This window comes from Coptis chinensis, chromosome 2 (genome assembly GCF_015680905.1).
Source record: "Coptis chinensis isolate HL-2020 chromosome 2, ASM1568090v1, whole genome shotgun sequence".
NCBI lineage: Eukaryota > Viridiplantae > Streptophyta > Magnoliopsida > Ranunculales > Ranunculaceae > Coptis > Coptis chinensis.
In genome coordinates this window covers 38,655,164-38,727,252 of record NC_141457.1, presented here as the reverse complement: position 1 = coordinate 38,727,252, position 72,089 = coordinate 38,655,164, and the positions used below count along the sequence as shown (strand labels likewise).

Sequence of the window (72,089 nt, the reverse complement as noted above, 5' to 3'; positions counted from 1 at the left end):
AAGAGGGGAAAGATAAATTGGTGCAGTTCCTCTCAGAGAATAAGGACGTCTTTGCTTGGACAATCGAAGAGATCACAGGGTTGGACCCCGAGTTTGCTTGTCACCAATTACACATGAGGGAGGACGCCAGGCCTGTGAAACAGAAAATGTGCAATGTTAGGCCGAGATACGCAGAAGAGATCCGCGATGAGGTCGCGAGGCTAAAAAGAGCAGGCATAATTCGGGAAGTTGAGTTCTCGGACTGGCTATCCAACATAGTCGCGGTACCAAAGAAGAATGGGAAAGTCCGCATGTGTGTAGACTTTTACGGACGCCAACTCGAAAGTGCCCCAAGGACAGTTACCCCATGCCGCGGGTGGATGAGCTAGTAGATCGGACGGCAGGGTTCAAAATTTTCTCTTTTATGGACGCCTCGATGGGGTACAACCAAGTCGCGATGTATGGACCGGATCAAGAAAAGACCTCGTTTATAGTGGAGGGGGGAACATATTGCTACACAAGAATGCCATTTGGTTTGAAGAATGCCGGGGCTACGTTTCAGCGACTGGGAGAGAAGATGTTTGCAAGCAAAATGCGGAAGGGTATTGAGGTATACATCGATGACATGGTAGAGAAAAGCATGTCGGAAGAAGAGCATATAGAGGGGTTGAAAGAGACGTTTGGCATATTGCGGGCACATAATTTGAAGCTGAATCCCGAGAAGTGCACATTCGGGGTCACTACCGGGAAGTTTCTGGGTTATATTGTGACCCACCGAGGAATAGAAGCTAATCCCGATCAAATACGGGCACTAATAGAGATGCCGTCACCCCAGGGTGTTAAGGAAGTACAGAGGCTGGCGGGACGGGTCGCGGCCTTGAATCGATTCATATCCAAGTCGTCTGACAAATGCAGGCCGCTGTATAGGTTGTTGAGAAGGACGCCAGACTTTGTGTGGACGACCGAGTGCGAAGAGGCGTTTCAGGAGTTGAAGAGGTACCTGGGAAGGGCGCCTTTGCTGTCGCGGCCAGAACCCGGGGAGAAGTTATACTTATATCTAGGAGTGTCCGAATATCGCGGTAAGCTCGATCCTCGCTCGAAAGTGGTGGACAAGGTCGAAAGACCGGTGTACTTCCAAAGCAAAACACTGCTGGATGCGGAAACACGATACAGCAAAGTGGAAAAGTATGCCTTGGCACTGATATTCTCAGCGCTGAAGTTGAAACCGTACTTTGAGGCACATTCCGTGGTGGTGGTGACAAACTTGCCTCTCAAGCAGGCTCTGAGGGCGGAGAAATCTGGAAGAATGCTCAAATGGGCGGTAATGTTGAGTTCCTATGGAATACAATATCAAGTGAGAACCGCAGAGAAGGCTCAGGCGGTAGCGGAGTTTCTAGCAGATTTCCCCGCAGAAGACCCCACGTGGGGGGAAGAGATGCTCATGGAGCCCGAACTGGAAGGAGAACCAGATGGGATGGATCCCTGGGATAAAAGGAACGGATGGAGAGTGTTCGCGGATGGGTCAGCAACAGACGCGGGCAGCGGAATTGGCGTGGTGTTGGTTACCCCTGACAATGACCGAATCGAGTTGTCCATGAGGCTTGGGTTCGCGGCTACTAATAATGAGTCGGAGTATGAAGCCGTGATCGCAGGGTTGGAAATGGCCAGGGAATTAGGAGTCGGCGAGTTAACTGTCTATTCGGATTCCAACCTAGTAGTATGTCAAGTGAACGGTGGATTCGTTGCTAGGTGTGCTCGGATGGCAGAGTATTTAGAAGTGGTGCATCGCAGAGCAGCCGAGTTCGGAAAAATCAGATTCATACATTTGGGCCGCGGGGAGAATCGGCATGCCGACGCCCTTGCCTATGTCGCGGCCGCAATGCCCGGAGCAGAGGAGAGAACCTTAAGAATCAAGAAATTAGAGAGGTCCAGCATTGAAAAAAAGGTCGAAGTATGTCAAGCTGCGGAGGGGGAAAGGGGATGGATGAGCCCTATCAAACATTTCTTGGAGGGAGAAGAGGTGGTAGACGAGAAGGAAAGAAGGAGGTTAGAGCAAACGGAGCGCAGATATATTCTGGTAGAGGGAGAAATGTATCGAAAGAACTTCGATGGACCGCTGCTAAGATGCCTGGGACCAAGTTTAGCACAAGAAGTCCTGGCAGAGCTTCATGCCGGGGACTGTGGGAGCCATTCGGCGGGCAGAACAACGGCACACCGATTGTTGACGCAGGGGTACTTCTGGCCTCATATGAAGAGAGACGCGGTTGAATTTGCCAAGAAATGTGGGAAGTGTCAGCGGTTTGCTCAGCTAATATTTGCGCCAGCAGAACCGTTGCATAACGTGTCCAGTCCGTGGCCATTTGCCATGTGGGCCATGGATATAGTGGGTCCGTTGCCAATGGCGAAGGGGAAAAGAAGGTTCATGCTGGCGGCGACGGATTATTTCACAAAGTGGGTGGAGGCCGTAGCCTTGCAAAGAAGTCAAGGAGGAGGAGCGGTGATCAAATTTTTGTGGGAAAACATTATCTGTAGATTTGGGTTGCCACACCATCGTCGTCGCATAAACGGAACGCAGTTCACGGGGTCAAAAGTGAGGGAATTCTTGCAGACGTATAATGTGAAACAGGGATTCTCGGCCCCATACAACCCGGAGGGGAATGGCCAGGCCGAATCATCGAACAAGACGATCATGAACAACCTTAAAAGAAAGCTGGAAGGTCGCAAGGGGGCATGGGCTGATGAACTAAGTAAGGTGCTATGGGCATACCGCACTACACCACGGACGACCACAAAGGAGACGCCGTTCTCATTGGCATATGGTATCGAGGCCGTGATCCCTTCAGAAATGATGGCAACCACTACACGCACAAAATGCAAATGGACGATGGGATGAATCAGGCATATTGGCTCGCGACCAACTTAGCGGAGGAGAGACGACAATGCAATGCATTTAGGCTAGAGGAATATCACCGCCATCTCGCGGAGACAAGATGGCAAGCGGATCGCGATCCGCAGTCCGCACCGGGCGATTAGGTTCTCCGACGAAGTCACCGCAAGCACTAAAAAGGCGAACGAAGGAAAGTTGGGACCCAATTGGGAAGGGCCGTACTTAGTGGTGGGTGTTGGAGGAGCCGGAACATACCGACTGCAGACTGAGGATGGAAAACAGATAGAGAGGCCTTGGAATGTAAGAATGTTGAAAAAATTTCATGTCTGAATGTAAAACTGGTCCAGACAAGGGACGTAGGCTGTTTGTACATATATAAGACAACGGCACTTTTGAGAAGCTAACAAATGACCGAATCAAACTTAGGGGCAAGGCAATGCCCCGGCCGGCCTGCCGGTCACAGAGAGCGGGGGGGGAGAGCCCTTCGCGGACATGAGGTCCGAATCAAACTTAGGGGCAAGGCAATGCCCCATCCGGCTTGCCGGTCACAGAGAGCGGGGGGAGAGCCCTTCGCGGACATGAGGTCCGAATCAAACTTAGGGGCAAGGCAATGCCCCATCCGGCTTGCCGGTCCACAGAGCGGGGAGAGCCCTTCGCGACATGAGGTCCGATCAAACATAGGGGCAAGGCAATGCCCTAGTTGGCCCACCGGCCGTGGAGAGAGCGGGGGGAGAGTTAGAATCGAATACACGCAATGATAGAGATGGCGAACATTTGAGTTAAACATGACATGTGAAAATAGGGTACCACCAGTAGGAGGCCACAATGTCAACAAAGTTACAATTTTAAGCAAAACTCCTTGCATAAGGAGGGAATTAAACAGTATTCAAAAACGTCAAGGACGCCACAACTGAAACATACAGAAACAGATACAAACACAAATAAAGCAAGTTCGAGTTCACGGAGTAGTCAAATGTGCATCCAAGGTGGTATTGCCTAAATCGCCAACAGGGGACTCTTCAGTGGAGACATCAACGGCATCATCAGCGGGAGAGGCAGCGGCCTCCGTAGGGGCTTCGTCAACAGCCTCCCGGTTTTCTTCTAAATCTTCAACAACATCCCCAGCGCCAGCCGACCCTTCCGGTCTGGTTTCCACCGCGGTACCCATCTCCCCCACGGTGCCCATATCTTCATCAGCGGGGATCGACGGCACCTCAGGTAGGAGACGGCCTTCCTGGAGAAGCCTTGAATGTTCCTCTCGGATCTTTCGGGCCACTCTCTTGTCCGCCAAGGACCGGTAATGGACCTGGAGGGAAGTCATATCTGCCTGGTGCTGATCTTTAAGAGCCGCAGTATCTCGTTGGTGCTGCTGGAGGAGAGAGGCGCGTTGCTGGCTCAGGCGGTCATTGACTGAGTCCATATAATTCTGATGGGAGTTCTCGGCGATTCTCAATTCATCCTGAGCTCGAGTTTTTGCCAGGTCGGCGGCGTCTAGCTGTTGTTGGAGTCATGCACAAGTAGCGCGCAGACCGTCAGGACCACTGATCTCTCTCTCCAAGGAATCTACCTTAGACCGGGCACTGAACAAGCCGCGGATCATATACGACATGTTCAGGCTCACCTAAGCACAGACGAGACAAGGGTGTCCCAAAAAAAAAAAAAAAAAAAAAGTTCTCCCAGTTTGTATACAGAGAAGTGCGATGGTGTTCAAAGGTACCGGCATCAGCGTAAGCCCGGTCCTTTGGCAGGTGGGAGCCGTAAAAGATGGAGGACGCCACAGCGGGGTTCTCAAGAGCCGAATCCTCAACATTGACTCTGCGGTGGCGTACCTTGAAAACCGGGACAAAGTCGGCAGGAGGGGCAACCTCTTTCCCTGGCCGCTGGGGGATAGGAGGGGGAGCATCTTCTTCGGTCACACGGGCAGCGGGAACGGGATCTTCGGACCCTACCGTCCTCTGACGCTTGGTCGGCGGCCCATCAGCAGGAATGGCCGCAGCGATAGGGGGAGAGACTTCGGTTACTTCGTCCTCATCACTATCAAACAACTTCATCTGTGAGAGATCCATGTTCGCGGAGGGGGACTGTGGAGGGGTGAATTGATCTTCCCAAGTAGAGATGGCACGGTAGGAAGCCCGAGGGGAACAAGAGATGACGGGCGGTGGATGTGGAACGTGATCTTCGAATAGGTCGGGCGGCGATGGTGAGACCGAACGGTTTTGTGGGGGTGGCGAGGCTCGGGTCTACGTTCCTCGGAGGAGGCGGACGATAAAAAGGGCGGGCAAAAACCGTGAAGTCGCGGAGTTGAGGAACTTCCAACAAAGGGGTACCAGTAGAGGGGTTAACGTTCAGGCGTTCAGCTTGAGCAATACCGAGATCGCGGAGTCTGTCGAAGATGGGACGAGGGTAGCCGCCCGGTATACGCTGGATTTGGAATCAGATCGCCAACCTGCGAAGAAACACAAACAAGAATCTAAGGTTAGTCGGCGGACCAAAGGCCGAAAGAAGAAAGGACGAGGATGAAACTCACCACTAGATTGGAAAACGAGGTGGTTGAGTGTTACTCCCCGCCGGAGGTCTGCAGCGGTGAAGTCACCGGAACGCATAAAGGGTGGTGCCACCACCGCTTGTCCGAGGTGGTGACACGGAGTAAGAACGTTTTCTTTTGGGGGCGGACACAGAAGGATTGGTATCCTATACCCACATCCTTGGTACTTTTCTTTAGAAAATATTGGGAGATAAGGTCACGGCAAGTTATCTGGGGGTTGCCTGTCTCCGCTTGTAGTAGTTCGCGGCATACATGATTCTCCGTGGTTGCCGATGCCTTGGCAGGGAGGGATATTGAAATGATTGCACACTTCCACATCCAAGACGGTGAGGGGAGCCGCGAGTCGCGACGATCCGACCCATCACAAACTAGACACCCGGCAGCGGAGGCACTAAGTGGGGATAGTGGGTGACGGACGGCGCGTGTTACATCAAAATGCCACCGAATACCGTAGGCAGCCCTAATCGCACTTAAGTTAGGCCTACGATATCTAGAAGGCGGCAATAAAGGGGCAAGGAAACGGCCAGAGGTAGAGGGGGCCGCCGTGGCGGCCACTGGAGGTGGAGAAGCCACCTCGGTAGATCTAGAGGGCGAAGAGTCGTCGGAGGGAGAGGAGGGGGGGGACTCGGAGGCCGTCGCCGCCATCAAGAGGAAGATGAACATATTAGAATAGAGAAACGATGTTAACAGTTGTAGGGGAAGTATAACGAGAAGGGATAGAAGCAAACAAAGAGGACAAAAACGATAAGAATAACAAGAACCATAAAAGACCAACCTGAAACGGAGTCCAACGCCAAAATCCGGCCGGAACCAAGCCAAAACGAGTCAAGTCAGGTGAGAAAGCACAAGGAAGCTAGAAAAGGGAAGGGAAACGCAAGACAAGGAAGACCAAAGGCAAAAAATGGGAGAAAGAACGAAAGCGGGAGTTTAAATAGGGCGAGGGTAAAATGGTAACTGCCAAGGTGCGGAAACCGAAGGGACTACAGGGGAACCGTTAGAAGCTTGACACGTGGAGCGCAGTACCTGAGGAGACGCAGGAGCGGCGCACGCAATGAGTGACATGCGGCGCGTGCAAACCCCGAGGGAGGACCAAACAAATCTAACTAATGACAAGGGGTGTAAGGTTCTCGGCCTCGGGCCAACCTCAGAGGCCGCGAAGCCGAGAAAGGGCATCTGTAGTGGTAGGATTCGTGACTACGAAGATTGCTAGACGACGAACCGATGCAAACGGCCATGACGGAATGAGGGAGTAGAGGTTAGATGGGAATAGGGGGGCCGAAGTAGGACAAGCGGCAGAGTCGAGTGTACAGGATCAGGCTCGAGGTAGTATAAGAAAGGGAAGGCAGGAAGCACCAGATGTGGGCCGCAGCTCTGCAAAAGTGGGTAGGCCGTACTGAAGCATGTGGGGACAGAGCGGTCAAAGTCCAATAGGAGACAACTTAACAGAGGAAGAACAGGTGGCATGACAGCTAGTCCGCGGAACCCTAAGAGACAGATGCGCTAAGATGGACCGAAGGATGAGAGGAGATCAAGGGGTAGAAAAAGAAGGGGGGCAGTATAAAAAGAAAGAAGGCAGAGGAAAAAAAGAAAAAAGGGAGGAAGTGGAGAGGAGGTGAGGTTGGAGGCCATTGAAGGTTGGGGGTAGTATATAGTGTTCTTACAGTGGACTTGCGGGAAGCTTGCAGGTTCCAAATTTTAAATATTTTTGCATGCTTCACATGTATGTAGTTATTGTGTTATAGTTAATGGACTATATTTTGCGTATTAGGTTAGTAATATGCATGAATCATGTGAATACGCTTTGTGAGTATATATATGCGTTAATCGGTCATGAATTACATATTAATGTATATATACATAAAAATAACCGAAGCTCATGCATGGTTATCTATATATATATATATATATATCTAAGTCACATGTTTAGCATATATATTATCGAAAGTGAGTGATTATTTGCATGTTAGCATCTATAACTTAGGAGTTATACATAGTAATTAGGATGTGTTTTGGTATTTTGGCCATAACTTTGGCTACAGTTCTCTGAATAACGCGTGTGAGCTCAATTCGGAAAGATCTCGACGGCGCGCACGCTGTCTCGGTGAGCTCAGTGGAGGTCATTTTCGAGGTCAAAATCAACTGTTTTCCCCTCCAAAATCATCATTTTAGAAAATGGTGTTGTTTAATAAGTCGATTTTGTCATGAAAGAGGAGAACATTCCAACGAGGGTTAAAATCTGAGTTGGGTAAGTTGTTTCTAAACCCTAAGGGGTGAAGCTGCTCTCTATATGACATTTGCAATCTCAATGAGTATTGACGAAATCGAATTATTATGCAATACAAAAGTCGTATTTTAGTCTAGGTAAAATACGTTGCCTGTTTAGTTTACGTTTTCACATTTTAGTATATATATGCGTACGTATAATATTTTCACATGCTACCATATCTAAATAATGTATGAGTAATTCAAATTTGCCTCAGAATAGATATATAATGACTCACGCAATATCGATTTACAAATTAGCGTACATATACGTATTACTGATGTATATTTGCCTGTACGTATGGAAATATTTATCGATAATACAACCTTGCCTATTCTAGTATCTTCACATGCTACTGCATCTAGTATAGTATGAGTAGATCGTATTTGTATGTTTGTATTTTCACCCTTGCATAAATCGTTAAAAAAAAAAAAAAAAAAAAAAAAAAAAAAAACCTTGCATAAATTTTAATTCCATAACTCTTAATCATATTCCAACGGTGTCTAGAAAACTTGACAAATTGAGGTTACTTAATTAGAACCGCGGTTTGCACGAAAAGCCTCCCCCTCATATCTCTCTTGTGACTGGTCATTGGTTTATGTACACGTATTCCTAGTTTCACTGCTATGTTAGCAGCAACTTAGGCCTACGTTGTTCAACTCTAATGATTGAACATAATTATAAAATTCAAGTAATAATAAGTTCCTTCTGTCAATTAGATCTAAGTTTATGCTTGCATGAGATTAAGGTCTGGTTCTACTAAAGAATTTGAACATACTTATCGTAGGAGAAAATACGATAAGCAGTTGCGTAAGTTCTCACCTCCACAAAGTTCTTCATCTATTAATCAACAAGATTCCTTGTCACATTTTCCGTCATTCATTATGGCTGACGAAAATCCAGCAACTGAGAAGCCCCTTTCGGACTTCTATACAGCCTTACAGGAAGGACCTTCTTCCTGCATCAAACTTGAGGACATTGTCGGTGATTTTCGAATTCCGCCAAACGTTTTTAGTTTGTTACCTATGTATCATGGTTTGGATCATGAAAAACCGTACAATCATCTTCGTAGGCTACAACAAGTAGCCACAACATTTCACCATCCAAATTGCCTCTAAGGAACAACTCTTGCTTCTACCAAGTTTCCATTCACTTTAAGCGGATAAAGCGTCAATTTGGCTAGCGGGGACAATGTACCCACAATCCATAGACACATGGAATAAACTTCTTCAAGCTTTCATGCTTCAATTTTACACTCGAAGAAAAAACTACTGAAATGCTTCGAAAAATTCAATTCTTTTCGTCAAAATCCTCATGAATCCTTTTTTTTTAAGCATGGAGTCGCTTTTAATCGATCTTCTTTTAGAATGTCCTCATCACCAACTAGACAAAGCTGTCCTTGTTCGCTCATTCTTTAATGGACTTTCGATCATCAAAAAGAAACTCTTGATATAATGAACGGCGGTTGCTTCATGGACAAAGGAGCTATCTTGAAGCATATACTTTTCTTGACAAACAAAGCGAAAAAAGGTACACATCAGGGTAACACCGATTCTTCTAGGTCATCTAAGGATAATGTTACAAAAGCTACGCCTATTTTTGAGGTAAAACCCAATCCCGAAGTTGAAAAACCGATAGAAACCCTCACTAAAAAGTAGATGCTCTTGTAGTTCAAGTAAACGATCAACTTCCACAACAACAGCCATGAACGTTAACACTTCCCCATGTGTTCTATGTCTTAGTCCGACCATCTTGATGCTTATTGTCCCTTGTTACATGCTACCCCTAACCAAACACCGGAGGAGGCATGTGCATTCAACATTCCTAATGCACCATGGAGACAACATCCTAATTTAAACTTGGCCGAAATAACCAACAAATGGCTCCTCCGTGTTTTCGCAAATCCACCCGTTCACCAATCAACAATTTTATTCCATACCGCCAAGGAAATAATCAGCAATACCAACAAAGTCAAAATCAATTTCAAAGTAATTCAAATGCTAACTATCAAAACAACCGCACCTTTGTTCCAAATAATCCAAATTCGCTATAATCAACAACTTCTCAAAGAATAATTGTGAACTAGTAACTGTTGCACAACCTATGCCTCCCCGCTATCGATAGGACAAGTGAGATGTTCTTCGCTTACATGAACCAACAATCACAAATCCTAACGCCTATCCAACAATCAATTCAACAATTAGCGCAAGACAAGAGCCGAAAGGCGTTTCCTGCCAAGCGTTCAACCCTAAGCCCGACAAAAACACTGCCTTTGAACTCACTAATATACCCGTACAAGTACTCCAACCCAAGGTGAGGTGAATACAATCACTACTCTTCGATCCGAAAACCGTTGATAATCAAACCAGATGCCGATGATAAAACAAACGATACCGGAGGTTCCAAGGAATCTGTTTTATAATGAACCTCAAATGGACACACCAAGTTCAACGTCACAATCTAAAAATTGGGAAACGAACAGTGGACCCTTATGCCAAATTCACCCTAAGGCACCATTTCCTGCCCGTTTGGCAAAGAATAAACCGGATGAAAACTTTGATGAAATTAGGGAAACCTTTAAAAATTTGACAATAAACTTACCTTTTCTCGATGCCCTAAAGCAATTACCAAAACATGCAAAAATTTTGAAAGACATGTGCACCACAAAAAGAAGAACAAATGTGCCTCAACAGGCTTTCCTTACTGAACAGTTTCCTTCCATCACTGAATACAATGGTATAGTAAAATACAATGACCCCGGTAGACCAACAGTTCCATGCACATTAGGTGATAAGTATACGGCTACGGCATTACTAGACCTAGGAGCTAGTGTGAACTTACTTCCTTATTACTTATTCAAACAACTAGGTCTACATGAGCTTAAACCTACCACGATGACTTTACAATTAGCCGATCGATCCATTAAGCATCCGAAAGGCATTGTGGAAAATGTCCTTGTAAAAGTCCAAGATTTTTTTTATCCTGTAGATTTTGTCATTTTGGATACAGAAGTTGCCTGTGACTCCATTCCTATCATATTAGGGCCCATTCCTCGCAGAATCGCTAATGCGCCATAAACCTGTAGGGATGGGTCCATGACCATGTCCTTCGAAATCTTTCTCGCCGAGGTTAATGTGTTCAAGTTGATGAAACAAATTCCGGATAATGATATTGATGGTGAGATTAACATGATTGACACCCTCGCATAAGAATATTTAACAAACTCTTTTCCCGAAGATGAAGTACACCAATTCCATTCTTTTGGCGGTTCTCAATTTGATGTTGATGATTATTCAAAGGAGGTACATGAGTTTTAGAATCAATACCACCAATTGACTCTACTACCATCCTATCAAGCGACTTTGGCGAACATAAATCTGTTTTCTCCGTGGAAGACGACTTTTTCTCAAGAATCTTTAATACCCACTCCTCCCACCCCTCGACTTAAAGCCTATTCCTTCGGACTTAAAATACGCATAATTAGATCCAGATGGTAGTCACCCAATTATCATATCATCACAATTGATCACGATCGGGAATCACGGTTAATTAAGGTCATTCAAGAACACCGCTCGCTATTGATGGTCTCTCGATGACATTAAAGGCATTGACCCTACTGTGGTGCACTCATCGCGATAGATCTTGAAGACAATGCCAAGACATCACGCGAACCGCAACATCGCCTAAATCCAACCATGAAGGATGTGGTACGGAAGAAATTTTAAGGTTACTTGATGCGGTATTATTTACCCCATCTCGGATAGTGTTTGGGTAAGTCCACCATGTTGTTCCCAAGAAGTCCGGAATTACGGTTGTGTGAAATGATAAAGATGAATGCATATCCGCCAAGATTCCAAAGAAGTGGCGAATATGCATTGACTATCGAAAACTTAATGCAGCCACTGTAAGGATCATTTTCCACTCCCATTCATTGATCGATGCTTGAACGGTTAGCGGGTCATGCATTTTATCGTTTTTCTTGATGGCTTTTCGGGATATTTTCAAATTGTCATAGATCCCGGCCGACCAAGAAAAAACAACGCTCACCGCCCTTTTGGTACTTTTGCATATAAACGAATGCCATTTGGCCTTTGCAATGCACCCGGTACATTCCAACGCCAGATGCTTCATATCTTCGATATATGGTTGAACATTTTATGGAAGTCTTCATGGACGATTTCTCATTATATGGTAATTCTTTTGATAACCGTTTATCAAATCTTGAAAAGGTTTTAGTACGCGTTGTGAAGAGAAAAATCTCGCTCTTAATTGGGAAAAATGTCATTTTATGGTTACAAAAGGAATAGTACTAGGTCACATTGTTTGAAGGACGGAATCGAAGTCGATAAAGCAAAGATTGAAAAAATTGCTTCCTTGCCTATACCAACTCAGTTCGGGAAATACGTGCATTTTTTAGGACACGCAGGTTCTATAGGAGATTTATTCAAGATTTCTCAAAGGTTGCCCGACCTTTAACAAATCTCTTACTTAAAGATGCCGTGATTTGACTTCACTTTCGATTGCAAACAAGCTTTTGAGACCTTAAAGCACCGACTACACTCCGATAATTCAACCACCGATTGGTCTAAACCTTTTGAATTAATGTGTGACGCAAGTGACTACGCTTATTGAGTCGTCTTAGGGCAACGCCGAGAGAACAAGCCAATTGTCATTTACTATGCTAGTAAAACTCTTAATGACGCTCAACGTAACTATACCACCACCGAAAAAGAATTTCTAGCAGTTGTATATGCCCCGGATAAGTTTAGGTCCTTACCTAGTTGGTTCTTCTACAATAGTCTACACCACCATGCGGGCCGCTGCGTTATCTATTAGCAAAGAAAGATGCCAAATGAGGTTGATCCGATGGATCCTCCTTTTGCAAGAGTTTACTCTAGAAATTAGAGATAAAAAGGTTATGAAGAACGTGGTAGCGGACCATTTATCATGACTCGTTAATGATGTCAATAATGAGTCCGAACCAATCTGCGATTCATTTCCAGATGAACATTTGTATTCCATTTTTTCATCTCCTTGGTATGCTGATATAGTAAACTACCTAGTTACCGAGGAGGTCCCTTCATCTTGGACTCGAACGGACCGAAAGAAGTTCTTATCCACTGTGAAATTTTATTTTTGGGATGATCCCTACCTCTTTAAGTATTGTTCCGACCAACTGATACGCCGTTGCATTCCTGACTGGGAACATAATGACGTGTTATCCTTTTGCCATGAACAATCTTGTGGTGGTCATTTCAGTGGTAAGAAAACTGCAGCCAAGGTCCTACAATGTGGATTTTATTGGCCAACGCTGTTTAAAGATGCACACGAGCATTGCAAAGCATGCAACCGCTGTCAGCAGCTAGGACGCATTACTCAACGCAATATGATGCCCTTAAATCCAATTTTAATTGTAGAAATTTTTGATGTATGGGAGATCGACTTTATGGGTCCTTTTCCAAATAGTCATGGCTTCCTATACATACTAGTAGCTGTTGACTATGTGTCAAAATGGATTGAAGCGTTGGCATGTCGTGGTGAATGATCATAAAACGGTCGTATTTTTCGTAAAGGAACATATTTTCTCTCGATTTGGCGTTCCCAAAGCTATAATTAGTGATGGGGGAAAACATTTCTGTAATAAAATTTTTGAATCATTAGTAAAGAAATATGGAGTTACTCACAAAGTGGCAACTCCGTATCATCCCTCGCACCGGGGCCAAGTAGAAGTCTCTAATAGAGAGATTAAATCAATTTTAGAAAAGACAGTTAATCCATCTAGAAAAGACTGGTCTCTTCGATTATCTGATGCCTTGTGGGCATATAGAACAGCGACTTTTAAGACACCTATAGGCATGTCCCCTTACACTCGCTTTTTGGTAAACCTTGTCATCTTCCAAATGAACTCGAGCATCGTGCTCTATGGGCTATCAAAAGCCTAAATTATAATACCGATCCGGCGGTAGGCGAGAAGCGAAAATTGCAGTTAAATGAGCTTGAAGAGATTCGGAGTGATACCTATGATCTCTCGAAATCCTATAAAGCCAACATGAAAAGAGTGCATGATAAGCACATATTAAGAAAAGAATTCAAAATTGGTCAAAAAGTTTTGTTGTACAACTCGAGATTACACATTTTTCCAGGAAAACTAAAAACTTCGATGGTCCGGTCCTTTCAATCGCCTCTGTTGTCAAATCTTATGGGGCTATCTCTTTGAAAAATGAAAACGATGACAAATAATTTCAAGTAAATGGCCAACGCTTTAAACATTATCATGAGTTGCGCTTCTCCGGATGTCGAAAAAGACTCTTCTCAAAGATCCAAATATAAAGACTAAAGATTCACTGGTGTATTTTTTTCCGTGTGTTTAAAACAAGGAAAGTACACCATTAGGGTAGCCGGCCCTCTTCTATTTTCTTCTCTAAAACTCCTAGAGTGTGTGGTTGTTGCGCCGGAACCTTAGTCCACAAAAACTCTATTTCGTAACCGAAAGTATAAATGTCTTCGTTCATCGAAAGCAAAAGCGTGCCTTCCGGTAAACAATGGGTACCAAAAATTTCCCAGCCTTCCTTCTCTTCCCTTTTCTATTCTCTTCCTCGCGAACTCCAGCTCATCATTTGGTGTAAATCTCACCCATCTCGAATAGGTAATGGTCGCAAGACTTTTGCTCGAAAAGTTTAATGCGGCGATGGGGGGGGGTGTATGAATTGTCAAACACCTTTCTGTCAGTCTTGATTTACTATCCGATATGAGCCGGTATAAGGTATATTATTGTCCGACACCAGCTCGGCCAGGATAAACTTCGCCGTCGTCCCGCTTTCCCACGGGTGGGATTCGCCTTGAGGATCCGACGTTAAAAGACTCACATTCGCCTTGAGGATCCGACGTTAAAAGACTCCACATGTATATACTGCGTATTTTATTTTCACCCTTGCATTGTGCACAAAGAGAGTCGTGATGAACAACACCGGATAGTCCCATCGCTCGCGACAGCAATGGATTTCACCAGGCCAACCCCTAATAGTTTTCTATTTGATGACAGTTCGGGGCGGTTTGAGGCTATACCATATGTACTAAGGGTAATATTATTATTAGACCATTGCACATTGGTCAGGGATGGTACCGTCCTGAACCCTAGGCCCCCAAAACATAAAGGTTAAGCCATAGTCTGGCTGGATTGGGTTCGCCCCAGAGCCGACATGACAGTTGCCTGATTTTACTGTAATGATTTTCTTCTTGTAGTCCGGTGTTGTTGTCACGTTCTTTTGTATAATGACACATACATCTTCCCTTGTACATTGCCATGTTCATCTCCACTTGTACATTTGTATATAAAAAAAAATAAATAAAATAAATAAATAATAATAATAAATAAATAAATAAATAAAAGGTTGAAGGTGCCTTCTTCATATTCCAGTGGATGGCATTTTTAATGCCGATCATTTTAGCATTCGATTCGTTTAATTTGGAATTGAAATGAATCGAAATTCCGTGTTTGAAATTTTGGGACATAAGCGAAATTTCCGGAATTCATTTGGGCTTGGACCAAAAATTAGAACCGACCCAAATCACGTGTCTGGTCACAAAACCCAAATGTTATCTCCATCGTAATTATTAAGAAAAAAACGGTCAGATATCCACAAACGGTCAGATATCCAAAACGGTTAGATTTTTGCCTATAAATTCCGACACTCCTCATCACCCTTCACTCACCTCATTCTCTCACTATCCAAAGCTTAATCTTCACATATTATCTTTTCATTCAAAACAATGGATCCGATCGGCGATTGGAAAAAGAGCAACGGAATGGGTCATCCACAAGATTCGTGATAACAAGATTTTGTCATTATTCTACTGTCGATCATGCATAACTTCATCCAGAATATCTAGATCTATGTAACCTCCATATCTCTTTCCCTTTGTCGCTTTGTATATTAGGATGGTGTGATAATAAGTAGTAGATGTGATTAATCGACCTCGGCTCCTCTGACTGTCATCGAGTATGTGAGGAAAAAAGTGCCCACGCATTAATCGGAGTTAACAAAACCCGAGTGGGAAAATTATGAGCGAATTTGTGTTTCTACACATACATGTGATAACCCATTTAAGTACACTCTCCAAAGAATCCGAAACAGCCCCCAGTGCAATTCAATGTAAATTCACCGAATGCATACTCATATGTAGATGTTTTAATTATTGTATGCATATTAACTTGAGTTTCGAAAGAATTAATCCTCGTTCCCCGCTAAGGAGATGTATAGATATCTGAGATTAATTTAGGAAACAAGCTTTTGTTACTAAGTCATTGTAGTATAAATGAAGTTTGTGAGTATCTTCTCTGGAAAACTCTCACGAGGCTATAACTCGTCCACTAGGGAATTCCTAGTGGTTTAAGGCCTTGTTGCATATGGTCAATGCAACCGCACTCTGCGAAACGAGACTTAGCTTAGAATGCACGCTTTGGCCACTTATCCTGCTTTTAATGTCTCTTCTTTGCTTGAGGACAAGCAAAATGCTGTTTGGGAGTGGTGTGATAAGCACCCAAAACTGTATTATAAAACCCAATAGAGACATAACATTTTGGTCAATTTTGTGCTTAATAATCATGAAATAATCGCATCTTCGTGCTTTTTGCGGGTTGGAGCAACTAATATAAAAATTATGATAAAGCCAAAGATTTAAGCACGGAATAGGGAGTATACACATGCCTTCCGATCAAGCCCCATGTGAAGCCCAACAAATTCGGACTAAAGCCCAAAGACTCAAATAGTACGTAATCCAATCGAAACGATTATTACATGCGAAGCATCAAACTTCCGAAGCTCATATCTCTTTGAACCAGACTCGAATCACGACGAGTGAGCTGCTCCGACGATCGCCGGTCGATGAACTCTACAAATAGGCAGGAAGTTGTAAAAATGCCAAAAGACCGGACTGCCACTAGACACTGTACGTGGACCCACTAGGCGGGCCCATAAGATTTGATGAATCATCATGCAAGTCAAGACAAAGGTGCAAATAATTGGTGCAATTTTGACACCTTGCATGAAGTTAATGAGTTAGTTGGATTTAGGTGATGATTATCTAAAAAAATGAAAGGTGTCAAATGGGAGTTAGTTGTAGATAAGTGAAAAATAAATGAGAGGAGAGTGTTTCACGTGGGAGAAGAGAAAAAGGCTCTCTTATGTAAAGGGGGGCTGATTTTGGGAGTTGGAAGCTTTTACTTCCTTGACTTTTACTTTTCATTTACATCCATGTCTTTAATTTTGTTTTTTTAGTTCTTAGTTTTGAGAGAAAAGCTTGTAACTTGTTAATGGGGGAACTCTCTCTAGTTTTTAATAAACTCTTCTTCATTTAGGTAAACAGGTTGTAGTTTTCTTGTTTCATCCTCTTTCTTTTTCATTTCACATATCTTCTTGTAGTTTAATTCAATCCTAGGATCATGAGCTAAAACTCTCCCAAGGGGAGGGTTAATGATGCTCATGTGAGGATCATGCTACAAATTTAGGATTCCAAAATCACTACTTAAAAGACTTAGGTTCTATTTTTCATCCTGTCCCAAAATGACAGAGATTGACAATTATCTGATCAATTGTTGTAAAGTAGAACTAGGAGTTGGAATGATATTTCAGAGATGAAATATCATTTCAATTCTACATGCTAGCATGATATGTTTAGAGATAGGTATATTATGTTAGGGATTTGAGATGGTAGTGACCTGTTTCTAAAAGACTTGTAGCTAGGCCTTGCATGAGTAGGATTAATCCTTCCCTATCTCTCTCTCTCTCTTTCATTTAACTATAAACAAACTTACAAATTTTAGATAACTTGTGTAAAAAAAATCTATCTATAAAATCCTTCTCACTTAGTTCTCCAAAGTGTAGATTCCAACAGGATCATTTAAATTCTTGTCTTAGAAGTTGGAACGAAATCCCTACTCGAACTAGACTGACATTCTCAAAGAAAAAAAAACTGTGAGTAAGGAATTATTAAGTTTTAGCACGTAGTAAGTCAACTTCTAAAAACACTGAAAAGTGCAAAGATCACTCACCTACATTCTCAATTTGATTGTTCAAGATAGGATGAATGCCCTTGGTGACATGCTTGTGAAAGTTAGAGACAGTGTGAAATTTGTTACAAAATCCCATAAAAAAACAAGAGCTTTTCGATGAGGTTGTTAAACAAGCTTAATTCTTGATTGTCCAACTAGATGGAATTGAACTCGACCTATGACATGATTGAAGTTGCTTTTATGTACAAGGATGTATTTTCACGCTTGCACGATTGTGATCGGGATTATAAGCTTGCTCCTTCAAAGGCAGAATAGGCTATGACATGTGATGTGGCTGCTTGTCTGAAGATATTTAATGATGCAACTAAAGCTTTTTCAGGTATGCATGTGTTTAAGTTATTTACAATTAACTATTGCATTTTTTTTTACTTGTATTGATTGATATAAATAAACTTATATTGTTATTTAGGTTAGTTTTTTGTATCCGACATCAACTATTTTTTTTCCTCCATTTGTGCGTGTGAAATTGACATTGCACTAACGGAGTGGGTCTATAGTCCTAAGGATGATATTCAATTCGTACGATGCCAAATATCTTGAAAATTAAGTTTGACAAATATTGGAGCACTTGTCACTCTGGTTTAGTTGTCACTGCCTTCTTGGATCTACATTTCAAATAATACTAGTGGCATATTTATTTTCCAAAGATTTATGTATTTGGTTCGGCTGGTAAAGTCAAGAAGGTTGAAGAAGCTTTCGAGAGTTTGTATAATGAGTATGCAGCACAATTACCATTAGATCCTTCTCAAAACATTATTATAGATGTGGGATCTAATAGCATAAACATGGGTAGTGGATTTGAACAATTTGTTCAGGAAACTTTGACCAACCAAGGCTCGAAGAGAGATATAGACTTATACTTAAAGGAGCCTATTTTGCCTCGGTCTCTGCCATTTTACATATTGTCTTGGTGGAAAGTAAATGAAGCAAAGTATCCAATCTTGTCAGCAATGGCTCGTGATGTTCTTGGGATTCTGGTATCTACTGTTCCATCTGAATCCCAACCCAAAGGCAGAGTTGTTACTAAGCGTAAAAGTTCTTTGCATCCTGAAACGGTGCAAATGCTAATTTGTACACAAAGTTGGCTCAAAGAAAGAATTAAAGGTAAACAACCACCCTCGTGGTCCTCCCAGATTATAGTAATGTTATTGGTCATAATTATTTTTTATTGATTGCTACTAACATATTTGTTATCTCTGGTCGATAGATCAAGACACACTACTTAATTGGTGGATTTGGTTTTGAATCTTCTTGTCTATGTTTTTCTTTTTTCTTTGAACTTTAAAATCCAGTGTAGTCATTTATTTTTATTTTTTTGTATAGGGAAATTGACCAAGTGTCCACTTCAATAACTTTTTTAGTTGATGTTGGAAACAAACTTTTTGAGGGTATGTAGCGATTCTAGAGTGCGCTGGATGCACCGGTGCGTTGGATTAAGGACTCTAGATTCAAGACTTCTGTGGGGCAATACACCCTCACCTTTTGCTGGTGGAGGGCCCAGATGGGAGAGTACACATGTAGCATGTGTACTCTAGATTTTGCATTTTGTTATTTCCAAATCTTATAGAAACTTAACTTATGTTCATATAAAGTTGGAACTCTATATAGTTAACTATTGTAATTTGTTTTTTTTTTTTTTTTTTTTTTCCTATATGCAGGAATACGTATCATGTGGATATTTTGTGAAGAGGTTTTTTGCTTGTATTTTGATTGTGATATTTTGCTTGTTATTTTGCCAAATTGAAATTTCTTATACGTTTGATATGATTTTAGAATGAGCAAGAAGTTAATTAGGAGTGTATATTCGTCTCTATATGTTCTTTTTTATGATTTATGAATTATGTTATCTGTTGACCGTTTTGTACATAGATGTTGCATATTTTTCCAACTTCAGGTTTGAAATGTGTGGGGTTGTGTCGGATAACTATTTTAAAAATCATGGCCCTCATCTACAGTCTCGCAACAGTAAAAATTTATTTTTTTATGTAACTCTAAATCTTTTAAATCTTACTATTTTGCCCCCAATGTGTTTCTTAAATACCAATGGTAGCCTTTATAATATATAGTAATAATAGTTGAAATAGAGAGATGAATATGGAACTAAAACTGGGGGTCCCACTAACATTGAGTTTATATACTAGTGAATATGTAAACCTTAGCCAGGTTCAGAATTCGGATTAAATGAAATTATTCAGGCCTTTTGGGGTTCAGATTCAGGTATGGCCATATCCGACCCGTTCTCTGCTCTAGTTTCACGTAGGGGTGATAAAAGGGTCAGGCCGGGCTAGCCCGCCCCTCAAACTATAAAAGCCCTCATGATTGAGGGCTGGGTCAGCCCGCTCCTATTTTTTATTGAGGGCCAAGTCGAGTAGGGTCAAATATGAAAACTCAAGCCCTTAACCTCGACCCTCATTTTTGAAGGCCAAATAAGGGCCGGGTCGGGCCCGATCTAATTACACTTTACTAGTTTAATTTTGTTTTTTGTGATTTTTTATTTATTTCTATCATACTTTGATTATATATATCAATTTTAATATACAAAACTAATTCTTAGGCCTTTAGAAGAAAAACAAAAAGGAAAAATAGATAGAGATGGTAGAAGAGGTGATATTCTTAAAACATATAAATTTTTTATACTTAACTATGCTGTTAGGTTGGATTTGCTTTTATGTATGACCTATATACCTATCGTTAAATCAATTACAAAATCCGTATATGTTATGTTATGTTATAATTTATCCCCTATTGAAAACTAATTTAGTGATTTTTTTTATACAACTTAGATAATTACAGTATAATACATAAATATAATGTAAAATAACAAGAAAACGTATGAGGGACAAGTGAGGGCTGGTGAGGGTTTAATGAGGGCCGAGCTCATGCTTCAGAACCTAGGCCCTAGCCCGCCCCTTATAAGCATAAGGGTCAGGCCGGCCCGCCCCTCAAATCTGTGAGGGCTAACTTTTGAGGGTTTGATTATGCAATTTTGAGGGGCAGGTCGAGGGCCTGAGGAGGGCCAAATTATCACCCCTAGTTTCACGTACGGACGGTATGGTCACTAAAAAGTAAAAACGGTAAAAAAACAGTCTCTCTAGAATTATTATAGAGTCCTGTATTGGGCAACCACCAAATTCGATTGGGCAGCCTCCAGCCCAAGCCCAACGAGAAGCCCAATAGCCATAGCCCAATACACCCCCCACACTTCAACAAAAATCGAGAAAACCAGCTACAACCAGTTTTGGTTTCATTTTCTTCTCCACCAAAACTTCATCTTCCTCTCCAAGTCCAAGACAAAGCTATCGGGTGATTGAGTTAATAAGAAAGAAATAGTGAGGAGAAAGATTTCTATTGAGAGAATTGAGGACAAGCCTAGAAGACAAGTGACATTCTGTAAAAGAAGACAAGGGCTATTCAAGAAAGCAAGTACTCTCTGTTCACTATGTAAGACTGACATTGCAATGTTGGTGTTTTCATCTTCGGGTAATCTTTATTCTTATAGTAACACTTAGGCTGGCGACATTCTAAAATGATACCACGACCCTTCTTCATCAAGCACTTCACAAAATTCTTTAATAGTTTTTGATGATTTGCGTGGTGTAAATATTAAACAAGAGGTGGGTAAAAATTTAGACAATGGATTTTGGTGGGAGAATATTGACGTCTCAAAATTTGATTCTTTGGATGAGTTGAACAAATTGGAGAAGGGTCTAATGGATGTAAAACACAGTATTTTGTGTCGTTTGGAGAAACTATCATCGTCGAGTTTTGCGGAACAAGATAATACTACGATTTTGAACATGGGAAGTGAAGAAAAATCATATTGGGCTACTGATGCAAGTACAAGTAATGTTGATAATTTTGGTGTGGGTGATTATTCAGAACAATGGCTATTGGATGAAGAGATCTGTAACCTTTTTTGTGATTTATTTAGTTGTAGAGACTATTTTGTATTATTTTGTTATGTCTGTTTAAACGACATAACGACTATAATACTGTGATTTGATGAGATTGGAGTGAAATTGGATTTTATTTGGGCGCGCACCTTATGTTACAAACTTAACTGATTTTTTGGTGGAATTGAAGCGTAATGGAAGAAATTCGAGTGTTGGAGAAAACCAAGACAATTTTTGTTTGAAAAAACCTCAAACGACCAGTGAAGTCATTTTCAAGGTGCCCCAAACGACTCAGTGAGATCGTTTTGTATATGGCCAAAACAACCTAGTGAGGTCGTTTGAATATCTTTGTTTTTTTTTTTTTAAATATCCTTTGTATATTAGTTGTATGAGTTAATACAAGATTTTGAGTTATTTGAATTGTGTATGGAAGGATCATTTTGAATGATGTAATTGAAAATTGGAATTTGTGTTTAGTATTTAATTGAAATTTTATATATAGTTTGTGTTTGGTGTTTATGTATAAGAAAAGTGGAATTTGTATTTGGAATTGATCGTTTAATGAGGGATATGAACGTGACTAAAAAACAAAATGAATTTCTTGATTTTTTTAGTCTAAACGACCCAGCCATGTTGCCCCAGAGAGTCCTCAAATGACCTCACCATGTCGTCTTGGAGACTGCCCAAACGACCCATCCATATCGTCTAGCTAAAACTCCGAGAGCTTTGTCTCAAACGACACGCGCAGACCGCTTGCGTATACACTCAAACGGCTTCGTCATATCGTTTGAGTGTACACTCAAATTACGTGGCATAGTACACTCAAACTACATGACGAAGTAGTTTACATGGTGAGATCGTTTGAGTGGGTTGAGTGTACACTCAAACGGGCGGTAGTTTTAACATGGTGAGACCGGTTCCACCATTGCTTGTGCTTGGGTTGAAAACATGTTTATTTTAGGCGATGACAAACTTGTGATATTTCAAATTTTTTTTGGGGGAGTGCCCAATGCACCCTTAGCAGCCGAGAGAAAGAGAGGCTATTGTTGTTTTCCAAATAAAATATTTTTAAAGCAGCTGTCAGTTGATGCATGCACAGACACTAGTTTCAATGAAGTGACCGTTCACTCCACCAACGCATGTTCACACGCTGCAATTTATTTTTCCAAAACACCACTCCACACTGTGTCTTCTCTCCTTTGATGGTTTTGACAGAGAATGGTAATTAGTAAAACATTAAAAAGCAAGAATGAAGAAGAAGTATGAGTTTGTCAAAGGACAAGAAGTTGAAGTATCAAGTGATGAGCAAGGATTTGAAGATTCATGGTTTGTTGCCACTATCATAAAAGTATTAAAAAAGAAGAAGAAAAACAAGAAGTATTTTGTTGAGTACAAAACCTTACTGAAAGAAACAGAGTCAGAGAAGCTTTTGAGGGGATACGTTGATTTTGCACATTTGAGACCTGCTCCACCAAAAGGTACTGGACCCTTTCATCTAAACGAAGAGGTGAATGCCTACAACAATGATGGGTGGTGGAAAGGAGTGATTATGAAGATTCTTAAGGAGGGTTCTAGCTACTTAGTCTTGTTCAAACCTACTAAAGAGGAGTTGGAGTTTGATCTCTCGAACTTGAGGAGTCATCTAGATTGGGTTGATGGAAAATGGATCAGTTCTCCAAACCAGGTATTGAGGATCACTTTTTCTTTTCTGTGCTTGCTTTTACATGTGTATTCTCTGACTTGATTTATCCGTACTTGGCTTTGTTTGTTCTTGATTATTTGGACAAAGGTTTTGTTTATTCTGATGTAAAATATTTTGCTGCATTTGTCTATTGCTTAAAAAAGTGTAACGAATCAAACAATATTCACAGCTCAAAATAGTATTTGTTTTGTTATACTTTTTTCTAAACTATTTGGGTGAAAAGTTTTATCTTTAATTATATATACTTCCTTATTCTCAGATGCTTATTTTTGGATCTGTGTTATGTAACTTTTGGATAGAGTTATCCAAAAACGTACAATGCTTGAAACTCAAAATTGTATTTCTAGTGTCCAAGTTTAGCTGAAACTTTGGATTTTGCAGTAAAGTCTCCCTTTTTGAATAATCATATTTGCATGGATGGGCATAACTAACCCATAAAAGTTCCTCATTTCATCCAAGCTCTCGCACATCAAATGAAGTTTGCTGTAGATTTCAAACTATTCTCTTTTCCTAAGCTCTTAGTTGTTGGTCATAAGGCAAAAAAACGCATTGCCATCTGGTACCATCGTTTTTCTTAATTTCACTGCCAGAGTAACTGGATCAGCATCAATTATATCATCAAATGTAGACCTAAGCTTAAGATTGACTGAATTACCACAACTCATCCAAGGAAACTGGTGATTAGGTTTACTGGATCCTAGAACTTGGAATAAAGCAGCCTATTGTGTGTGGTTAGTTTTCAAAATTGCACAGAGATGTGATTGTTTGTGGGTAAAGTGGACTTGGGAACACCAAATTTTAGATGGTTATTTCTGGACCATGAAAGTGCCCAAAGATTGTTCATGGGTTTGGAGAGGTATCTTAAACCATAGAGATGCTACATGGAACGTATTGTGGCAGGCATTGCGTTTCAGATTGCTTCAGTACAAGATTCTGGAATGACCCCTGTTGCTCTGGGCCTCTCCTTTTTAATGCCCAAGCTAGGGCATTACTATCACCTGCTATTCCTAATGATGCTTATGTTGGGTCAGTGATTGTAAATGGCTCTTGGTCTTCCCTTATCACAGAGCTACCTGATGGAGATTTAAAATCTATGATCCTGAAAACTGAGATCAATTCATACAATGTGGAGGACTGAGTCATTTGGACCCCCACCAGTTCTGGTGCCTTTTCTCTTTCATCGGCCTATGCCTCCCTCATGAAGATTAGGTGTAAGGTAAAGTGGTACAAGATTGTTTGGGGTAACTGTCTATCCCCAAGCACTCATTTACAGTGTGTCAACTCTTCTCAGGGTCTCTCCCTACACAAAATAGATTGATGTGCAAGGAAGTTATCAACCAGTCCAACTGTTACTTCTGCAATTCCCAGGAAGAAAGCTCAGTCCACCTTTTCTTTGACTATAGTTATTCCAAAATTGCTGTGATCCAATATAAGTAGCCTTGGGTCTGCCTTAGAAGGGTTCTAGGCTCTCATGATGAATGATATTACTTGATGAGGCGTTGTAGAGAAAACACCATGTGTTCAGAAATTATAAGAGCTATTTTATGCACTCCTGTCTACTATATTTGGAATGAGAGAAATTGAAGGATCAAGAGGCAAGAAAAAGACAGAAATAGAAGTGGGAAACAAGATATTGAATGACATGAAGTTGTACCTGGGTAAAACGTTGGAAACAGTGCAACGTAGTGTGGAGGTGGAAAAGCTACTACAGAAACTTGGTGTATTGGTGAGTTTCAAGCAGTCAGTGCAACAATCGGTATAATTGAGAGTTCCTGAAGAAGGTGTTCCCATCTTGAAGTCCTTGAACACAGATGGCTCTTTGAGGAATAGTGAAGTTTTGTTAGCTTTCCCTGGTGCTCAGAAAAGCTGTCTGTTCTCCACCAGAAGCTTAAACAAAAGGAGGATTCTAGTCCACTCTGGTTCACTGAGGTTGTGTATGGTTCATGGAATTGAGATTCCTGGAAAGTTGAGAGAAAAAAAGAATAGAGAGATTGCAGGGAGAGAGGGAGATCGGAAGAGAGAACAATTGAATCGAGAGAGACGCGGGAGTCCAACTTGCGAAGGTGGATATAAGGAATGCAAATGCCATTTTTGGAAAATTGAAGTTGCTTTCCATAGATATCATACTGAGTAAGGAAACTTCAATCTCAAAATTTGATCACCATACCTCAAAAAACAAATAGAAGATCAACTTTCCATGGGATCTTAATTCTCTGAACCAAACATAGCTGAGAGTTGTCAAAATCTTGAACCTGCTGGAACGGTCCTTGAATCTGTTAAAACTTGGTGGAACATGTTAAAAGTATTATGTTAGATTTTGATGATGTAACCATTGAGCATGTATTCAGAGAAGGTAACCAGGCTATGTAGATTGTGATAACTACCTCTCAAAGCTATGTATTATATTATTTATGGAAATGATGTTTTTTATTTTATCTCTCCCTTGGGTCAAGGACTTCATGTCTTGACAAAGGAGGATAAAGAGGGTAAATTGTACTTGAGAGTTTAATGATAAATAAAGGTTGGGGTCTCCTTAACCCATGGCTATTTCCAAAAAAAAAAACCATTCCAAGGAGGGATCCGTTACGCAAGAAGGATGCCCGTTGTATCAAGATTTTTACTGGAATTGGTGGCCTAATCCTAGAGTGCCTTCTACAGCCGAAAAAAAGTATAAATGTCATTTTATTTTGTTTATTTTCCTTTGTAAATTGCATGGCCAATATATCTTTAACATTTGATTTCTCATATTGATTGTGTTCCTGTCTCTCTTATATTGGTGGCCGCATCTACTGTTTTCTCTGCTATCTTAAACCGATTGCAATGAAATCTGTTTTTTACGTTGGACTGTGGTGGGGAAATAAGTAGGGTTTTCTAGAATTCTGTGAATTTAGATGTTTGATGATACTATTTCTTGTCAAAGTTTGGCTATACTTGTCTTGGTTAGCATTTAGGTTGGTTTATTTTTAATGTGAAAGTAGTCCCAATTTAAGAATAGATGAATTGAAATGTTCCATGTTTGAGCTGCAAAACTGTAAGAATACTTTAAAAGTTTGAATGATGTCTGATAAATAATTATGGTCATGGGCACATGTTTCAGGAAACGGCAGTCTCATCACAAAATAATGGACGTGATCAATTCCCTAATCCAACTGGAAGCTCGGCACTTAGCATTGATATTACACTTTCACAAACTCCATGTGGAGCCAGGGACATTATGTTGGAGAGGTCATCTCTCAGAAACATGTATGGAAGTGTGGATAATCAGTCGACTTCTAATGGAATATATCTGCCTTTGCAAGTTCTATATCCAAGTCAGGAGAATAGGAAGAAGTCAACTCCTAGAAGCGCTGCTGGGGCCATGAGAACTTCTAAGAAGATAGGGAAAAGAAAGGCAACCGATGCTCAAACATTCATAGAGGTATTCCAAGCAAGACGAACATCGACTGGGAGCGGTAGTGATGCAAAATACATGCTTCCGTTTCCAACCACAAAAGGGAAAAGGAGTAAAGTCTTAAAAAGAAGAGCTAGAGTTCCCATTTCCTCTGAACTCATTCTATGGTCAAATTTGAGAGGTACGTTTATATTTTACTGAATTTGAGTGGTACAGTAAAGACAATCAATTATTATTTTTATTTCAATTCCATTTATTTTAAAATGGTAGGGGTTTTGGTAGCTCCTAATCATACTTAAAAGAACACCATTAACTTTTCACCTTGATTCAAATGTCATAGAAGCGGAAGACCCTGAGGTTATTGGCTTCACTAAGCCTGATGTACAGCGGCAGACAAAACTGCATGATGTTCTACCAGCAGGAAAATTGAGAGAACCATTGTACAACACGGTAAGTCTATATTTTGCTACAAAGTTTTTACTGACCCATGCACTTTACTCAAAATACACTTATTGATGCATTCTTTGGCTTTATCAATTAAAGTAATCAACGTAACTTTCATTTATTGCACAGGGGATTAATTTAAAAGGAGTGAAAAGGGTCAGAAATCAAAGAAAGAAAGTCGTGAAAAGGAAAAGAGAATCGTCAATAAGTTCAGGTAAAAAAAACAAAAGCATTAGTGGAATGTGTAGAATATTTTGTGTCTCAGGATTCCCCTGTAATTATTTGTGCAAGATGTGAGAAAGGAAGGCTAAATGCACTTGATTTGTGCATTAAATTTAATTGGTAACTTTTTTCAGTAGATAACTAATCAAAGCACACCGATATTATTATTTTTATTTGAATTCCATTTATTTTAAAATGGTAGGGGTTTTTGTAGCTCCTAATCATGCTTAAAAGAACACCATTAACTTTTCACCTTGGTTCAAATGTCATAGAAGCGGAAGACCCTGAGGTTATTGGCTTCACTAAGCCTGATGTACAGCGGCAGACAAAACTGCATGATGTTCTACCAGCAGGAAAAATGAGAGAACCATTGTACAACACAGTAAGTCTATGTTTTGCTACAAAGTTTTTACTGACCCATGCACTTTACTCAAAATACATGTATTGATGCATTCTTTGGGTTTATCAATTAAAGTAATCAACATAACTTTCATTTATTGCACAGGGGATTAATTTAAAAGGAGTGAAAAGGGTCAGAAATCAAAGAAAGAAAGTCGTGAAAAGGAAAAGAGAATCGTCAATAAGTTCAGGTAAAAAAAACAAAAGCATTAGTGGAATGTGTAGAATAATTTGTGTCTCAGCATTCCCTTGTAATTATTTGTGCAAGATGTGAGAAAGGAAGGCTAAATGCTCTTGATTTGTGGATTAAATTTTAATTGGTAAATTTTTTCAGTCGATAACTAATCAAAGCACACCGACCACTAGAAGTTCTGCACTCTCTTTCTGAGGACAGTGCAATTTTGTGCATTCTACCTTTATAAATGTTGGAAGTATTTGGTCAACTTTATTGTGTTTCCCACACTGGTTTGTTATGTTTAGTTGCGGGTTGTCTTGAAGAGGAAAAGAGGTTGACAAATAGGTTCAGGTGCAAAAACATTAGTGAAATGTGTAGAACAGTTTAAGATAATCTGTGGCTTAGGAATTCTTTTTTCGGAACCAACATCTAGGTCAAAGGCACAAGAGAGGTAGGCCACAAGCTTTGGATTTCAGTTTGAAATTCAAATTGCATGGTGGGTAATGGTTAATCATGGGCTCAAGGCATGCGGAATTTGGGAAGTTTTGAACACTCGTATCATTGAATTAATGTGAATCTTTATGCTGTCTACCGTTATTTCGGAGTACCATATTTAAGGAGGTCTGTTTATCTTAAACATGACTCAAACATGTACAAACATGTATTAATTTTTTCTATGATTGACACAACTTTTGTCACATTGTAGTTCTTGAAAATGGATTTGCCAGCAAAGAAACTAAAGACTATCGGACAGACTGTACACCAATGTTGTCGACTCATATTGAAGAAGAGTATTGTAGTCTTTCTCCGACACTTGACAAACCCAATTCTCAGGTGGTAAAATACAGTGAAGGTATTAATCTAACCTCGTTCTGTAATGCCATGTTAAACTTATTGGGTTGATCATAAGTGTCTTCATGCAGGAGCAACAGACAAGCAAACTGTGGCTGTCCTTGATAGGATACGTGGACGACCGAAAGGTTCATGTGAAAAATCAACAGTGGAAGGTACAAGATGGTTGTGATTTATTTTCTGAGCTAAGAATATTCTCCAAAAACAGGAGACTTCTTTTTGGTCTAATGGACTTAATCGAAGCACATATCATGTTGGTCAATGATGGACAACCTTTTGGCCCTTTCCAGGTCAAGATAAAAATTCTTCCATCAAAAAAATAACAGATGTTCGGATAGAATGTACATCGTTGTTGTGCCATATTGCAAAAAAACATCAGCCTCTTAATATGTTCCTTCGGAAATCTGATTCTCATAAAGTAAAATACATTGGAGATAACTGAGAATCACTTTGTAGTATTTTGTTAAAGTGATTTTGTTTATCATAATTGACAAGAATATGAGTTGGTGTCTTTAAAAGAAAAATGTACAACCTTTGGGTCAAATAAAAGAATTTCTTTGAAAGGTATATGATTTTATTCTTTGATTTTTTGAGTATTTTGTTGATTAGGATTTCTTTACCAAGAACCAGAACTCCTTATTACAATATGTCACCAGAAAGCATATGATTTAAAGAATAGGGAAATCAAAGCTATGGCTGTGGGCATAACATATAAATGGGAAGGTCGGCACTTGGTAATGATCGTATGGAGCAGATTGAATTTTGAAAGCTTTGGGTGTTCCTGCCTTGAGATTGTGCAATTTTCATGCATTCTGTATCTCATATATGCTCATTGTCTAAACCCCTGTCCACTTTAACAAACTTCAATTATTTTCCCAAACATCTTTTCTATTGGCTTATAACAGAAACCCTTTGTGTTACCATATAGGATCTGAACATGAAGTTGCCAGTGACAGAATGACAGTTGTCCCGATAAAGCATCGACCTCTTTCTCTGCTTGAAATGTCCAATTCTCCTATAGTAAAAGACAACGAAGGTACTTTGGAGTAACTAGGAATGTTTGCTTTTTTGTTTGTTTGGTTTTATTACATGTGTTTTTGTTATTTATTTAACGAGGTTGATCATCAATACTTTTTCTAGGAGTTTCACGTAATAGTCAGGTTATTTCAAATAAGGCAATCACTTTGATAGATGCATCAATGGAGCAATTTCCAAATGAAACAAACATTGTCAAGATTTTATCTTTCGCTGAAAGCGACCAGTATCAATATGGCAACAGAAGTGAAGATGAAATAGCCTCTCACATGGTTAATATCACAACAAACAATTTTTTGTCTCCAATTCAGCACAATGAGGGGTCTCTACCCCCAGATGTTCGAAGATTGCCTTTCATCAAGAGCTCAATTTTGTGGGGAATTCTTGAGTCTTTTGAAGTTTTCAAGTTCATGCCACAACAGCCACATTTCCGACCCCTTGAACAATATAATGAGGAGCTTCGTGAAGGGTTTGCTATAGCACACGTGGTGAACTTTAACAATTTGGTGGGAAGAACATGGAATGCAAATCTTGATGAACCCAGAATCATGTTCCAAAACAAGTTGGAGGCGCTAAATGACTTAGAGGGGGTTGGTTTCACTGTTCAACGTGTACGAGCTCGTCTCGAAGAGTTACTGAGGATCAAAGATAGCTATAGTCTGCTTGATGAGAAGTCGAAAATAGCTGAAACAAAAGTCATTGAGGAGAAGCGGAAAGTTGATCAAGTACAAGAATCTATCAAACAATTGAATATCAAACTTCAAACACTTATGAGGGAAAAGGAGATGAAAACCTTTAATATCGCTGAACAACGAAGGACCTTAGATGCAATAAAAGAAACCATTCAGGTTCTCAAAGTTGATTTTGACAACATGGTTGGTTCCCCCTTAGTGAGTACCCGTCCCAGGTGAACTTTCTTAGTAATTTTTCTGTTAAAGCTATGTAGTTTAGAGATTGATGTAGCTAAAAAACTACAGCGTTACAATGGCATTAAGGTATTTACTATCCATTTAATTGTTTTATATTCACCATTAATGTTTAAATATTTTCAAGCCTTCTGTCTTAACTGATTGTTTTCAGCCTGTTTTCTTATGTTTTTGTTAGTTTCTTACTACTCTATATCTTGACTCTGTTCCATTTCCTTGTGTTATCTGTTGGAGGCTATTGTTTGTGTTGTTTTTACATTTTACGAAAAAATATAATGCTCGAACTAAATATAGGACATATATGAGAAGGTTGAAAGTGCCCTTGACATCTATTTTATTAATTTAGGGGAGGCCTAGCCCATTCAGACGTATGACAAGCCTTTTGATCAACCTCACCTTTTGATGCAAGTCCCATGACTTTGGTGTAAGTTCAATAGGCCGAGTCTAAGTTTTGTTGAATTAATAAGAGGAAATTTTATCTGAATGTTGATCACTGAAGGTAGAAGTTGTACCTTGATGCATCCTAACTCGAATCAATTGATAATTTTCTTTGTTATTGCAACCTCAATCTAAAGAATTGTGCTTTACGTTTTGGAAATTAAAAAGGTTGTGTCATTACCATTGTCTGAAAATGGCCTCTCCCTCAAAAGCTGTACAGAACTTGAGATGGAGTTTTTTTTTTTTTATTTAATTTTTTTTGTGAAAAGAGCACAGAACAGTGGTGGATGGAGAGAAATATGAGCCATTGTGTCCTTAGAGTCTATGCACAATTGAACATTAATCTGTTATAATCTATTAAAATCTCAGTCGCAGACATTGTCCCTATGTCCATGTTCTTTTGTCTGTCCGTTCGACATTATTTAGTTAGTAAGCCCATACTACTGTGTGTTTTGAATGAAGATTTTATGGTGCTAACTCATTTTCTTTAAGGGAATTCATAATATATGATTTGTCTTGTAAGTTGTAATATAGAGTGTATTTTTGTAATTTGGTTTAGATTATTCTTTTCAGGCACTTTGTGGCTATTAGATCTTTTGTAGTATGACAGGCAATATACTCTTCGGTCAGGCTATATGGATAAGATTGATATGATTATCTATTTCTATTTTTTTTTATTTCCAGTTAATGAAATCACATTCCGTTTTACAGCAAGATATTGAATTTAGGTTATATGTAATGGTTCTCTAATGTTACTAGAATTATCAGAAGTACTTTTTCTATGTTTTATGTTGATAATATGGACAATGCCCATAACATCTAATACGTAAGTAGTTCACTTGAACTATTGATTTACCAACCTAGCATGAATGATCAACTAACTATTTTGATCATTCTGCATAACAGTTAGATTGTTCTACGGGTGAAGGAACTAACAGAACATCCGCAAATAAACAGCAGATAGATGAAATGACTCCGTTAAATACAGATCTTGAAAAGGATGTCATGGTGATAGGGGATGGGGTCATAGGGGAAAAGCTCATAGAGATATATGCTTCCCCAGAAAGAGCACCAATCAGTAAAATCAAAAGAAAACTTCTTATTCTTGATCTTAATGGTCTACTTGTTGACATTGTTAACAATCTTCCTTCTGGATACAAAGCTGACAAGAGGATTTCAAGGAAAGCACTTTTAAGGAGGCCATTCTGTGATGATTTTTTGAAGTTTTGCTTTCAAAGATTTAGTGTTGGTGTTTGGTCATCCCGAACTAAATCAAATGTGGACAGTGTTGTTGATTTCATCATGGGCGATATGAAACATGGATTGGTATTTTGTTGGGACCTATCCCATTGCACTGAAACAGGGTTTTGCACTATTGAGAACAGTCAGAAGCCTTTGGTATTGAAACAACTGGTAAAACTATGGGATAAGCACGACCTTAATCTGCCCTGGGAAAATGGAGAGTATAATGAATCAAACACATTGCTAATAGATGATTCTCCCTATAAAGCCTTGCTTAATCCTCCGTGCACCGCAATCTTCCCTCCTTCATATAAATTTCAGAATCAGAATGATAATTCCTTAGGACCTGGTGGTGATATTAGGCTGTATCTGGAAGGCTTAGCGACATCTGAAAATGTTCAAAAGTACATTAAGCAACACCCTTTTGGGCAGTGTGCTATTACAGAGAAAGATCCGTCTTGGCTTTATTACCGTAAGGTTATCAACTGCGGTTTGACTACCTGAAGAAAGCTCTTTAAGATCGAACTAGAGACTTCAATTGATTTTGTCACAATGTTGTTTTTTATTTAGTTTTGTAAATGATATAACAATTTTTGTAAATCTGACTCTTTCAGAAAGATGTTACCGCATAACAGAGGTTACAGCTTCTAACAACTTTTGGCACCAATGTTGATATATAGGGATATTGTTTTCCTAAAGCAAATATTTGCTTGGGCGTGACATGTGGAGAATGTTCTTTACTCTCTTCATTGACCAACACTTCCTCACTACAATCACATGCTCTTTGAGATGCTCGGTTACTTCTATATGGAGGTATTGCTGTTTATACTTCACTGCACCTTTGTTGTATTATGGAGGATAGCTTTGGTTGTATTATATTGAAGGAAAACAATGTTTCATATTTATATATGTAGATTATGTAGGGTTTGATGAAATGTCTTACTAGGTTTTATAAATGAAAATAATAGTGAAAACGAGCATTAGGATCATCATTGTCCATTTCTTGCGTTTGGTGTCATTTTTTTCTCTGTAAATTTTTTAACACCGGGTTCCATTACGCTTTATAGAGATAAATGGCAAAACAGCTTTCTGATTTTCTTTCTGCCGACGTGTGTTCTCTAATTTTAAGCATTTGTAGAACTACTTTCAGCATAGATCATAGCGTTTCTTCCACTTGCAATTTAAGGTACCCTATTATGATTTGTATGGATTTGAGATGAGGAAATCCTAGGCAAGATTTATAAAGTGCCACAGATAGGACATGGTAGTATTTTTTTGTCAACTTTCCATGTTTCTGCAGTTCATGTTTCTCTGATACGCGGTAAGCCGGCAAGCTCTCGTGTTATAACCTAATGACGTTTGCTGAATAAGTCATAATTGAGTTGCGTTCAAAGTTCCAAACCACCCCATTAAAAGGCACACTTATGTTCAAAACTGGTCTTCCAGTTATGTTTTTTAATTCGCAAGACAAAAAAACACTTCCAAGTAAGCCCGTATGGATGCAGTACTTTGGGGAAGTACCTTTTAGCAATGGAAAAATTAAGATAGAAGACAGCAAAAAGGGTTTCACATCTCCTGGTAAAAGCACAACTATATATGGAGGCGTCAGAACAGAAACAGTAGGGAAAGTAAAACTGAGACGAGTATTCAGTGAGATTGATAAAGGGTGCAAGATCTTCTGTAGTCTTGAAAAATATGGAAAAGGAGAGGCAGTTTGATCATCTGGATCTGAGTTGTCATCAAGTTTTGGAACTAGATATTGCATGTGTGCTTCACAAATCTTCAGACTTGCTAATCACTATCCTCTAATCTTCTTTTCTGTGTATTCTTTATTTTTGCACCATAGGCTTTGTGTCTTGTCTAGTTTATGCATTATAGGTTTTGCAACATGAATTTCGTATATTAAGTTTTCTGTGATTGTGAGTTTAGTAACCATGCTTTTGTAGATTTGTGGTTTTGGTACCATGGGGATGTTGAACTTTAGTTTTTACTGAAAATGCAAGTTCAGTTTTTCTCTACTATCTATGAGTACAAGAGTTACAAGATTGTGAAGGCATTAAGGATTTAAGGTTTTTCAATAAGGCGTAAAGACTTAATAATACCTATTATCTATGACAAACAGCTCTTATGCACCTCCACAGTCCACCCTAATTATAACAAGTGAAAATTAGCCTAGACGTTCATCCATGCTACAGTCTTCCACATCACCACCTGAGTTGATTCCTTCACTGAAAGAAGTTTACCTTCACAACCTCGGTAACTAGGTAATCAGTTGAAGGAAAATGCATATCTTGTAAGATTTCTTGTCCAGTCACTGCTCTTATCTGGAGAACTCATTGCAGCGTAGCTGACAAAAGAGTGTGTTGAGTAGTTAGCTTCAGTACACAACTGTGTTACTTTAGCCCGAACCAGTTCACGTGAGAGTCGGTTCTATTCCCTCCACTTTGGTATTGAAGATGCCGTTAAGACTTAAGACTCCCCGCTGTCTTTACTCGTTGAATGTTTTATCCTTGCTGTTCAGCTGTTGAACCTGAGGTCTGATTACTTTCAAGAAGAGACCTTGTTCTTGCTCTGCTTCTTATTTTTTGACGTTACTTATATATTATGTGTTACTTCAATCCCATTAGTTACGCCAATTTGAATGGTGGATCACTAAAATAAATGGATATTACACTGAGTTTATCTGACTCTATTGTATCACCCCCCTTTGTTTTCTTCATACAAGTCCTAGTACTCTAATATTGTTTTTTTGTTATCTTAGAGTCCTCCATCTCCTCCAATATTTGGAATTTCTTCACTGCAAAGGAGCTTGGAGCAAATTCCACTCAGTACTCCTGAACTCCATGTTGACTGCAAGGAATGCTGAAACAAATTCTAGAGTACTCTTGAATTCTATGTTCGCTGCAATGGAGCGTGGAACAAATTCTTCACTGTACTCCTGAACTTAATAGGCCTTCTCTTATGTTTCTCTGCTGCTTGTTGTTACTAGACATCATCTACTACTATTTTTGTTGAAATTATGCTCATTACTCGAGGATAGTTCTCTACTGATTTACCCTGCGCGCTCATTTATTTCTACATTGTTTTCCCAAGACTCTTTGTCTAAACACGTAGGTCGTCAACAGATACCCTGGTGAAGACACTTGTGGTTCTTGCACACTCTGGTAGTGTTATTCTTTCTCATGGTTGGAAGTATTGATGACCTATGATATCGTTAAAAGTAACTAGGCTCTTAGCATTTTGAATGTTGCAGTTATTTTGGAAATCTAATCTAATCTTCTCTGCCCTGCCTGTCTTAATTAATTGGCCCTCCTAGTAGGTGCCCTGTCTCTGTTCCTAGTGGGTGCCAAAGAATCAGATCAGTCGAGCAAGGAAGACAACAGCTTTGGATGTTTTCTACAGTACACCACTTTTCTGTATATAGATTTACAAGTTGCACACTGTATGAGCTATGCATATATATTCTAACTGTTACGGTACCAGTCTAGTTCTCCACGTCAGTTTTTCAGCAATTCCTGGTGTTATCCACCTTAATACAGATCATAACGAATGTCAGCCTTTGTTATATGTTGTAGTCTCTTCCTTGCGTAGTGGCCTAGTGGGTCACCAAATTAGTTTACTGATTGTCATTATCATTATCATTATCATTTTCCTAACAGCACGGCGCAGTGAATGACACTAAACAAGCTTAGTGGTTATGAATTGTCCTCCACTACTATTTATTTTCACTTTCATTGATGTTTCTGTTTTCCTATCATGCTACCACACCCTATATTGTTTGGGGAGATCCTATGTCTGGTATAAAACATTGAAGCCTAAAGCTATTGTGATTTAGACCTCTTTACGTATCTATTTTCCATTTTCGGTTTTTGTATTCAACCTGTGCTTGTTGATAAGATGGACACAAATTCATTAGCAGTAAGATTTGGGCCTAAGCACCACTCTACGTATGTAAGTCCGAAGTTCGATATTGAAACCTGATCGGCCTAGGAGATTTAGTAAGCCCGGCAGAGATGTTCCTGGAGTAGTACACAAATGGTGTATTACCATCACAAACTCACAGTTCTCAAATGAAGCTGGAACACCATGTAAATACTTACTAGGAATTAAGCATTCAAATTTTGTGTGAGCCAACGACCAACAGAATCCAGCTTGATAATCTTCTCTTTACACAGGCGTGACGACCTAAAAATTCAGAGGGCATTTTTTGGCACGTATTCCCAGTTTTGCCCATAAACGTCCCATATAACGTATATCTCTAAGTTTTCGATCACTCTATATCTCTCACTGTCAAAACTATTTACCTATGGAAAGAGGAACGAATTGTCTTGAAAACGTGTGCTATATATATATATATATATATACTAGTTTGTAGGCCTGTACTGGCTCTTTTGAAAATATTTAGATTTTTTTTTTAGAAAAGTGGGACTACTGTTTTAGTCGCTAACCCGTTTTAATTTTCTAACAAATTGTTTTAAAAGAAGTTTTAATTAAATTTTAAAAATCAATTTTTTCAATTGGGAGAGAGATCCTGTTTTAATAGGAGAATAATTTATGTTTTAATTAGATATGTTAGATTTTCTCTTTTCAATAGGGGACAAATTCCCATTTTAATAGGAGAATGATTCTCGCTTTAATTCGAAGTGTTAGAATTTGTTTTAATAGGAGAGAAATTCCCGTTATAATAGGAGAAGAATTTTCATTGTAAAAAAAAATATTCTCGTTTTTCAAATAGGAGAGAAATTCCTATTTTAATAGGAGATGATGTAGAATTTTAATAAACCTCGAAAAATAACCATTATGGGAGCTTTAATGTTAAGACTAGAAAGTAAACTCGTGCATAGACATCGACTCTTTTAAAAATTTGCTCAACAATCGTAAATATATATATAATTTCTAACAAATCGTGATTCATGTTTTCCTTGCTAATTTGTTTTAATTTCTCAACAAATTATTTTAATTAAATTTTAAAACCCGTTTTTTAATTGAGGGAGAGATACCGTTTTAATAAGAGAATGATTCATGTTTTAATAAGAGAATGATTCATGTTTTAATCAGAAGTGCTATAATTTCTTTTTTCTAATAGATGAAGAATTTCCGTTTTAATAGGAGGATGATTCCTGTTTTAATTAGAAATGCCTAAAAAAAAATCAATAGGAGAGGAATTCCCGTTTTAATAAGAGATGATGACGTAAAATTTTAATAGAGCTCGAAAAATACCCCATGTGGGAGCTTTAATATTAAGATTAGCTTGTAGGCCCATGCATACGCTGATAGGGTTATATACTAAAAGCATTACTTTTGTATTAACTCTAATTATTTATATTTTGAATGAGAATCATATGGGCAAATATTATGCATATTATATATGTTATTAGTTATATGCATGTGTCTAATACTTTATGTTGTAGATGATATGGTTTGAACACACAGAAGATCATATCATCAGTGCCTTATAAAGTATAAGTAATCGTTCACAACCTAGTACACAGAAGATCATTAATATGGTTGTAGTATAATTTGGTATTAGTCTATCTTGACTATATGATTACACTAGTACACTTTGTGTGTATTGAACATGACCAAGTGAGGTTGTTTCTCTTTATACTGACTATGTAAGAGAACAAACACCTCTGTTATTATGGATGCTTGTCCTCTTAATCCGGATATAATAACGGACACTTACTTGCATTGTATATTGTTTTAAATCATCAATGAGTGAGATTCATTTGTGAATCAACAAACTCGATGAATTGGGTAATGACATTGTATTTAAGGTGTGTTGTTGATTATAGAAAGAATCCGTGACCCGCTGGAAGTCGGGTTGATGATGTCCCCTTGAGGAGCTCAAAAAGATTGTCATGTAAACCCTGCAAGTGGATTTATTCCAACATGACAATGAGGTTGAGTTGTACTACTCAAGGACATAAGAAGTTGATTAATGTAGTTGTCAGTAACTTGACTTAATCAATGGACATTCGATATCTTAAACACGGGGAGATCAACGAGCATATAATATGGAGCCCATAAATGTTGACATGTAATTTGGGATTAGGGCGGTAGTGCAACAATGACTTTTAATGGAATAAGCCATTTGTTAACGGACTTGGGCCGTGTGTTATGGGCGAACATGGGAAGCCCAAGCCCATCAGGAGGCTCAACCCTAATTTCTCCTCATGGTCCCTGTTGTAGCCTATAAATAGAATACTCTCTCTCTGGCCGAAATTCACTATTCACTGAAATAGAAAAAGAGGCAAGGAAAGATAAATCCAAAATTGGATCTAGCTTTGTGAGAAAGAAGGGGATTGGTAGATCGTTGCCCACACAACGTCCAATCTGTTCTAAAAGAATACAACAGAAGATCAATGGGTTGATTGTTGATTCGGATTCATAAAGCTTGGATTCTAAGAGTTATCTAAACCGGATCTAAAAGGTATGTTCTCTAATCCAAAATCGTGAGAACCCCATTGATTACGCTGCGCGTGGGTTCTCGCGGTTTGTAGAAATATTCGTTCTGAAAATAACGGTTCCTACATACGCACCGATTCTTTTGAAAACATTTAGATTTTTTTAGAAAATTGGAACTACCGTTTTAGTCGCTAACCTGTTTTAATTTTCTAACAAATTGTTTTTAATGAAGTTTTAATTAAGTTTTAAAAACCCGTTTTTTCAATTGGGAGAGAGCTTATGTTTTAATAGGAGAAGGATTCTCGAGAGAAATTCCCGTTGTAAAAAAAGATTTCCGTTTTCAAATATGAGAGAAATTTCTGTTTTAATAGGAGATGACGATGAATTTTAATAAAGCTCGAAAATACCCCTTGTGGGAGTTTTAATATTAAGATATATATATATATATATATATATATATATATATATATATATATATATATATATTTCCGTTCAATACCCTTGTACTAGGGGTGGGAATTTGGCCCTAACGACCCTAACCCGGCCCTGACCGACCAGACCCTAACCCCTATAAAGCCCTTACAGAGTTTAGGGCAGGGCTAGGGCTAAGGTTCTAAAACATAGGTTGACCCTAATTCAGCCCTCATTAGTTCGACCCTAACCAAGCCCTAGTTATAGTTTCACACTTTCACTATAAATATACATACTATAATTGTCCAACTCTTTGTTAAATATTTTAAATTAAAATAACATTGTCCTTTACAATTTATCAGTTACACCCATGGGTACTTCCAATAACTTGTCTTCTATAACAAAAACTTGTCAACTTAGCAGCCATGAAGAACAATGAGCACTAGCCTAATAAAAAATAGGGTAATTTTGACTTAACCCCCCACAGATGAGTAGCGGTTTGACTAAACCACCCATTTTTAAAATCATTTGAGTTTGCCCCCACTCACAATTTTGTTTGTGTGTAATGATGTTGGTATTTTAGCTATTGACCATTTTACCCTTATGAAATATTGCCCCCCACATTAACACGTTAAACCTAGCTTTGCGAAAACCCCCCAAACGTTGCCATTATTTAATTCTTGCACTCTCTCTCTCGTATTTTACATAATGGCCATTTTGCCCTTATGTTGGGTTTCCCGCCACATTAAAACGTAATACCCATTTGGAAAAACCACCCAAATATTGCCCTAATCTAATCTCTCTCTCTCTCTCTCTCTCTCTCTCTCTCTCTCTCTCTCTTGATTCTCTCGATCTCTGTATGTGGAGATTGTTGGTAAGTCTCGTTCTCGTTTATCTACATTTAATTTAGTTTTGTTTAAACAGATTACATTTTTGTTTCGTTTTTTGTACACACTCTCTCTCTCTCTCTCTCTCTCTCTCTCTCTCTCTCTCTCTCTCTCTTTGTTGTGTGTTTCTACCCTTTTGTTTTAGGGTTTAGGTTGATTACTTGTAAGGGGAATTCTCATTTTGTTGTATGTTGTAGTTTCGAGAAAAATGGTCAGCTTTAAGGTATCGAGTTCTTAGATTGCATATTAATGGTGAATGGAGAGAAGCTACTAGGGATGGTGTTAGGCGTAATGTGTATATGGGTGGGCATGAACTAAATACAGAGTTAGTTGATGGCGAGAAGGCAAACATGGCAGAATTAGTTGAGTGGATCACAAAACATGTTGACTGCAACTGTAACCCTATATTGGAGATTAATTGGAATGAACGAGGAAATCTAAGGTAGCTAGTTCCTGATGATGATTTGAAGTATATGTGGGTTTATGCAAAAGCCGATAGAAGTGGATATACTAATTTGTATGTGAAAATTACTGAGGTTGAGGAATTGTCGAGTAGTAGTGCTGATGAGGAAGAAGTAAGTGACGATGAGGAAGAAGTAAGTGATGATGATGTTGTAATTGTAGGAGGGAAATAATACAAGAAGGGGATTGAATTTGATCTCGATGAGTGGCCAACTGTGGAAGAAGTTAATAGGATTGTGGACTTAACAAGTGGTTCATGTAAGGGTAGAAAACTTTTAGAATACAATATTGATGGTAGTGGGTCTCAGCCCCAGACTTTAAGTGGTGAATCACTTGGAGGGGACCATTTGGGTGGGGTGGAAACCCAAACTAGTTGGTCATCTTGAAGGAAGACCCGAAAAGCTCTAAGTCCCAAAGCGACTCTAAACAGAGTCAAAAGAAAAGTAAGGCAAACTATACTTCCTCTTCCTTTCTTCTCAAGTTCATGTGCGCCTTCATTTATTGGGTTTACTTAGAGCTTATTTTTTCATTTATTCTTCTTACATATCTCATTACCCCTTATTCATTAGATGAAGTTGTTGATGACTACTTCAACTTGGATTTTCTAAACTTTGGAGTGGATGACCATGCTGCTGGTACTGCTAATGTGACCACTGATAATGATATATTAATTAGATTGGTTTTAATTTCATATGTAACCTTTTTCTATTACAGTGTCTAATTACATTGGTTTTAATTTCATATGTAGATGAAACCCAAACTGGTAGAGCACATACAGAAGGGGGTAGATTAAATGTGGATCAAATTGATGCGAAGAAGAGGCTTACCATAGTGAGTTCTCATCGATGAAGAATACATACCGATGCAAAGAAAAAGTGATAGTGAAGAAGAACAGTTGGTTGAAGAAAACTTGAGAGGAAATGAGATGAAAGGGATGTTGGTAGGATAAATGAGGTCTTGGAGAAAACATACAACATACCAACTGATGAAGGAGTGGTTGGGGTTCCACAATCTTTGAAGTTGGAGGTTGGGCAGTGCTAGAAGGATAGGTATGAGTGTAGGGATTATGTCAGACTTTATGCTATTAGTAATAAGTTTGTTGCTGAATACACAAGAAATGATAGTAATAAGATTGAATGGAAATGCAAGGTGATGGTCATCCCCGGATAATTTATGTGAGGGTGTTACCAAATAAACATACAATGAAGTGTAGGAAGTTGGTGAACACACATACATGTGAGTCCGATAGGGAAGACAAGAATCCAATGGCAAATGCAGTGGATAGCAAACCGACTTGAGAAAAGAAATGAGGCTTCATTATAGGGTATACACACCTAATGATGTTATGGTGGAAATGATGGATAAGTATCGGGTTAGGATTAAGTATTGGCAAGCTTGGCATGCAAAGAACATGGCAATGGAGAAGATCCATGGTTGTTATGATACTTTATGCAAAATTACCTCGTTGTGTAGGCGCCTTTTGCAAGCTAACCCAGGGAAGTGTTGCAAAGCACTCTAGACATGAAAAATTCCATAGTTTTATGACCGTGTGTATTGCATTCAAGGCTAGTCTAGATGGTTTTGTGCAAGGCTCAGAAGGCCCATGATAGGACTTCGATGGTTGTTTCTTGAAGGGGAAGCATGGAGGTGTCCGCCTATCTATTATTGCATTGGATGGTAACAATGGATTGTTCCCTGTTGCTTTTATTTGTGTATTGCTGAAAATACGAGACATGGACTGATTTTCTAGAGAAGATGGCACCACACTTAAATAGGCACCCTCGGTTGACTATTATCTCCGAGGCATAAAGGATCGTTCTTCTCGCGACAAAATTTGTTTTCCCCGATTGTAACCCGGAGGTATTGTTTTGCATACATGGTCAAGAACATGAAAACTAAGTACGAGGGAGTTGAGCTTGAAGCCCGGAGTCTTTGCCAAAACATATTCAGAGTCAGAGTTTACAAAACTGATGGATGAGCTGGAAAAGCTTGACAGTGGAGCAAAAGACTATCTGATGGGTGAAGACCCAAGGTTGTGGGCAAGATCATACTTTGATGAAGTGTGCAAGTCTGATCATTTGTCTAACAACTTTTCAGAAGCATGGAATAGTCATATATTGATGGCTAGGGACAAACCCATTGTCAAAATGATTTCACAAGTGATGATCTTGCAAATTAAGTTATTATATGGCAGGAAAGAGAAATGTGAGCTATGGAATGATAATGATTTAGTGCCAAGGGTTAAGGATATTATTATTGACCTTAGTAGCAAAATTGGAAATTTGAATGTGAGTGGTTCAGCAATTGAAGGCACATTTTTAGTGACTAATGTCTTTACTGGAAAATGGTGGAATGTGGACTTAAAGAGACACACATGTGATTGTCATGAATGGCAAGTCATTGGCATTCCTTGCCTTCATGTCAGAAATTTCATTAAACCAAGGAGGCAACAATGGATTGAGTAAGATCATTGAATTTCTCTTTCTATGAATCATTTAAATGCCTTTCCGTGAATCATTTCGCCTTTTCGCGGAATCCTTTTTCACATCTGCCCTCTTTCTGTCTTTTACGTTAAGGGGAATTTTGACTTAACCCCCCAAAGTTTGGTAGCGTTTTGACTAAACCCCCCAAAGTTGGATAGCGTTTTGACTAAACCCCCCATTTTAAAAATCATTTATGTCCTGTCTTTCTATGAATCATTTTTTGTGAATAATTTCTGCTATAATTGTGAATCATTTATGTCTTTTTGTGAATCATTTTTTGTCCGCCTTTTCGTGAAGGGTCATTTCTATCTTCTTCTTTCTCGTGAGTCATTTATGTGAATCATTTCGCCTTTCCGTGAATCATTGTACCTCCATTTGTGTTGTTTTAGGTATTGTAGCCCTTATTTCTCCAGAAGCAACTTACAAAAGAGCTTGTCTTTGGTCACATTGTACCTTACTTGCATGAAGATGAATGGCCTATTGTAAGTATAGTTGCACTCCATTTCATGTTTGGTATTATAGTTGTAGTATGTTATCCGATAGTAGTGTGTTTGTAACAAATGTACTCAAGAGAAGAGTATATCTATCCACCAATCGACAAAGACAACTGGTAGGCCAAGGGTGAATAGAAGAAGAGGTGCGAGATGAATCTAACGGGCGTAGGGTGTTTAAGGTGCCAAGTTTATGGGCATAATGCCGAGGTTGTCAAGGAGGTCAAAGCGGGAGATAATGTCAATCACGTTAAGCCACTTTGCCATTGCAGTTCTTTGCCGAGAATCTCATAGAGGAAGAGGAAGGCCCGGGGAGACCAAGAACAAGGCCACTCCCAAACCCCTTTCTTCTCGCACCAATCAATGCACAAGATGGGAGTCAAGTTCTTTGAAGGTGATTTGCCGCCAAGAGGGTAGAGGCAGAGGTGGTAGGGGGTAGGGTACAAGTGGTGAGGATGAGAGCCAACTGCCTACAAGTGAATATGGGAGTCAAGTTGTTGAAGGTGATTTGCCGCCAAAGAGGTAGAGGCAGAGGTGTTAGAGGTAGGGGGTAGGGGTATAAGTGGTGGTGAGGATGAGAGCCAAGTGATCGCAAGTGAAGATGGGAGTCAACCGCCGCAAAGGGGGAGAGGAAGTAGAGGTGGTAGAAGCAAGAGTAGGGGGGGGAGAAATGCTACTGATGGGAGCCAAGAGGGGACCGCAAGTGAGGATGGGGGTGGAAAAGGCAGAGGCGGAGGGAGGTGCTAGGGGGGAGGGGGGGAAATGTTTCTAATCAAGGCCATCTATCCGAACTTTTATTTGGAAGTTCACAAGGTCCACAACCTAGCGGTCGAACCTATTCAAACTCAAGAAAGTGTTGCTCCATTGAGGCCACCAACATACCCGCAATGCCACCAATGTCACCTCCAAGAAAGAGGTCCAGGAAGGGTACAACATCCTCTCAAGCTTCTTCACAGGCAGAGTCTTGACTACATTAATGCTATGTTTTTTATGGGATTTTGTAAGTGTTGTGTTATGGATTTGTTGTAAGACTGAGGTTAACTTAAGTATTATGTGTAAGACTTCAATGATTTGCTATAAGACTTAATGATTTGTGTAAAATGTACTTGATTTGTTGTGTCAGACCTGAGTCAAGTGCTATGTAAAATGTACTTGATTTGTTATTCTATTAAGTGTTAGAGAAGTGTTATGTATGCTTAAGTGTTGTGTTATGGATTTGTTGTAAGACTTCAATGACTTAAGTGCTGTGTTTTGATCATTTTAAGGCATGTTTGCTGTTATGCATTTTTTATCATATTAACATGTCAGACTTAAATGTAAACTTGAACACTATGTCAGAATTAAATATAGACTTGAATATGTCCATTACATTAAAATGCTAATTTCCTCACAAGTTCAGTTACATCAGACACATTGCCTTCAATATTCATCTTAATAACACCATCAATACACAACTTAAGTTTCCCCTCCTCTTTAGACTTCTCTTTGTTCTTCACTTCATTCCTTTCCACTTCCACTTCCACAGCCTTCCCTTTTGCTTTAGTTGGTACATCTATCCATTTGTAACCGTTGCATCTTGGTGCACTATTACATCTGAGGAATCTCAATCCTTTAGTGTGTTCTTGCCCACTCCAGCGAACCTTCATAGTATCTGGACATCCTAAAACACAGGGATAATCAAGCCAACGACAATCAACCTTCCAAAGGTTCCCTGCATCCCCACAAAGAAAACAAGACCCATAGTTGATTGCTTTTGATGATGACATTGCAATCTGAAAACAGAACAAAACAAATTAAGGTTGAGGTTTAATATTAGTTAGTGTAAACCCCCCAAACGTCAATATGCTATTTGCATAAACCCCCCAATGTTAAAGTAAACAGTCAACGAAGAAGAAGAAGAAGAAGCAGAAGAAGAAGAAGGTCAGGAAGAAGATTAAGTGTAATAATAGAACCTGAGATGGTTGATTTGTGTTGCTAACCTCGCAAGTGCCACTGCCCATAAAAATGAGATGAGATTTGTGTTGATTGCAGACTAAAGGGTCGAGGAGGTGATGAGATTTATATAAAACTCAACGGCTATTTCATAAGGGCAAAATGGCCATTATGTAAAATCCGAGAGAGAGAGTGCAAGAATTAAATAATGGCAACGTTTGGGGGGTTTTCGCAAAGCTAGGTTTAACGTGTTAATGTGGGGGGCAATATTTCATAAGGGTAAAATGGTCAATAGCTACAATACCAACGTCTGTTACACACAAAATTGACGGAGTGGGGGGCAAACTCAAATGATTTTAAAAATGGGGGGTTTAGTCAAACCGCTACTCATCTGTGGGGGGTTAAGTCAAAATTACCCTAAAAAATAAGACTTTATTCATTTGATCATCAAATCAAAGTTTATAACTTATTATTTTCAATTTCTTTCCCCACTTAATTACTTATTATAAATTATATTTTTATTCACGTACAGTCTATAACTAAAGGTTTCCTTCCACGTACACCATTAAAGTGAAATACAGAGCAGACTAGACATTCGTAACACATAAACCAAAAAATAACCTTTGTCAGAAAAATGGCATTTGTAATTTCAAACCTTTCTCCATCATTTGTTCAAAAGCTAATCTTTTCATTTCCACATACAAAGCTTGAATCACTTTTAAATTAGAAGAAATATAATATTATATCCATTTGAATCTATTATGGAAACAGTTTATGATATTGGAAACAGTTTAACCAAAGCTATTCTGTTTCTTCTTTATATCTATTACTTCTTCTTTTAAAATGATAATACGATTATTTGTCTATGTACTTTTCAATGTTAAATGTAATTTTAGTGAGGTTTGAGTACAAGGAAGAACAAATTCCGAACTCTCGATGTACTTTAGTTCATTAGATTGTGGATGTGCATTTTAAATTGTTGGACTTATCAAGGATTATTACTAGATTAGTGAGACTTTGAGTTTGTAGATCTCTGTACATTTTTGTAATATAAATGAGTTTTAAAACTAATGTAGTAAAAAGAAGAAAATATATAGGCCCAGTTTTAAAACCTGGCCCTAAAACCTTTAAAGAGGGCTTAGGGTAGGGTCAGGGCTTGAGATTTAGACTTGTGACCCGGCCCAACCCGATTCTATGCTGACTTTAGGATTGGGCCGACCCGACCTTAATATCTAAAGGGCTTTAAATGTTTAGGGCCGGGCTAGCCCGACCCGACCCATTGCCCACCCCTACTTTGTACGCAGTCACATTTAGGGCTGTCAATGGGTCGGTTTGGGTCGGGTTCTAGAAAATCCGAACCCAAATAGATAAGAAAGTTAGGAACCCGAAACCAAACCGAACCGATAAAGATATTGAGAATCCGAAACCAAACCGAACCGATAAAAAATATTGTAAACCGAACCCAAACCGAAAACTATAAAATCAATTAAAATTTAAATTAAATCAATTAATTTCAATCACATAATTGATAAACATATACAAAATTAATCATAAATATGACTAAAATGTCATCTTATCGGTTTGGATTCATATCGGTTCGGTGGGGGCAAACCTAAAACCAAACCAATATCTTATCGGTTCGGTTCGGTTCGGTTTCGGATCGATAGAAAATAAATCAAATTATCCCAACCCAAACCATTTTTTATCGGTTTGGTTCGGATCGGTTATCCATTGACAGCCCTAGTCTCACGTTAACCATTTTGCAATCTGCCAAGTGCCAACTCAGCAGTGGAATATCAAAATCAAAAGTCGATGATTACGAAATATTGAAATTTACTTTCCGGTATGCAACACGTGACATATCAGCCAAACGAGCTTCTGTTTACAAAATCGGAACCCCAGGGGTATAAGTTGAGGCCGGAAAGAAAATGAATTCAATTTGATTATTCAAGCCTTGACCAATTTACAAACTCAATTATTTATTTGATTATATTTGAGTTGATGTCTAATAAGCGGCAGCAACAACCAAGTAATGATATCTTATCAGTAACCAAAATCGAGAAGAGAAAGATTACTAAACAATCAACAGGATTCTTACACCTCAAATCACTTGACACTCCTTTTATTTTCCCCGGTCCCACCACCACAACTTGTCTAAACTCCAACCGTCTCTACACTATCGGCCGTAACACTCAGTACTGCGATATCGTCTTCAATGACCCACGTGTCAGTAACCGTCATTGCCAAATTTTCCTTGATGGTTCGGCCCGTAAAATATTTATATTCGATGGGTTTAAAATTAGGTCTTCTTTGAATGGTGTATTTGCTAACGGTCTTAGAATTGGAGAGGGTAAATTTGTGGAGTTGTCTGTTGGTGATGAGGTTAATTTTGTTTGTAATAGTAGTAATAATCACGTGGAGAAAATTGGTTTTGTAATTGAGAGAGTAGTTTTTACTGATTTAACTGAAAATAAAAGACTCATAAATGGTGATCCGACTGGTCGAGCGGTTTTTCTATTGAATCGATGTAGAATGATTTTAGAGAGTGCAGATCCCATTTCTTTTATACGAAACGAGCTTTCTCGAGATAATAACGTTCCCGTTGATACTTTGCGGCAACAACACTGTGTTCTTATTAGTTCCTCATCAGGGAAGAAATTTTTTCTGAACCGGCTTCAGTGTGAGGAGGAGAATAGATTAGTAGATGATCAGGAGGAAATGGTGGTTTCCTTACCAGAGCTTCTTCATCCTGTTGAAAGTCTTACCCGCATGTTTATTGCAACATTTACTTGTGATATCTTATGGTACGTTGAATTCTAACACTTTTATAGAATTTCTACTGCTTTTATTTGTTACTTCCATTACGTGCAAAGCTGTATCAACTTGTCTTATGTCAAATATCTATATTTGCTTATATTTTGAGTTGCTCTTGCATTATGGTTGATTACTGTTACAATCACGGAACATATTTCTTATCGGAAATTAAACAACCTGTAATTCTGTATGTGTGCTCTAAATGAATCCGTTAACGGAAACAAAGACACTGATGTGGCTTCTTCAATTTCCATTGGCGCTCTACCGTGAGCAAATTATTCTAGGATTCAGGAATGAAGCAGCTGCAAAAGTGTTCAAAGATTGTGAACTTCCCTTTTTAGCTTAGGACTCCTATTTATAGATCAATATTTGTTTTATTCTAGGGCTATTGGTACTCTTCAATCTTGATCAGGGCACCGTGGGTTGTAGTGAGTTATCGTATTCATGTCTCTCGAACCAGTGCAACACATGTATTTGTCTTATTCGTTCCCACTTTCGTCGTGTTCTCAACAGTAGTTTGTTTAAGGTGGATAAGTTTGGGTGGTTGTCGTTCAGACTGATCTGATACTGACCTATACTCTTCAGGGACCCAAGATGGGAATCTGTCTTGTGTCTTTGATATGGGACCTAACCCCTAGCTTCTTCAAAAAAAAATAAAGTTCCTTACTACATCATAGTGCTAAAAATGATTGCAAGTCTCCTTAGTCAACTCTGGCAGATTTTACAGAAACTCCTGGATCAATGCTGAAATCACCGGGTTTGGTTGAACTTTAGGTCTATCCAAAGTCCCTGGTTTAACCCATCTATTGATAAAGTTGGATGGATTTTAGAATTGTATTTTTCACTTGAATGGCTCTCCTTGGTCCTAACCGAACTATTGACAAGTTCATTGTAAAAGGTGTAGGGCTGTCCACGGTTCGGTTTGGGTCGGTTTAGTCCAAATATATGAACCGAATCACAAGAGTCGGTTTCTAACTTTCCAAACCGTAACCGAACCACAGCTGAAGAAAACCGAGTTCTAACTGAACTATAAAATCGGTTCGGTTTGGTTTAAAACCGAATCTATTGACTTAAAGCTCAACTATTCCAACTTAAATCGGTTTATCGGTGCAAGCATTTATAAAACAGCAACATTAAGAAGGGAGATAACCAATTATACCAAGTAAGATAACTAATTTTGATCTATTGAATCAATTAGATTTGAGATATGAACAGAAAGAACATCAAACCCAACATGAAAATTGATATCATTTGGCTTTAATTTACAGAAAACATATTTGTGAGATCTCTCAATCGATTGATCTATAATCAGTGTTCATTCTTCTCACGGTGAACAACGATCCTTGATAGAAAATTAAAAATTAAACTAGAAAAGAAGAAGGTGAGAGGTAGTGGTTGTTATCTTGGAAAGGGTCACTGATATTTTGTTGAAGAGGTTGTTAGTTTGAACTTTGGAAATGAGAATATAAGAGAGGCACATGCGGCTGGGTGAGAGAGTTAGGGTTTGGTGGCTTAAGTTAGATAGTCCATTCAAAATCAATGGTCATAAATTAACTTAACGATCTAAGGGTTTATAACAATTATTACTAGTGTACAGCTATCGGTTCGGTCCCGGTTAACCGAGGGCAAAAACTGTGAGCCGAACCAAATGAAGTTGGTTTTACAATTAGGAATCGAAAACCGAACCGGACATGTAGTAAACTGAAAAAAATGACCGGTTCAGGCCGGTTCGATTTGGTTTGTCGGTTTTTGTGAACACCCCTAAAAAGGTGCATATTGTCAATGAATGTAAATATTGCAATTATAAAGGTAGAACATCGTCCTTTGGCTAGAGTATGTACAATCTTTCATTTAGTTGTTTATTTAATTATATTTATTCATTCTTTTTTTGTATTATATATGTTGAGTTTTTGCAATTATCTTTTGCCAATGTTAGAAGTTTCTAAATGAGTTGAAATTTTGTGGAGATGATCTTTATGGTGAGTACTTCATAACCACAAAAAAAAAAAATAAAAAAAATTAGGGTTGAATTCATTTTTTCTAGGTAAAGTTTTACTTACCTATTTATTTTAAGTTAACTTAAATAGCTATTTTTTAGAGAAGAATTATATATATATAGGTTGGCTCTTTGACGGACATCCGCAAATGGATTTCACAATTAAAAGCTTCTCACGTGTTAAACTTTCTCTCTCTCTCTCTCTCTCTTTTCTCTAAATTCTCTCAACTAGCCATGGTGCCACAATAAACAAAGAAGTTAAAAAAGTCACTTCTATTTCCTTACTACTCATTTTGCTTCTCTTTCTCACGCTACTTGGGGTGAACGTGGAGTACGTCAAACACTCAAATTACTGTAACAACTATTTCTCATGGCTTCATGGATGCAATTCTCAAAAGTAGTTTGTTTACTGAAGAAATTTTCATGGCGTTACTGCCTTACTGGTATAATAACTAGTTATGGTAGATTTTGGTAATTGCACCAAGTTCGTAGGCTTTTCTAATTGTAGTTAACGTCCCTTGGTCAAAATCAAATAGAAATTAACACCCCAAAACTTTGCCCAATTTTACTTCTCTTATTTCTTGACAACAACGATAATATTAGTTGATCTCACACTGTTAGCGTAAACAAAAACAAAGATTAACACCAAAAAATATATATAATAATCCACTCCAATTTAGTCAGCAACAAAACAGAGATTGTTGGGGTTAATGGAGTCGTCACTATTAAACCTTCAAACAACTTTCAACAATGTGGCAGAACCTCTTCATAATTCTAGAGTGGAGCAAATCTCCATAAATTCGAGAACCCAAATGGGGTTAACTAATCTATTCAAACAAAAGATGGAGACTGTAAATCGAAACCGTATAAAATTTGAGATAAAAGACAAAGAAAAAGGTGAGTGATGAAGAAGACAAGAGAGAAGTTTCAGGAGAGAAAAAAGAGACAAGATAGAAAAGAGTGAAGATGGGTCACAAAGGTGGGACCCGTGGGAGAGAAATAGAAATAGGAGATTAACTTTCTATTTTTTAGAGCGAGTGTATGTAAAAGTCATGTGATGTTCCCTATTTAGATTTGGTCTGCTTGCGGATGTCCGTTAGAGAGTATATATATATATATACTCAATTTCCCGCGTAGTTCAACTAATCTTGGGAATTAAGGAGTGTTACAAGGAGGCGTTAAGGATTGAAGTATCAATCTTCTTTGACAAAAGTAAATGGTTGCTATTCATTTGCCGAAAGCAATTGTATGGGATATATGACATGAACACTATAGAATAACTTTTTAGAAAAAGGCAAAGAACATACACTTAATCATGGTTGAGATTAAAGAACTTAATTTGATTGGTTAAGGGTAGTTCCATTGCTTAGAGAGTTAAGGTTTCAGGACTTTAATTGTAATTTGTTATTATGTTTTTGGCATCGTTTGTTATTTGTCAACTCCGTCGATGTTTATGACAATTTGACAAGTAGAAGTAAGTAGTGGAAGCACAACGTGATTTAGAAGAACGAGAAAGTAGAGTTTTTGAGAGAAGTAGAAGAAAGGGGAGAAAATTGTAGGGATAACCAACAAAGATTAGAGTTGTAAACAATGTTTATTCGTTTCATGGCTCGTCCACTAGCTATCTCCCTTAAGGTACAAATACGCAATCCACCTTGTCTTGTGCAAATACAGCTTTAGTTTACAACTTATCATATTTTTTCCTTCCATAATATCCAACCAATAGTTGTAGGTAGATGCTTCACCATGGCACTAGCAACTTCATTTTTATTTACCAGTACCTCTGTAATATCCTTGACCCCAACACCTCTTTAAAGTTAGAAGGAGATGACCAAGGTTTAACAAAAGGAAGGAAGGAATAGTTACCAAACATGGTGAGCTAAAGACCAAATTACTAAAAGATCAATCATAGTATCATACACTCCTCCAGGGTCTTGCAAAGTGATTAAAGATGTTGATGTAATCTGTTTTATACAAGTACTGTTTGGGACTTTTTATTTATTTATTTTTTCTCAATTTATTGTTTAGGTAGCCAGCCATGTTGGCCTAAGGAATAAAACCCCGGCTATTTTTTTATTTTTTATTTTTGGGGTTTAAGGAGGCAAGGTTATTATTAATATGATAATAGCCTCCTTATAGATATAGTTCAGTGAAAGAAGAATAGGAAATGATCGGTTATTGACTTGATGCTCTGATACCAAGTAAAATTGTATTTTTGTTGATGGAGAAGAAGTTTGGAGAAAAAGATTATACGACTTTAGTTTCGGACTTGTATTACTTAAATATATATAAGAAAATAATAGAGTTACAAGAATAAGAATAGAAACTTTAGTTTGGGTCCTTAGAACTCTTACTGTTAGTACTATTTGAAATCTTATGTTGCAGATAAAATTATAAGAATACGACATCAAGGGGCTCTAGATAATTGTTGAGTATAAAATAAAAAAGCGTGTGCAACGCTCTTGTAGACTTCTAGTTAGTTATTTATTTATCACTTTCCTTAGATTTCTTGTTTGTTGTAATATTTTGCTCATGAGAAACAAACTGGGCAGGTTTCTGCAATACTGTGAGGTCCCCAATAATCTGCCTGTGACTATTGCATGTCATAACACAAAGAGATGTTGGAGTTCAAGTCCTGATAAAAGGATGTCTGCTCCCTTTGAGAATTTCCCCAACTTACTGGTGATGTAAGTCAATTTCTGTTTATTTGAAAAGTATCTTGTTGTAGGAAATTAGCTTATATAAGTTCCCTTATCAATTTTGTTTTAGCTATCCTCCATTTCCAGATGTTATAGCCTTTGGTAAAGATCGTAAGAAACAAGGCATTGCGTGTCATCACCCAAAGTTGTTGGTCTTGCAAAGGGATAGTAGTATCCGTATTGTTGTTACATCAGCAAATTTAGTTTCAAAACAGGTGAGAATTTGATTTCATTTTATGAAAAAACAATTACAGACTTTCAACTGCTTTGTTTTCGAATATTTTTTCTATTTCTTTTGGGTTTTTTCTCCTGTACATATAATAGTTAGTTATGCTTGTTTCTTACTTTCTTTTAGTTTCAACATATATCCATGAGTATCACAAGACTCAATACGAAATATTACGGGCCAAGTTGTTTCACGAATCCAGTCAATTGATCAAAGACCAACTACATTTTCAAAGATGCATACATTTTCGAAGATGCATGTTTGAATAATATATATTGTAAAAACAAATCTTAATTAAATAATTATTACGGACTGTTTACGCTGGTCAAATTCTTTCAAGTCAGTGATTGGACATGTTTTGTCGTCAATAATGTGCTTTATGTGAACTGCAGTCTTTATCTTGCATTATAGTATGCATCTTAGTTAGAAAGGGGTACTAGAGCTTTATTTTGGTTAGATATCCACTTCTTTATTGTTTTTAACTGGTTCATTGTTTGGAATTGTGGGAGATCGAGGAATATAAGTCTTGGAACCTGTTGTACTCATTGGCTCCGAGGTTGGCAATGTTGGATGGGTTGGGAGGCTAAATACTAGATATTTTGATATGGAAGTTATTTCAGTTTCGATGTTGGATAAGCGACTAAATGTTTATCACGACTTGAGAAAGTTATTTGTATTGGGAACTTGAGCAGCGATGTTTTCTTGGTTTATGATTTTGACCCAAAATCTTCGAGTTGTCTCATTATTTTTTTTTTTTTTTTTTTTTTTTTTTTTAAGTGGAAATTTTATTGATACTGATAAGGAATTTTACAAATACTTAGGACAAGCGTGCAACAAGCTGCGTCGCAAGTCTTTTCTGAATAGCAAATCCTATTCTTCTAAAAACAAACTCGTTAGAACCAACTGTCATAACGTTACTGCCCATAACTTTCTGAAGTCTTTTGAGAAGCTCAACAGACTGTTGTTCCAATAAACCGAAAGTGTCGAAACTAAATAGAATGAAACAATGCTGGTTAGCCGTGCAAGCTTTCTCATGCTTCTCCATCTTCCTTGTCGCTGCTCTCTTAGTTGTTTCTCCCACCTCAAAGACTCCATTCCCAAGCCCTACCAACGGAGAGGCTTCAGTTACATCAACACATGCATGTCTCCCCTCAGACTAACTGTAGATCAATACATCCGCAGGCCGAAGTGTAGATCTTCCCTCATTCGGATCAGTGAGAAAATTCACGGGAGTCTCTTTCTTCACTTGTACCCCATCCCTCCAAAATGCATCACATAAAATATCTCAGACATGATCATGTCGGTATTTAAAACCTGGAAAATGTCTACAATGTGCTGTATGGTCCCCGAAAGCATCTAGTATATTTTTTTTGCAAACAGGGCATATACCACCATCAGAGTACAAATGAATCATGAGACGGTACCGGAGAATAGAACGATACTCCACTGGCGACATACGCTGTCCAAGTCTTTCCATCGGAATAGCAAGTAGAAAATCCTTTGCGTGTTCTGACTACAAGCATCCAATGACTGCTTTTTGACGAGCAGATAACACAAACTCCCTCTTAAGACCAACAACAATCTTACCATGGAACGCTTCCGCCAAAACTTTTTGGGGGACGGTAGCATTCACAGCCATATATATATATATATATATATATATATATATATTTTCCTCTTACCCCACAGAGTGCAAGTTACAAGTCCGTTGCTTCTGCATGGCTGGTTTTGATGGTCTTAAACTTTTGGATCCAAATTAAAATTGATTGGCTGTGAGTGGAGTGGCATGGAATGATGTCATCGCATATCATAACCTATGTTGTGTGACTAGGGAAATAATTAGTAATAGAAGAAAACATGTACGAAAGACAACAATAATGAATTATTATGTTATTAAAATTTAAATTGGTGGGAGGTAAATGATGCTTATAGATTGCAATCGTATTTCATGAAAATTTGGAAGATTGTGTTTTAATAACAACAAACTCAGTATAATTGAGGTTAGACCTGAAAATTTTCTTTTCAAGTTATTATTTATATATGCAGGAGCCAGGGTCAAAATAAATTAAGGTTGTACTTTTTTTTTGGAATTTCTCCATGTTTTCGGCTTTCTTTCTTTCTTTTTGCATTTCTATGTTTGTTGTTCAATAACAAACATATACTTTGACTTGGTATCAGAGCAGACTATTTCGGATTTGTCCCCAAATAGCCTATCTATGCTCTGTGTCACACAGTAAAATCAAAGTTTACGTGTTAGGCTCAAGTCACGCCACTGTGTTGAGATTAATTGTATTATATCAAAAATTTAAACACTGGCATCATAGTACATAAGTTCCTGGGGAAGTTCCAGTTATAGCCAATTGGTTTTCAATTGGATGCTCCAACTAAAAGATGGTATTAGAGCGCCGAGTTAATCTCTCCTCCACAATTTTTTTTTTTCTTTTCTTGAACCCTTTACATTTGCTGGTTTGATTGAAGTTTAGGAAAACCCTAAGATTTGTTTATTTATGCAACATAAAATGATGTTCTTGGGATTTGTTGATTGATCAATGTAGTGTGGTAATAACAGAGGAATTACTCTAGTTTGGTGGGAGCTATTTTCAGATCACCAAATTTTTGTGGATTTGCAATTTTTTTGTGCATGGTGATTTTCTTTGAAGCCTTTAACAAATAGTTGTTTCTTTGCTTATTTCAGCCAAACCTATATATTGGGTATTTTCTATTAAACGGATCTCTTGATTATTCTCTTCTCTCTCCATGGGATTCAGTGTTTTTGCTATTGGACTGAGATGTCTATGGTGATAACCTGGTTATGGCTTCGTATGGAACCATATGTTGCTTACGTTGTTCAGTTTCTTAGTACTACAAATTAGATGTGGAAGGCCCTTGAGGACACGTATTCTAAGACTTCTAAGGAGTTGTTTGGATTGCCTTTCTGTATTTCAAAAGGTATTTATTTGACTGAAAAAACACATTTTTATTCAAAAATAAACTGTTTGATTTCTATTTATTTGAAAATAATTTTTTATCCCCATAGTAAGGTAATGGCATTCTGTGCATTTGTTTTGTACTATTGACTGGACTGGTGGTTGGTGTAGTTTCTAGAAGGCGGTTTGCTGTTTTTCACTTTTCTTTGTCTAGTGAGGCCATCCTTTGGTGTAGTTTTTGTTGTTTTGACAATAAGCTCATTAGCTTTTTGTCTTATCCTGGTTAATTAGAATATTTTTGCTTACTATGTACTGGACCTATCTTTTGCTATTTCCTAAGTTATTGCATAACTATTCAAACTTTGTTGACTTTGGCAGTGGAATAGTGTGACCAATACAGTATGGTGGCAAGATTTTCCTCGCAGATGTCAACCTGATTATTCAGCTCTCTTTACTTCTACTGAGGAAGGTAAAATGGAAGGGTTCAAGTCAGATTTTGCTGCCCAGCTTGCTGGATTTATGGCATCACTTGTGGTTGATGTACCGAGTGAGGCATATTGGATCACAGAGTTGACTAAATACGAATTTGGAGGGGCCAATGGATATTTGATTGCTTCAGTCCCTGGAATGCACAGCCACAAGACTCCATATCCATTGGAGTCAAAGTACTTTTTATCTGTAAGTAGACTTTGTATTTGTGGTAGAATTATAGGTTTTTGTGATATGTTATGAACCATATAGAGTACCCCTTACTTCTTTATCTATTATTTTAGTTCTTTTCATGTCTTTGGGTAGCAGTCCAATTCAGGAAGGTAGGTTTTGGTTACTTGGGGATCAATGCAAGCCAAATCAAAGATGCTCGTCTCTAAGCCTTGGATACGGCATCGTTAGAGCTTGTTTTGTGGTTCCTAAGGGTTTAGTAATCCTGATTAGTTTGGATTTTGTTATAGGAAACCCAACTTCTTGTGGAGATATATGACTAAATGACTAATAATTTGAGCTTGCCTGTGGTGCTAACAAGTCCTTTGGTGCTAATACAGCATCTGTTTGAGGACTGATTTTGATTTTGTATCTCATTTGAGTGATATTACATGAACTGACAAACTACATTTTAAGAGGTCTTAATGGGTTCTTGTGTCTGTGTTAATACTCAGATCCTTTTGTCTTGACCAGGGTAATCACTGCGTAGCACGGTTGAGTCGCATCAAGTTTCTAGGTTCTGTTGAAGCATCATTAGTTGGTTTGAAACACCGCTTTCATTCTGCGGCTGATTCGAATGGAGCAGCTCTGAAGACACTGGCTGCTTTTCTCAGAAAATGCCAGGAAAATGAATTTGGGATGTTGGAAGTTGTATTAAGAAGATATAAGAATATTCCTGCCGATGCCAATGCTGTTAGTGTTCTCATTTGCGACCTTGATGAATTTTCTGAAGGAGGTATGTTTCAGAAACATTACTTATTGTTGATTTGTTCGTTTCTGCATTTTTTTTTCTTTATCCCGGAGAAACTCATTATGTTTATGTATTCTTGTATTGCACAAAGTTAATGGACAAGTGTGTTACAAATTGATTCTTCAAAATATAAAACTAGCAGACATCTGATCCAAAAAAAACTAGGTTACATTGACACGGGCACGCGTGTTGGTGTCCGACACAGATACGAGGTGTCGGATACGGCGAGCAGTTGAAGATCAACACGGGGACACGGATAGGAATAATTAATTAATTTTTTAATAATTATAAATTTATTAAATTAGATGGTAAATCAGAAATTCGAGGTAAATTAAATACAATATGTGTCCGACACGGAAACGGACACGGACACGTGGATACGTATCCGACAGATTTTTTTCAGAATATGGCGTGTCCATGTAACCTTTAAAAAAACTAGCAGACGTGACTAAGGAATTCGATAGACCCTAATGTCAAATCACCAAAGGTATTATAATCAAATGGGAGGAAGCAGTGCTGGATTTTTATCTGTTTTTTGTTATTGTTTTGGGTTTTGTTTATTTATCCATTTATTTTTATATTGTTCTTGTGGTGCTCTCTGGTTGTGATTTTGGAAAAACTGTACATCTTTGTGTTCTTCATGTCACACCAACATGTCTAGATGACCAAAAGAATGATATTTTTAAGATGTGCAATGAGATTAGTTTTGAAGATCCTCGTTACTAGTAACAGCTGCCTGTTCTTTGAAAGTGTTATCTCAAATATCTAAGGGTGGAATACTATGTATGCTGGTCTTCCGATACAATTTAAGGAAGAATGATCTAGGAAAATGCACTTTTATTTACTCTGGGAAAAAATCTTACGGATTTACCTACTATGCCATGCTCTTTAATTAACTGTAATGCACTGTCTTGTGGACCAGATTATATTCAACTTGGGTTTCTGCCAAGAGATATTGCAAAGTGGGTAGCTCCATTATGTGATTCTGGTTTTTTTTGTTTCTCTGCGTATATATATCCAAAAGAAGTACTTGCGGCTGCTTTGGAAGGAAGCAACAACAAAGTACAGCTGATAATGTATGTCTCACAGGCATGTCCTATATCCCTTATAATTTTTTCTTTGGCTACTTCATTGGGAGTTTGAATTTGCTAAGTTACATTGACTATCCGACACATACGAAGCGTCTGACACTGCGAATTATAAAAAATTGGAGTATATCACATGCACTATGTGCTCGTGTGTCCGACATGGACACCTGGTTACGTATCCGACACGGATTATTTTGAAATATGGTGTCCATATAACGTAGTGAATTTGTTATCATTGAACCCTTGAGAATATTGTTAGATGAAAGATGTGCTACTTATGATAATCGTTTGCAGGGGCCCTGTTTTACTGAAATATCAAGTTTGTTCTGTACTGAACATGTTGCTTCCATATGCTCGCTTGTTGCGTCCTTGCAGAGGTGCGTAGGACTTTCACGTTTACAGGAGGTAAGTTAGGAATTTTACTGCTCATTGTATTAGTACTTCAGCTAGTTCTGTTTCAGTTACCTGTTCATGCAAATATCAGGGTGTGCTCATGTTGTTGTTTAACTCCCACTTTAAAGTCATGACATGGAGACAATTGTAAAATCCAGCAGGTCTAGGTTGGTAGCGGTAGTTTAGTAATGCTCACTTTTCATCATGCTTTTTGGAAAGTTATGTTATATGGGTGTACTACTTTACCTTGTAACTAAAATTTAGTAATTGACAAGTACACCCTTATTTAAAGTGGTTCAAAGATTTTATTCTGACAAAATTTTGTCGGATTTATATTCCCATATTGGGTGTCTAAAGCATCACATAGTAATATGAAGTTCCTGGGGCCAATCTGCTAATAAATAGTTTAATGAGATATCAGAGTAGCCTATTACTCTGGCCTGAAGGGCGATGTACTCCATGTCTTAGTCACATTGACACAGATACTCGTGGCGGTGTCCGACACGGGACCTATATGAAGTAGGACACGGGAACACAACTAATTAAAAAAAGAAAGCTATTATCGGAATATTTTCCTTAGGAAGTTGTGGTTTCTTCCTTGGAAGTCACCAACACTTGTGTGGTCGGAAGTTCCACCTGGAGTTCCCATTTGTGGGCAACATCTAGGAAGCACGGATACCGATACGCGACACGGATACGACACAACACGGATACGCGAACACGGCATTTTTCAAAAATATAGGATACGGATACGTCATAGATACGTTTGAATAATATATATATATATATATATTATATAATTAAATATTTTTCCCTTTTTTACTTGGTCTGAAATCAGCCCCCTCTCTCCCATTGATATCCGACTCCTCTCCAATTTCTACTGTCTCTCTCTCTCATTTCCCATTGATATCAGTCTCTCACTCTCTCCCATTGATTTCATAGGGTTTTAAAAAGAAGGTTTTCAAGATTTATCAATGGAGGTTTTAAAAGAAAGTTCTATTTTTTTGCAGATTAGAATTAGTTAGTCAGGTACCACTTAATTATTTCATTTTTCTTCTTTTGCATCTCTTTTTATTTTGGATTTTATTTCTTATTTTTTTTTTTTTTGAAATTCTAAAAAAAAATTGTGAGATTAATATTTCGGCGTATCCCCCACGTATCCCCCACGTATCGGAAATTAAAAAATTAATTAAAAAATCGGATACTCTAAATCGCGTATCCGACACGTATCGGACGCGTATCCGGACGTATCCGTATCGGATACGTGTCGGATACCGATACTTCACCTTTATAGGAGTATCCGTGCTTCATAGGGCAACATCCTAGGAGGTGAGTGTCCTTCCTGCATCCGGTAGTAGTCTTGGAAGAAACCATAGACCTGTGCAGTTAAATCGCTACTCGGTCGCTACTCGCTTGAATAGCGAGTAGCGAGTAGGTGTAATCGGTCGGGGATTAATCAAACGATTTTTCATAACACTATATTTCTTTACAAATAATTATTAAATATATTTAACTTTGAAATACCAACATAATGAAGTTAAGAACCCAATCAATCAATAAACAATTAAAACACTCAATCAACTAAAATAAATATGATTAAAATGTAGAACTTTACAGAATCGAGGGTTGGTCGAATCGGCGAAATGTCGAGTTCAATGTTTAACATTGAAATAGTGAACACAATTACTCGACTAATCGAGTTTTTGAGCCCGATTGTAATCGGGGATTAAATTGTTAGTCAGGTCGGCTAAGCAGCGAGTAACGAGTACTCACCGATAACTCGGGGAGTACTCAACGATTTAATAGCCCAGCCGTAGACGCACTTCCTGATGGACGCTATCACAACCTCCATGAATGCTTGGTGAGTGATGGCAGATTGTGGTGTATCATTTTGTGGTTCATCACGTTCATGTGAGTTGCCATTACCTCCTCTACGCCGTGTGTTTCTTTGATCTATCACTGGTCACCTTTACATTTTATTCAGGATCTATGTCACTGGCTATTTCAACCTCATATACCCAATTTCTAATGGTCCGCAACATACTAATAGTTGAAATTGTCCTCACTTTGCCACCCAAGGGCCCAAACCAAAGCGTGGCCTATGGGTGTGGGGTTTTCTCAAAAGGCATTCACACGGGTAAGTGGTAGATAACTAAAATTATTCCAGGATCCAAGATGATTTCCTATTCATGTGGGGAACGAAACCCTTAATGGGGTACCATAATAATTTGTTAAAATCTGTTAAAGCTGTTGCAATTTGTAGGAGTCGTAGTTGTTATTAGATATTTCTAGACAATGACTGAATAACAGTGTCTAGAGATATCTTGATGATAGACAAAAACTCTAGAGAATGTAAGGACCAGAGATAGGCTGTGTTTCTTTTTTTTTTTTTTGCCCAAACCCATAAGTACAAAACCAAGATCAAGATGGCCTGATAATATATTTCCATATTGCCATCAAAATATCATATCTAACTTTTTATTTCTCTAACAGTAGGAGCATTTGACTCCCAATTCCATACAAGTAATTTGCAACTAGTAATAATGATGCACTCGTATGACCAAGATATGACTTTGAATCCGAATTTCAAAGCCTATTTCGATTTTGGGTTAGACAACCTTGTTATTCGTGAAGAATTAAACTTATAAAACCTTTCTCTAAATTGACAAAACTTTATTAATCTTCAACTTTACCTATGGCCCAATGGCTTTCTCCGGAATTAGAATTCGTAATTTAAAATACCCTTTACATAAAAATTGCATAAACAACCAAATACTAATTAAACTTAATTTCTAAAATCTCTAAAAGTGTTGCAAGAGTAGAATTAAAATAATGATCTCATTCTTGAAACCATGACCATCTTTCCACTAGTTTAATGCAAAATTCATGAAGTATATTTAATATTTAGATGAAAAATAGTTTAGTTAGATAAGTAAATAAAGAATTATTTTTTGTTAAATAGGTTAATGGGGGGTGGGCGGGTATGGGGAATCCCTGACTGCCTTTCAAGTGGGGATGGAGCGGGTATGACCCGCCCCGACCCGCCCCATTTACATCCCTTCATGGGGCAGAAACAAAAGGAGCTTACTGAGATTTATTGTGACAATAACTCAGCAATAGCGATAGCAAAGAACCGGTATGTCATAGCAGAACAAAGCATATTGCAGTTAAGTATTACTATCTCAGAGTAGAAGCAAAAGGAAAGATCAAGCTCTAGTATGGGAATACCAAGGAGCAAGTGTGACATGATGTGCTTCGGAAGTGATTTAGGCTAGGCTTTCCTATTGAACAAGTCAAAGTTAATAGATTTCTGGTTTGATTTTCTTTGGTAAAGGTGATTTGTATATGTATATATATTTTTCTTGGTAACTGGTTTCTTGACTAGTTGTGATAACCAGGTAAAGGTCTGCTAATTTCCGCTCCTTTCTCGAGTTCTTAAAATGATTATTTGGTAAACTTGATATTAAAATTTATTCATAGAACCTTTAACCATGCTTTTCTTGCTTTTGCTACACTAGGTGCTAGGTCAATACAACTGGCCGGAATTAGAAGAAACCGATTTTGTTTATGGTGAGATAGTGAAACAATGATACACATAAAAAAAAATCAAGAAATCATCTTTTATCATTTAAGTCTTATTATCTTTTTTCTCTTTGGAAGGTTCATCCTCTATCGGAACATCAATTAATTTACAGTTTTTAGCTGCTTTTTCATCTGCCGCTGGGAAAATGTCAACCCAATTTCCAGAGTCAGACGAGTCTGATCCTGAGGTACTCTTTAATGCTTCTGATTTACTACTTATGAAAGCTTGTATATGAACTTATGTATCACTCGGGTACTTTTTGCTTGGCAGTGGGGACGCTGGAATGCCAATGCAGAGTTTAAAAATCCTTCCATGAGGATCATTTTCCCTACTATTGAAAGAGTCAAAGATGCATCTTGTGGAATTTGGCCTTTTAGGCGATTGCTTTGCCTTTCGGAGGTATGAATTTTAGCCTATAAGTGGTTTCAGGTCCCACCATTTTAACCTGTTAAGATGAATTCACTAGATCTAATTAAGCAGATTGTAGCTCTTTTGTACTGCTGAGACTGTTTGAAGCCACTTTAAGTAGTTGATAATTTTACCTCTGATGCAGCCAGATCTCAGAGTAGCAAAGTTGCTCAAGTTGAAACGTTTTTTTCCCATATTACCCAATAAAGTCTCAAACGATAACTACTTGAATGAAAGTTTTATTGAATTTTGAGCAATTTTAGCCATTGGCAAACGACCTAAGTTGTTCGCATAAATGCATAATCTTTTACCAGTTTTTTCATTAAGACCACTTTCAGAATAATGCACAGACAATGTTGCCTTAACTTTCAAAAGTTGCCTCTTATTAATTCAAAGTTGGTAGAGAGAGAACGTGGTACTGGAATATTAAGGGGACACCTCATCAACTTTTGCACACATTTCTCGCCCAATAATTATTATCAAAAGTGTATCTCGGAAAATTGGACTTTACTTGACATAAATTATCCAAAACTCGGAACCACACAATATTTTGGCTAAGAATCCTAACCCGGTATGTCGGTATGGTTGAGACGTTTCTCACATTGTCGAAAATCAAAGAAGTGTAAACCAACATCGGGGGTGTTTGGTTACAAAGCAGAAAACAGAAAGCAAAAAGACAAAAAGCTATCTGCGAAGAAGAAAGGAGGCAGTTTCCCGCTTTGGGCAAACACTCACTTCTTTAAATTGAAGATTTTTTTAGAGTTGGTTAGTTGCAGAGTTTTTCGAAACTGTTTTCTGATAAGTCTTCAAATTGCGCTATTTCACAAGGCCTGGTCAAGACGACAATAATGGCTGCAAACAACATATTACAGGTGTTTATCCGTGTCTCGATGGAATGATTAAAGGTTCAATATTTCTTTCTTTTGACCGTGTAGTCATATCGATTATGTGCCACTCTTCTTGCTCTAGAAAGTGGCAGACAAATCAAAAACTTTAGAAAGGAGATGTTGGGATTGCAGGTGTTCCTCTATGTTTATTTTCATGTTTGTGGTCTTTCAACTGACCACTTTTGTTTTTTACTATGGTCTTACTGTCGCTCTAGTTTGCTGTGCTTGTGGGGAAGTTTGAATAATATTTATGATAGTTATAGCTGAAGTGCTGTTTGGTATTAAAAGATGCTGTGTCAAGTATTTGTTTGATATGGAGTTGAATTTTATTTGGCCAGGGGACATGGCAAAGGTTGAGATCAGCAGACATATTTCATGATGCAATTCCTTACCCTAGTCACAGAGTGGGTTACCCAATGCATGTCAAGGTAAAGTTTCAATTTTTTATATTGATGACAGGATTTGTGTTTTAGAAGCTGGGTGAACAGTTTCCTGTATAAAATTGTAGAATCATGTGCAGGCAAGGCATGGAATATATGCAGTTCATGGTAGACGACTATATCCGCACTATGAAAATTTTGTATTACCTAGAAATTCAAGTAACACAGACACTTCATATTCTTATAAAGTTCCTGTCGGACATACAAACCCTCTGACACTCGTGTCAGACACACGGACACGTTGTGCATACGATTTCAAACTAGGGTTTATTTTATACCCTAAAGGACCAAGGAAACTATTCACATAGTTACAACTCCGTAGTATGCCACTTTCGTAGTTATATATTTGTAAAGGAGGCACTTTGTAAGGTCTTGACCCCAAGAATTAGTTGTGTAACTAAAGAATAGAAATAGTTTTCTTTTTAATTAGTTGTATCCTTGTGTCCTACTTCATACAGATTGCCTTGTTGGACACTTTGTATCCGTGTCAATGTGACTTGGCTAGAAACCAATAAATAGTTAATGAACCTGCAAGAGTTGCTGGTAGTTGCACATAGGGACGCCTAGCTAGGAGAAGGTCTAAATGTCTAATATACAAATGAGTGGAAGAGAATTTTAATAAAATACATATGGGTAAGCATTGGAAGAGGCAGCGGCCTGCCTTCCTGCCAGAGACTTAGGTTCTCCTGTTGGATTTTTATGCGGCCAAGTAAACCACTCCGTCAGTAGATACTTCAATAAAACAAATTTGGTTAATAAAGATTGTTTTTGGGTATATTATGTACATTCTTACACTTTTCTATATGTTTTTTAATCCAAACTGGTAGGCGTAATCTACATTCACATTTTTTTACTAATAAAATTTGTTTGATGCAGGTAGCAAGAAGACGCTTCTATTCTAACACAAATTCTTCATCTTTTGGATGGGTATATTGTGGATCACATAATTTTAGTCCGGCTGCCTGGGGACGTCCAACAACATCAACTGGTCTAAAATTTGGAGTTGCAGAAACAAATTGTTCTCTTGGTGCGAGACTCCACATCTGTAATTATGAGCTTGGGATCATTTTCATTGTTCCTCCAGTGAATATATCTTTGGAAATCAGCCAACAGAATTTAAGCTTTGATGATATTACATTACCCTTTATCCTCCCAGCGCCAAAATATCGGCCCAGAGATCGGGCGGCAACAGCGAAAGCCATGAGGGAGGCTGTTGCTGAACTTGCTGAACGAGAAGTTAATGAGGAGCACGAGGTTGTGAAAGAGATGATGGATGAGATTCCTGAAGAGGAGGAGATGGTAGAGGTGGCTGAGTATGTTTCCGAAGAAAAAGAAGAAGAAAAGGCTTATGCCGAGACACTTTGGAGCCAAGTAGATTCAGCCGACAATTGATGAATTTCCTTTTTGTATCTACCAGTCTGCAGGCCTTGGTTGCTAAAAGCTGCAGCGCATATGTGTATGCGGTATACTTCTTGTAACTTGCAAGTAAAGAGCCGAAGATGGTGAAATAGCGGGTTACGTGTTGGAAAATTCAGTGAAGGCTAAGTTGCGTCTTTGAACTCAATGAATTTTGAGGATTACTATCCAATGCACCACCTTGCCGGTTGGTGTTCTAGTCAGATTTGAAACTGATTTTTTCTGAACAAATAGCTGGTTTTAGGAATTAGATTTTCTGTGGAAATTTGAATGTTAATTGTTATTTTTTCCTGAATGAGCGTTTTAGTTTCCAACAATCTAATTTACTCATTGTTGAGTAGTCCTTTATTTTGATATTGATATTTAACAATGATTGTTAGTAGGCATGTTCGATATAAGGCCAATTTATACTGTGTACCAATATTTGTGAAGACCAGATAAGGTCTATTTATTTTCTTACAGGTGTTCAATATAAGAAAAAGCGTATATGAAGAAATTGTGTTATTACTTGACACAGATCGGAAGATTGTTATTTCAGTTGAAGTGGCACCAAAACCATGTCTTGATGAATTTCTCGGAATGTTTTTTTAGGAAGTGTCTATTGGCAATGAGCGGGCCAAAGTTGATAAAACCGAAAGACTTGAGAATAGTTAGGCTTATAAAGAAACATAAAAAGTAGTCGCTTTTGTAGTGGGATGATGCATCGTAATAACAATCTATTATGTTGTCCAAGAAATGGCATCGTATCAATATTTGGCCTCAATCTCTCTTTCTCCTCCTCTACTACTTTTTCTCCAACGCCCGCATCCTATAATAACTATGATGATGATGATGAGGACCTTGTACGATCCTGTGATAACTTAAACGTACTGAAACGGATTCACTCATCTCTCCTAACTTCCGGTTTAATTACCTACAACAACCCACATCTAGCTGGTCAAGTAATCAGCAACTACTCAAAACTAGGAGACCTCATTGCGGCTAGATCAGTGTTCAATGCTACTGCTGGACCAAACTCTTTCCTATGGAACACTATGATTCGGGCCTATGCAAACAACCATCACCCTACCCAAACACTCCAACTCTACTTGCTCATGCGTAGAAATTGCGTGGGACCCAACAACTACACATTCCCTTTCGTTCTCAAGGCATGCGGCTCCAGATCGGTGGCAGAAGGCAGGTCTGTTCACAGTGATGTCATAAGAACTGGGTTCGACTCTCATGTGTTTGTTCAGGCTGCATTGGTTGACATGTATGCCAAATGTGGCCAAACAGATGATGCGCGATGGGTTTTCGATGGTTTGCCAGTGAGGGATCTTGTCTGCTGGACCGCTATGATAACTGCTTATGAGCAGTCAGATCGGCCTGAAGAAGCATTGATGTTGTTCCACGCAATGCAGGCGAAAGAGAAATTTGTTGCTGATTCGGTTGCACTTGTTAGTGTTGCGTCTGCAGTGGCTCAGTTAGGAGATGCTAGGATGGCAAGATCAGTCCATGCATATGCGACCAGGAATAATTTTGTCCAAGACGTGTTTGTCGACAACTCCATTGTGGCCATGTATGCTAAGAGCGGTAATCTTGAAGAAGCAAAATTGGTTTTTGACCAGATAAAGGAAAAAGATGGGATATCATGGAACTCAATGCTTTCTGGTTATGTACAGAATGGGCGTGCCAGTGAAGCTCTCTCTCTTTTCGAGAAGATGCTGGTATGCGCTGGAGCGAGAGCCAGAAGCAATCCAGTGACAGCGCTGATCATGGTTTCTGCTTGTGCTTACTTGGGGTCCCCGCATCTTGCAAAGGAACTGCACCATTTTGTTATTAACAGTAGAGTAGCAATCGACACTACATTATGGAATGCGATACTTGACATGTACGCCAAATGTGGAAATTTAGACACAGCCATCCAAATGTTTCGTAGTCGTCTTCCAATTGAACGAAATGGTAGCTCATGGAATGTGATGATCTCAGGCTACGGCATGCACGGAGGTGGAAAAGAAGCTTTTCAACTATACGAAGAGATGGTAGAGCAAGGCTTTGATCCAAACCACATTACGTTCACATCCCTTCTATCTGCCTGTAGCCATTCAGGTCTTATTGAAGAAGGTAGAAAATGCTTTTATGACATGAAAAAGCACTCCGTAGTACCTGAGGTAAAGCACTATGCTTGCATGGTCGACATGCTTGGGCGGGCTGGGTATTTGGACGAAGCACTTGGGTTGATCAATAAAATGCCATCAGAACCTAATGACGGGGTGTGGGGGGCCTTGCTCTTGGCTTGTAGAATCCATGGAAATACCGAGTTAGGGGAGCTTGCAGCTAAGAACCTATTCCAACTTGAGCCAGAACATACTGGATACTATGTGTTGATGTCCAATATATATGCTGCATCAAGCCAATGGCAAGAAGTTCGGAAACTAAGACAAGATATGAAGAGCAAGAGACTGAAGAAACCAGCAGCCTTCAGCGTGATTGAAGTTGGTAAAGAGGTACATGGCTTCCACACTGCAGACCATACTCATCCACATTTTACACAAGTTTATGTAAAGGTAGAGACTATCGTCGCCGAAATTAAGATGGCAGGGTATATACCAGATGGAACATGCGTCTTGCATGATGTGGAAGAGGAAGATAAGGACCACAGCCTCAAAACTCACAGTGAGAAACTTGCTGTGGCTTTCGGAATCATGAAGATTGACCCAGGTTTGCCCATCCAAGTGACCATGAACCTCAGGATCTGCAACGATTGTCATTCCGCATTCAAGTTTATCTCAAACATTTACCAGAGGAAGGTCATTGTCAGGGATGCAAATCGATTCCATCATTTTCAAGGTGGGTCATGCTCTTGTAAGGACTACTGGTAGTCATAAGCACACCCTTTACCAGATTCGTTCTTGGTCTATATTTACAAAATACCTCATTGACAGGGTGCCACACAATGATTCAACCCGCAGTGTAAAACCATTCAGATTTCAGAATTAGAATGACTACAAAGGGTTCCTTAGAAAGGCGCTAGTGAGCTGTATTAAACCGGTTTGTATTACCAATTAGCAAGTACAGCCCAAACTTCATACCGATCTCCAGACTCTGTCAACAGTTCAAGGGTACTGACGTACTACCATATACAAAACCAACTAAGATTGTACACAATTATAGTGGAACAACTAGAAATGTCAATTGAAAGTAGAAGACCCGATAACTTTAAGAAATCCGACTCAATGGTATAAGTCAAAATATTCATCCATAAGTTCTGGCTGGTCAATTTAGTATTTTGTCGTACGATAAAATTCGTAATATTGAATTAACAATGTAATGAATAATTGTTAATATTCATGTTCGAACTGTGAACTATAAATACATTATTGCGAGTCTTAAAAACATCAACGCCCAGAAGAAATATATTGAAATTCAAGAACAATGTGCACTAACTGCATGTTGGGCACACACAGATTTACAAGAGGAAGATCATTGTGATAGACGCAAATTGACTCCATCATTTTCATGGTGACTCATGCTCTTGTAATGAATACTGGTAATCATAAAGACACCAATCATTTACAGAAAGAAGCTCATCGTCATGGTGCCACGTGATTCAACAAATTCAACTTTTTGCAGTTGAGCTCCGCTATGAAGCACAGGGGGATTTTACTCGTTGGTGTCAATTAGGTGGTCTATGGACTTTTGTTGCTCTCCACGGCGCTTTCGGACTAATCGGTTTCATGTTACGTTAATTTGAACTTGCTCGATCAGTATACATATATCAGAATCAGAAAGACAACAAATTGGTCTTTAAAAAAGATGCTGGTCACCAGTGTTTTAAAGTTGTCCAGTGAAACCATTTCAGGTTTGAAGCAAATAGCTAGTTCAGACCAATCTCCGGGCTCTCTCTTAATAATTAAGGAACTACCAAAACATACTCAGTTTACTAAGATAGTACACCGCTATAGTGGAACATCAAGAAAGGTCAATTGGAAGTAGAAGACCTGGTAACTTTATGAAATTCCGACTCAATAATATGTGTATTTGAAATATTTTTCCACTTGTTCCAGCGTGTAGCAACTTCATTTTAGCTTACCGTTAAAATCTGTAATTGAGGATTAAATTTTGATCAATATTTAGGTCAGACCTGTTAACTATGACTATAACTATAAATATATTATCGCAACTCTTTTAAGCTTAAATGTAGAAGGAATATATAAAACTACAGGAACAGTGTGTCTTGCTAACGCAAGTTGCTATCTTCAGGACATCAAAAACACTTCGAAGTAACTCAAACCATGCTGAGCAGGACATCAAGACTGGAAACAACAAATAAACAGACGCACAGCACAATTGTGTGGATAATCAACAGCCAGTACATAGTGTAGGCACTCCCTCCAATTGGCATATTATGATTGATCACCATAAATCTATATCAAAATAAGTAGCAAAACACAGCACAAACACTTTTGACTTTTGAACCACTTTACATTTCTCAGAGGATCGGAATGGATCACTGGTGAGTGGTAAGGATGATCATCAGACCAGTAAAGACTTGTTCTCATGGAAGTGTTGCTACAATCTGCCAGGGAAAGATGCTAAAGACAGTACAGGAATGATTCATTATAATGCTATGTCCTAGAAAAAAGTGTAAACTGAATCAATTGAAATTTAATGGAGCAAAACTTATATTAACGTAGCCTCCTCTTGAACCCACAGATCACTTGTTGCTTGTTTCCAGTCCAAAAACAGGCTGGCCAGGGCATAATATAGGAGAATATAGTAATGACTAATGAACTCAGAAGACTGTTGGAAGTCCTCCTTTGCCAGAGTAGTCTAATACTAAGTATAGTCACTAAGTCCATCTAGAATCCCGTCAGAGAGAGGAACATACAATCAGTACAATCAATACATAGTATAAGAAAAGAAAGTAAATGTGCTAGTTAATGACCAATAGTAAGAGGAAAGTATATAGAAGAAACAGTCTTTACCGTACTTCTTAACCGTTCCTTACTTTTGCTTCGTCCACAATTTGGTAAGGGAAGCAAAAAAAGGAGCATACTAAGCACCACAACAAACGGTAACCTAGTAGGGATCTCTCAAGTCATCTAGATTCTCTTTCTCTTGCGTCTTATTCTATTCTTTTCTGATGCACAAAATCTAGACAACCGTGAGAAATTCCTATAAATGTTGCATAACAGTTGAAAAAGTATGTGTAGAAAAGTGAAGAGGCACTAAAGAATTGGAAACTATACCTCACAAACCAATCCTCCTCGAGAACTGGTTGGTAGCGAAAAAGGTATTATGAACTCATACAGGTGTCAGGTATAGAGGGAACAATAATAGAACATTGTCCTGTGAGAATATGAGGTCAGAGAAACCCCTACAAGCTCAAATATTGTCTATATACAGAATATGAGGTCAGAGAAACCCCTACTCAAGGACATCATGCCCTTTGAAGTTACACAGCGGATTCGGCTTGAGCAACATAAGATGCACATTCTGAAGGGTCAACTTTAATTTTCAACAATGTTCTAAAAAGCACGAGGAATGTGGAATCCGGGCAGAAGTATACAACAAGCGAGAAAAATAACCTACAAAAAAAAGAAATCAACATAGAGCTACAAGAGTAAATCAAAAGACCACACTACAAGTGCCCAATTAAGAATCCAATCTGATCAAGAAGCTCCCAAACAGCGTGTCCCTCCCAAATCATTGCCCAATAAGCTACAATCCCCTTGATCGATATAACCAACTCCTCCAAAGACACAGTTTTATCCTCCTATTTCTTTCTATCGACAAAACCCACATTATTGCAAAAGGTACTATACTCCAGTCTGCAACTGTCAAGAGAGTGGATGCTCAAGGCCCAGGATTCTAAAAGATCTTTTTCCGCCTGAGAAATTATCCAAGTGGCCCTAAACTGATAACCAAAATTGCACCACACCTTTCAAGAATATACAGCGGACAAGGTTGTGACTGAACAACTCCCCAACAAAGTCAAGAACAATGGTTAACAAAATTTTTTGTCCATGTAAGGATTTTTTTTTGTCTATGGTAAGAATTTTTTTCAGTGTTGCAAACCACATAAAAAATGAGACTTGGGATGGGATTTTGGATTTCCAAATAAAACTACTAGGAAAGCACTGAATTGGAGAAGCTCTTTGTGTAGCCGGAAAGGATTAAAGTAGGAAACAGAAAAATTCTGAAGAGAATCTCCCAGCCTTATCCATAGCCCACAACCGCT

The 72,089-nt window shown here is 38.6% G+C and overlaps 3 protein-coding genes and 1 pseudogene across 8 annotated transcripts; all 4 read left to right on the top strand.

Moving 5' to 3' along the window:
• The first annotated feature begins 22,633 nt into the window (after positions 1-22,633).
• On the top strand, positions 22,634-35,514 carry LOC147515976 (DUF724 domain-containing protein 6-like). Of its 5 annotated transcripts, none has more exons than XM_086588698.1 (12): positions 22,634-23,323; positions 26,439-26,913; positions 27,073-27,182; positions 27,306-27,390; positions 27,671-27,780; positions 27,904-27,988; positions 28,679-28,825; positions 28,896-28,979; positions 29,753-29,860; positions 29,965-30,749; positions 33,146-33,278; positions 35,227-35,514. In XM_086588698.1, the coding sequence occupies exons 1-11, from the start codon at positions 22,889-22,891 to the stop codon at positions 33,251-33,253; spliced, it is 2,532 nt and encodes an 843-aa protein (XP_086444824.1). In that variant the 5' UTR covers positions 22,634-22,888; the 3' UTR covers positions 33,254-33,278; positions 35,227-35,514. The 5 variants fall into 5 exon arrangements, with proteins under 5 accessions (XP_086444824.1, XP_086444822.1, XP_086444825.1 ...); XM_086588696.1 differs by having other exon boundaries at positions 32,130-33,278; XM_086588699.1 differs by having other exon boundaries at positions 29,965-30,766.
• Positions 35,515-42,603: 7,089 nt separating this feature from the next.
• Positions 42,604-43,098, top strand: LOC147515975 (uncharacterized). The gene has a single exon (XM_086593121.1). It carries the CDS (start codon positions 42,604-42,606, stop codon positions 43,096-43,098), a length of 495 nt encoding a protein of 164 aa, XP_086449247.1.
• Positions 43,099-47,422: 4,324 nt separating this feature from the next.
• Positions 47,423-66,188, top strand: LOC147515974 (forkhead-associated domain-containing protein / FHA domain-containing protein). 2 transcript variants are annotated; one of them, XM_086588694.1, is made up of 12 exons: positions 47,423-48,343; positions 52,902-53,036; positions 53,119-53,263; positions 56,580-56,879; positions 57,375-57,636; positions 58,676-58,740; positions 59,034-59,144; positions 62,651-62,702; positions 62,793-62,902; positions 62,986-63,114; positions 64,349-64,438; positions 65,327-66,188. In XM_086588694.1, the coding sequence occupies exons 1-12, from the start codon at positions 47,541-47,543 to the stop codon at positions 65,840-65,842; spliced, it is 2,718 nt and encodes a 905-aa protein (XP_086444820.1). In that variant the 5' UTR covers positions 47,423-47,540; the 3' UTR covers positions 65,843-66,188. The 2 variants fall into 2 exon arrangements, with proteins under 2 accessions (XP_086444820.1, XP_086444819.1); XM_086588693.1 differs by having other exon boundaries at positions 47,424-48,343; positions 58,574-58,740.
• Positions 66,189-66,960: 772 nt separating this feature from the next.
• Positions 66,961-68,727, top strand: LOC147515973 (pentatricopeptide repeat-containing protein At4g33990 pseudogene; annotated as a pseudogene).
• The last annotated feature ends 3,362 nt before the right edge of the window (positions 68,728-72,089 follow it).

Excerpts from the sequence above, each read along its gene's own strand:
- LOC147515974 (XM_086588693.1), top strand. The coding sequence starts at position 47,541 with ATGTCTAATAAGCGGCAGCAACAACCAAGTAATGATATCTTATCAGTA. Across the intron at positions 62,903-62,985 it reads CAGACGAGTCTGATCCTGAG|TGGGGACGCTGGAATGCCAA; the intron begins GTACTCTTTAAT and ends TTTGCTTGGCAG. Across the intron at positions 64,439-65,326 it reads GTTACCCAATGCATGTCAAG|GTAGCAAGAAGACGCTTCTA; the intron begins GTAAAGTTTCAA and ends TGTTTGATGCAG.
- LOC147515975 (XM_086593121.1), top strand. The coding sequence starts at position 42,604 with ATGGATGAGCTGGAAAAGCTTGACAGTGGAGCAAAAGACTATCTGATG.
- LOC147515976 (XM_086588696.1), top strand. The coding sequence starts at position 22,889 with ATGAAGAAGAAGTATGAGTTTGTCAAAGGACAAGAAGTTGAAGTATCA. Across the intron at positions 23,324-26,438 it reads GGATCAGTTCTCCAAACCAG|GAAACGGCAGTCTCATCACA; the intron begins GTATTGAGGATC and ends CACATGTTTCAG. Across the intron at positions 27,781-27,903 it reads GAGAACCATTGTACAACACA|GGGATTAATTTAAAAGGAGT; the intron begins GTAAGTCTATGT and ends TTTATTGCACAG.